This window comes from Salvia hispanica, chromosome 1 (assembly GCF_023119035.1).
Source record: "Salvia hispanica cultivar TCC Black 2014 chromosome 1, UniMelb_Shisp_WGS_1.0, whole genome shotgun sequence".
In the NCBI taxonomy this organism is placed as follows: Eukaryota; Viridiplantae; Streptophyta; class Magnoliopsida; order Lamiales; family Lamiaceae; genus Salvia; species Salvia hispanica.
In genome coordinates, this window is record NC_062965.1 from 14,096,888 (window position 1) to 14,167,790 (window position 70,903).

At 35.0% G+C, this 70,903-nt stretch overlaps 8 protein-coding genes across 13 annotated transcripts; 4 read left to right on the forward strand and 4 right to left on the reverse strand.

Moving 5' to 3' along the window:
- Positions 1-10,900: 10,900 nt before the first annotated feature.
- Positions 10,901-16,655, forward strand: LOC125200704 (probable phospholipid-transporting ATPase 8). Its single transcript, XM_048098442.1, has 11 exons — positions 10,901-11,853; positions 12,539-13,899; positions 13,970-14,080; positions 14,173-14,449; positions 14,557-14,645; positions 14,727-14,835; positions 14,910-15,119; positions 15,243-15,368; positions 15,456-15,554; positions 15,640-15,831; positions 15,893-16,655. Exons 1-11 carry the CDS (start codon positions 11,455-11,457, stop codon positions 16,448-16,450), a joined length of 3,531 nt encoding a protein of 1,176 aa, XP_047954399.1. The 5' UTR covers positions 10,901-11,454; the 3' UTR covers positions 16,451-16,655.
- A 4,392-nt stretch (positions 16,656-21,047) lies between these two features.
- LOC125187707 lies at positions 21,048-21,842 on the forward strand. Its single transcript, XM_048084339.1, has one exon. It carries the CDS (start codon positions 21,048-21,050, stop codon positions 21,840-21,842), a length of 795 nt encoding a protein of 264 aa, XP_047940296.1.
- Positions 21,843-30,499: 8,657 nt separating this feature from the next.
- LOC125200540 (carbonic anhydrase 2-like) lies at positions 30,500-33,986 on the forward strand. 2 transcript variants are annotated; one of them, XM_048098178.1, is made up of 10 exons: positions 30,500-30,737; positions 32,108-32,169; positions 32,274-32,423; positions 32,523-32,571; positions 32,655-32,771; positions 32,854-32,907; positions 32,985-33,070; positions 33,189-33,297; positions 33,408-33,566; positions 33,789-33,986. In XM_048098178.1, exons 1-10 carry the CDS (start codon positions 30,555-30,557, stop codon positions 33,828-33,830), a joined length of 1,011 nt encoding a protein of 336 aa, XP_047954135.1. In that variant the 5' UTR covers positions 30,500-30,554; the 3' UTR covers positions 33,831-33,986. The 2 variants fall into 2 exon arrangements, 1 of the variants encoding a protein (XP_047954135.1); XR_007172734.1 differs by having other exon boundaries at positions 30,501-30,737; positions 33,408-33,636.
- LOC125200539 lies at positions 33,630-38,496 on the reverse strand. Of its 2 annotated transcripts, XM_048098176.1 has the most exons (14): positions 38,388-38,496; positions 38,160-38,304; positions 37,658-37,725; positions 37,517-37,570; positions 37,341-37,424; positions 37,161-37,246; positions 36,994-37,077; positions 36,249-36,379; positions 35,494-35,535; positions 35,140-35,216; positions 34,934-35,024; positions 34,769-34,850; positions 34,360-34,432; positions 33,630-34,260 (listed from the first exon to the last, which is right to left on the reverse strand). In XM_048098176.1, the coding sequence occupies exons 1-14, from the start codon at positions 38,483-38,485 to the stop codon at positions 34,092-34,094; spliced, it is 1,284 nt and encodes a 427-aa protein (XP_047954133.1). In that variant the 5' UTR covers positions 38,486-38,496; the 3' UTR covers positions 33,630-34,091. The 2 variants fall into 2 exon arrangements, with proteins under 2 accessions (XP_047954133.1, XP_047954134.1); XM_048098177.1 differs by lacking the exon at positions 34,769-34,850 and having other exon boundaries at positions 34,086-34,260.
- A 1,626-nt stretch (positions 38,497-40,122) lies between these two features.
- On the reverse strand, positions 40,123-42,565 carry LOC125200538 (transcription termination factor MTERF4, chloroplastic). 4 transcript variants are annotated; one of them, XM_048098175.1, is made up of 3 exons: positions 42,394-42,565; positions 42,092-42,175; positions 40,123-41,877 (listed from the first exon to the last, which is right to left on the reverse strand). In XM_048098175.1, exon 3 carries the CDS (start codon positions 41,848-41,850, stop codon positions 40,303-40,305), a length of 1,548 nt encoding a protein of 515 aa, XP_047954132.1. In that variant the 5' UTR covers positions 41,851-41,877; positions 42,092-42,175; positions 42,394-42,565; the 3' UTR covers positions 40,123-40,302. The 4 variants fall into 4 exon arrangements, with proteins under 4 accessions (XP_047954132.1, XP_047954130.1, XP_047954131.1 ...); XM_048098173.1 differs by having other exon boundaries at positions 40,123-41,882; XM_048098174.1 differs by lacking the exon at positions 42,092-42,175.
- Positions 42,566-43,467: 902 nt separating this feature from the next.
- Positions 43,468-46,661, reverse strand: LOC125200537 (protein KINESIN LIGHT CHAIN-RELATED 2-like). Its single transcript, XM_048098171.1, has 3 exons — positions 46,417-46,661; positions 44,114-46,121; positions 43,468-43,968 (listed from the first exon to the last, which is right to left on the reverse strand). The coding sequence occupies exons 2-3, from the start codon at positions 46,048-46,050 to the stop codon at positions 43,755-43,757; spliced, it is 2,151 nt and encodes a 716-aa protein (XP_047954128.1). The 5' UTR covers positions 46,051-46,121; positions 46,417-46,661; the 3' UTR covers positions 43,468-43,754.
- A 10,944-nt stretch (positions 46,662-57,605) lies between these two features.
- Positions 57,606-59,558, forward strand: LOC125202757 (RNA exonuclease 4-like). Its single transcript, XM_048101206.1, has 7 exons — positions 57,606-57,624; positions 57,740-57,891; positions 57,981-58,111; positions 58,188-58,399; positions 58,644-58,850; positions 58,937-59,017; positions 59,090-59,558. Exons 1-7 carry the CDS (start codon positions 57,614-57,616, stop codon positions 59,325-59,327), a joined length of 1,032 nt encoding a protein of 343 aa, XP_047957163.1. The 5' UTR covers positions 57,606-57,613; the 3' UTR covers positions 59,328-59,558.
- A 197-nt stretch (positions 59,559-59,755) lies between these two features.
- LOC125202837 (protein farnesyltransferase subunit beta) lies at positions 59,756-65,076 on the reverse strand. Its single transcript, XM_048101311.1, has 14 exons — positions 64,923-65,076; positions 64,704-64,790; positions 64,300-64,405; positions 63,682-63,717; positions 63,436-63,518; positions 63,306-63,359; positions 62,985-63,036; positions 62,364-62,428; positions 61,657-61,713; positions 61,464-61,536; positions 60,977-61,063; positions 60,685-60,862; positions 60,395-60,519; positions 59,756-60,086 (listed from the first exon to the last, which is right to left on the reverse strand). The coding sequence occupies exons 1-14, from the start codon at positions 65,042-65,044 to the stop codon at positions 59,853-59,855; spliced, it is 1,359 nt and encodes a 452-aa protein (XP_047957268.1). The 5' UTR covers positions 65,045-65,076; the 3' UTR covers positions 59,756-59,852.
- Positions 65,077-70,903: the final 5,827 nt, after the last annotated feature.

Consider the following 70,903-nt stretch of genomic DNA (forward strand, 5'->3'; position numbering starts at 1 on the left):
TTTGAGTTTTTTTTAAGTATAAACTCAAAAATAACTATTCCATACTAGTAGTATATTTTATTCAAAAACTTAAACTAGGATGTGTTTTTTAAAGTACAATTGAAGCTATTTGTCTTCTTCGTGTTGAATTTCAGAATATCCTTGGAGATGATTTGATATGTTATAACTTATAACATCTTTATTTGCATCACTATCTCATTATCTTTCTCATCATTCTAATTTTCTTTTACTTGTTTGTCTATGTGCTAATTCAATTTAAATTTTATTTATTTTGTCAAAATTTAGGTGTTACTTGGGAATAAATTGACATCCAAATAAACTATAATCGGTGCTTTAGTTGTGCAAAATGGTCCCCGGTTTCAGAACCAATTTGAGGTCACATCGGGCTGCTGGTATGGTCCATCATTGATTAAAATATCGTAATAGTCAATTGTTGTCCCAATATTTAGGTTGTTTACTACAAAATGTCTTGGTGACTACTTTAGTGCCCAATTTTTATTTATAAAGGAATAAAATTTCTCGCAAAAAAAAAAATCAGCGATCATGATATCGATGGGGCATTTGGAGTTACACATCACTTGTCGATGTGGCAAAGGACATCTAATGTGTAATTGAAGCGTTAGCTTACTCGATTTTGTCTCATTGTTTGAGCATTTACTCGATTTTATTACGTTGTTTAAACTTTTTTCTCGATTTTATCATATAAATTGATAGAGTTTAAATTTGTGCATATAAATAAAAACTAGTGTTTCGACGTTACAATATGATATGTAGTAGTAGTATGTATTAAATTTTGTTTATATGTCAAGACGCGTGTGACAAGACTAGTAGGGATGTCAATGTAACTCGCAATTCGTGGGCCGATCTGAATAGCCCGCCAAATTTATAGAGTTAGGGCTGAAAATTTCCAGCTCGATTAGCCCGAACCCGATTAACTCACAACCCGTTAGGGCCAGACTCGAAAACCCAATGGGCTGGCCCGTAAACCCGATCAAATTTCTATCGTTCTATTTATTTGACTCCAATTCGACACCTCATTGGTTATTTTATAATATAGATTACTAAAAAAATAACTTTCAGATTTATATATTTAATATATAAATTATATATTAAATTTTTATTAACATAATAGATATATAAATTAGAAACTTCAAATTCACTAAAAAATATATTTATATTTCTAAAACATGCTTTAAAATTTCTTGATGTTTATGTTTTCTTTTGCATAAATCTCAAATATTAGTATTTGATCATGTTTATGTTTGAGTTTAAGCATATATCTCAAATTTATCATAATTAAATATTTTAAATTTTATAAATATAACTAATTTTCACCATTATTTATTAGGTTGATTGTATGTTAATTTTATCGGTAGCAACCCGATTAGTCCACAGGACTAGTTCGAAACCCGAGCTTTTAGGGTTAGGGTTGAACTTTTATTACCCGATTAAAATTCAATATAAATGGTTATACATGTAATATTCTTGGAAAGGTTACACATGTTTATTGATTGAGACAGAGTTAAAGTAATATTAAAATGGAAATGACGGGATGAAGTAGTGATGTTGATTAAATGATATGTTATATTTGCGGCTAGATGCCATTTTGGTAGAAATTTATTACTAAGTGAAACATTATGATTGAAAGATTAGTGGGAATAATGTGAACAAGATAATTGTATAATCTGCCAATTTTGCTATATAGTATCATATCTTTAGTAGTAAAGTGTAAGTGAGAAATATGCGAGATGTATGATAATATGAACATTGAAATTTGTTGGTTTGATTGTGGAAATGCATATGACTCGCACTTTTTTTTTAGGTTGTGAATTTGGAATTAATTTTTTAGTGTACTTAAATTAGTATTTTAAGTCTAATAAGAGAACATTTATTATGGGAACACTTCATTAACTTTAATATATTAATTAAATATCCTAATTCTTACTTAAAATAAATATTGTGTAAGTAGTTTGAGATGAACCGAAATAGAAAAATGTGAGTAACATGGGACCGATGGAGTATATGATTGTATGAAGTAGATATCCTTTTTGAGAATTAGGAGACTTGAGACGTGCTTCCATGGAATTGAGTTGCTTACATGTGTTGTGGAATGATAAAGAGTCTGACCAGGTAAATTATTGACATGAGTTGTGTCGTGAAGTTGATACAGTAAAGGTAGAACTATTGATAAAGTTTATTAGTTAAAGTTTTGTGGATATAGATTGTACTACATATGTCTAAAGGTTGCTAATGATATACTCTGTTAATGCACATGTAGATGTAAAAATAGCTTGTGAGAACGAACCTGTGGCGGGGTAAACAAGTTCAGGATAAAAGGTTATTTGACCAAATAGGGATGTAGTATAATGTTCTTTTCCCAGAGTGCGCGACACATAAAGTTTTAAAATAAACACCCTACTAAGTTATGGAGCTCACTTATATTTTCCTCTCCCTGCATGTTATATGTTGTTATTATCTTATTGAGTATGCGGCAACTATGTTTATGCAAGTGAGATTGTGTAGCGGCATGTCAAGATTTTCGTATTGTGAATAGTCATGTAAACTTTAGTTTATTTATTTATTCGTTGAATTAGTCTAGAGTACTTCAGACCATTTTAACTATGGCATCTTATGAGATTGACTCTCAGATTTTTTAAAAAAATAGTTCCAAAATTTTACCAAATTGAAAACGCTTTATGTCGTGACATCATATATAATAAATTATTAAGTATTCAGTTAAGAGCCATTACACCTAGTGTGTCGTGTGTGCATGAGTGTGTGCAATATAGTGTGTATAATGTGTGCATTGTGTAATGTGTGTGCCTTGTGTGCAGTATGTGTGCCTTGTGTGTGCAATGTGTGTGCAGTGTATATAGTCTGTGTGCTTTGTGTGTGCAGTGTATATAGTGTGTGTGATGTGTGTAGTATGTGTATAGTGTGTGCAATGTGCGATGTGTGTGTATAGTGTATGCAGTTTGTGTACAGTGTGTGTAGTGTATAATTGTTCATATTTCGTTTCATTTCTATATTAATTGTAGCTACCAATCATAGGAATGTGAAGATCGGATTTTAGACTGTGTGCACAGAAAAGAATAACAAGTTTCCTAGGTCCAAGCAAATCCACTAGATCACAGGGTCTAGGGGCTCACTGGTCGTTGGAAAATCTCGGTCGTCGGACACACAGAATACTTCTTCAAAAACCCTCAACCACTTATACTAAAATTTAGCACAGGGAAGTAGGGATCGATCCCACAGAGATGGATGCGTAATGAACATGCTCATGGATTTGGAAATTATTTTGGGGTTGGCTGCTGCCACGCATTTTTGGGATGAGGAAATTAAACTAAACTTGGAATTGAAATCTGCTATGCTAACAACTAGATCTAGGCAGAACAGAAATCATGCATGTAAATTGAAATCGAGACAATCACTAGATCTAAGAAACTATTCTAAATTACCTAGACCTGGGAAATAAACTGACGGTGGGGACCATGGCTGAAAAAGCAGAGTACGGACGAAAAGCTGGGAAAACAACTAACTAAAGTACTAACTAACAGCGACATCATCTTCTTCAAATCAAATTGCATCAAAACTCAGTAGAAACAGGTACGAAGCGTAATCGGAAAACAGAGCAGACTGGATTTTAGCAACTTAACGAAGAACAATTAGGAACTAAACATATCTACGGCTACTAGACGAAGTAAAACAGAAAGGAAATAGAAAACTCAAAATAAATCCATGCACCACTTAAATCCCCTGTTCAGATCCAACCTCGAATGCTAAATCCACTCCGGATCCAAGCATCCGACACAAACTCCGGCCAAAAACATTCCATAACTACAAAATCACCCAACAACCTCCGATCAACAACAACACCACAGATCTACAGCCAAATTTCCCAGATCAAGCACAAAATTGACCAAAACAGAGATTAACATGCAACTGCTGAAATAAAACTTCAACAAAATAGAATCAACGCAGATCAACACAAGATAACACCAATATAACAAAACAAACTGAATGCATAGATAATCTGTAACAACAACAACCAAATCGACTTCTAAAACGCGAAGTTCGAACGGGATAAAGTGCAAAAACAGAATGAAAGTAGATTGTTTCTTCGCCCTCACGCGGACGGTGTTACGACTGACTTTCTCGGAAGATGAGACCCTTCAAACCCTAGACTACCCCAGAACTCCCATTTCCCAAGTGTGTGTGTTATGTGTGAGCTAAGAGCGAAATTGTATATCTGGCGTGTGCTGCATGCTCCTTATTTATAGGCGTTGAAGTGGGGCCCAACGAGGTATAGATAGTCTTTGTTGCCCTCAGCTATTGACTCCCTTCTTCTAGCCTCCTTTTCCTTCAGTTCTGCTCACTTTCCTTCATTTCCTTCGCTAGTCCGTTTCCTCCAGCTCTTCCTGGATCTAGCGATTCCGTCACACACCTGGCTTAAAAACTGTGTTAGACCCAGTAAAATGTAGTGTTTTTCACCATATAACCGATGCATGAAATTAGCCTTATCAGAATGAAATCAATCATGAAATAATAATCTATTCCCTTTGTATTCCTTGCACTTACCAAGCACAAAGAATACCAAGCACAAGAATGGAATTGAAGAAACCCCTGAGAGTTACAAGGGAAGAGTTATTGTATTGGCTGCATCCCATATCTTCACAATTTTATCAAAGGAGGAAATTGCAAACATATGGGAATTTGGCTAAAATTGAACATGTGTAATGAGCTGAGTATGCCCTTGGACAACCTATCTGGTTGATTGCTTCAAGTTCCAAATTAAAATCTGTTACAATACAATAACTTCAACCATATACGAATTTGTACTCGTCAAAACAGAATTTCAGGATCGCTAAACTGCACAACCTTTTTCTCATGCCCAACAGTATCTAAGAATTTTCCGTGGGTTGAAAAATCGCAACATAATAGCTTATTATTGCTTGGGTGGAGACTTCTGATTGGCTCGATAGAAAAGTCTGCCAAAACAAAAAAAATTTAGTAAGAAGTTAAAAATAAAATTATGCGAATACTTTATTGCAGCTGTGCATTCATATGTTCACATATGAACAGATTTTCTTGTCATGTTCAATACTCTCACTACACATTGACCACTAATTTAAGTTTGACGGATTACTTATAATATTGCCAAAAAAGTTGGGTTCCATGATATAAATCCTTATAAACACATTGTCAGTCGTATAATGCAGCATACATTCAGGATACACATATACATGAATAGCCTGACCTGCAAGTTTTATGCTGATCTCGTGCAGTTTATTTAGGGTGCAAAACATAAGGGGGTCGAAGCTGATGGGTTTAATTCAAAATTATACTCTTCTATACCTTTGTGCCCATCATCCCGTCTAGTTGTCAATGCGCTGGAGCTGCCCACTGCATTTGCAATGCCGGTAGCTCGGTCGCTGCTGTTTGATGTCCCTCGATTCCCTCGGATCTGCCAATACCCGACTAGGAGGAAACACCCATCTCGGGTGTGTTTTATTTCTCTGCCCGTTTCATATTGCTCGGCTTTCGGTGCAGGTCGTATACCTGTAGCAAGTCCCCTCCGCTACCGTATGTCACCACCAATCCCTCCCATAGCTCCTTCATAGTTGGGTATTATTTCCAGACCTCGTTCATGAGTTTGGGTTCCATGTTGTTGATTATCCACTAGTTAACGCAATGATCCAACTCTTGCCATGTTGCGTGGCCTAGGTCGGTGGAGGTCTGAATCCTGTGCGATGTGGGAGGATAATACCTTCCCTCCAATCACTTGTTTGATGAGGTTCGCTGTTAAGAGTAACCTCTCAACGTGATTCCGGAGATGGTATTGTAGAAGTCCCGGGAGGCAAAATCCCGTCGACAACTAGGGTTTGCAAGAAAACGTAAAAAAATGAAGTAGGCGAAATCTCAGATGATTTTTTTATTGATTTAAGCGTCTTTTTATAATCTAAGGACCCGGAACAATAAATAAATTGCTTGTTGACGCAATCACTTATAAATTGCTCGACTCAAAAGTTCATAAATAATAATAATAAAAGCTAAACAATAATTAATAAAACAAAACAAAGAAACCAAAAATATTACTAAAATAATCTATTCTCCTTGACGCATTATTTGGAGACAAAGTCACCAAATCTCACCGGCGGCCTCGTCCTTCTTCTCGGCTTCCCTTGCTTGTTCGCCACTCTTGGCAAAGGTCTTCCACGTTCCACCGTTTCATAATTCACCTCCGTAGCTTGCTGCTTCTCTACCTCCTCTTCCTCCATAGTCGCTCGGTGTTGTTCTGTCTGGACTGGAGGAACAACCGTATCATTCGCCCTGAGAGGATAGTTATCTCCCGATAATTTGGTCGAGATAACAACCTCGCCTAGGTTGTCCGGGTTGGCTGTCGGTTTTGGAGGTGGAGTTGGGGAGTTCTGTATGCTCTGCAGGATGAATTCTGCAAAATCATCCGAGAAGTTCATAATTGAGCTATGGGTTTGCTTCTGTTCCTATGAATCTGACATTGTGGTGTTTGGTTTGATGCAAGTTTTCTACCTCTTGGTCGAAAAGTTTGAGATTGGTATGTTTGGATGATGATGATATAAAATTCCAAGTCCCTATTTAACCTGCTCTGGTATCATTTTGATTGATGATAGCCGAGAGAGGGAAGACACAATAATAGATATGATTGGGGAATTTTTCAGTGTTTATTACCCACTTTTGGAGGCAGCCTCGTTACGTAGAAGGTTATATCAATTTACTGTTTTCCCTAATTTTATGATTTGTTTACATTCCAACAGTTTTTTGCCGGAAATTTATGAAAATGGTTTGGGCTCAAAAAAACACGATCAGTCAAAGTTTTTGCCTTTTAATACTTCTTTCAAAGTTAATGAAAAATACCAGATTTCGCGTAAGTTAATGGTTGTAAGGACCAAAATTCCTTAAAACAATCAATTTTTTTTTTGTTTTTATACATTTGAACCGAACCAAACAAAAGATAAAAATTTGCCAAATTTTGAATTGAACCAATCCGAAAACAAAAACATAATGAATTGAATTTTAAATTTCGATTTGGTTCAGATTGAATATTCAGTTTTCGATTCTTTTGCTCAATCCTAGTGTGAAGTGTGTAGTGTGTGCAGCGTGTGTAGCCAGTGGTGGAGCTACGCTGGACCAGACCCCAACCATTTTAACTCTACCTATATATAATACTCCCTTCGTCCCACTTAAAATGAACGATTTCCCTTTCGGGATGTTCTATTCTAAATGACGCATTTAAAAAAATAGGAACATTCATCTTTCTACTTTTTTCTTCTCTTTTACTTTATTATCTCCAATTAACTCACAAAACAAAATTATATAAAATCTGGCGGCAGAAAAGAAATGCTCCACTTAGAGTAGGATGGAGAGAGTATATGCATACAATAATGTTCTAATGGATATCTAGCTCGGTTCGTTTTTTCCATCTGTTTGCCTTCTAAAGGATACCAAGTTCGAACCTCCTTGGGTGCAGAATTTGTAGCTTTTATATATATATCCCTTATATGTTATACTCCCTCCGTCCATAAAAAATAGACAAGGTTATGTATGGTATGGATTTCAAATATTTCTATTTTTCAAATACAAAGGTAGTAGTATATAGTAGTATCAGTCTATCATTGTTTTCTTTCATTTTCAAATTTCTCCCTTCATGCCTAGAAGGAATCAGGGTACCCCTGTTAATGTTAAGGTATTTCCACCAGAAGCAAAGGACAGTATCATGGGAGCCCAAATTGATTTTGATGGAAATTTATATTTGGAGGCAGCTAGGGCCCTGGAGCATATTGACCGAAAAGTACTACTTGGGTGTGGCTCGTGGCAAAAAATTGCATGTCGTCGACTATTTGATGGCTCTGTGTATTGCCCTCCCTCTGTATATCATGTTATCGAGAACGAGTTTCACCATTTCCTCAGAAGCCTTGGGCGTGATCCGCGTTATCATAGTTTTATACTATTTGACTCCCAATCATTTGCTCATCGTTATCATAATTTGCTGGGTGAATTTATGTTGGTTTTTTTATACTATAAAGATGGGGATCATCTAAGGAGCTCAAGTCACAAATACTATCATAACCAAATTACTACACATATTGATCTAACCTTATAAACATGAAGAATAACACAGTAAAGTTGGGAACAGAAAATAGAATATGCTACTAATTAATTACCAGTTTGTGTTCTTTAAAGTGAAGCATTATTGAAATTTGATACCATAGACGTGAGGAGAGACGGCACATGACCTTTGAAAAAAGGAATTCTATTTTGGGGTAAAAAGGTTTGCAAAAGCTATGATCAGATGGAGTTGGTCAAGAGAAACATCATCATCAAGTGAGGCACTGTTGCGTTCTATTTTTTTTCCCTCGAAGCATACTTCTTTCCAAGTTTCTTGCACCAATAATTAAACAAATCAGTTTCAGATATCAAACCATGTCTATATCTTAAATGAATCCATGGTCCTACATTCGAATTTCATATGAGAAAAAAATTGCGATTTCTGAGTCCATACAAAGTTCCAGTAAATTTGGACATGTTAACAACAAATTCATGATTTTTAGTTATATTTTCAATTATTTTATATTTTGATCAACCTACATATGTGTGTAATTTTCAAACTACAAGTATTCTACATTAATATGGGAGGAATAAATAATTTGTTGAAAAAATGATTGTGAGCGGTCATTGATAAATATAGCATACAGCATAAAATAAAGATGAAACGGAATATGCTCAATTTTTGTCTATTTGAAAATGTAGAAGAAAAAGTAGAAAGGAGCAAATTTATTCCTTGATTGTAATAATTTTCAATTGTTCTATTTTTTGTAGTGGGCCTATTGACATCAACGGGCTGGGTCCGATTTGCACGTGGTCTAACTTTATCAAAGTAGATGGCCCAATTTTCCCAATCCTTTTGCTTGTCACGAATTAACAAGTTTTTTTTTTTCTGATATTAGTACTTAAAAGTTATACTACGAATTAACACTTTAAAAGTCGAATTTGTTTTATAAAATTTAATGAGTTTGGTATGCCTTTGTTGTGGGATTCACTATTTAACAATTTTCATTACCACGTGAGATGCTTACTAAGTTTTCATGTTTAGATTACTAGAAATATTTTAATATCATAGTTTTTTAATATAGACTGAAAAAAATTGAATACAATCAACTTGAAATTAATGATTAAATTGAAGTTCCAAATATAATTTATGTAGAAGAATAATGTAATTTAAGTGATTAGATTCTAGATTTATTTCTTATACACTTTGATTCCATGAGATCGAACTATTGTTGAATGATTTATTTTAAGTTTATGTTATGTAATTTTGGAAAAACAAATTGCAATGTATTTTTGGACCATACATCTTTAAAAGTTAAAAATACATTGATGAATTTTTATTATTAGCTTTTAGCCCGAATTAATCATTGGTACAAAATTCACAGTATAATAAAATTTCAACTAGATTAGTCCACAACAGAAGTAAGACTAACCTGAAATTTGATAAACTGACCCGGGTGATGACCCTATAGTGAATTGTTAAATTACTAATTAATCTGGTAAATTTAGCTATTAGTCGGGTATACTAGATACCTGCCAATTAGCAACCACAGTACTCGATTTTAATAATAAAATACTACTATATATAGTCTCTCACCTTATCTTTCTTCTTTATTTCCTTTTCTACTTTATTTTTTTCACATAACTTATTTAAAACAATTTTTTTCAGATATATAAAAAAAATTCTACTACAAAAGGACGAATGGAGTGATTTTTATAGATAATGTGTATTAGATTTTTTAGAGACGATTACTTCCTTCATCCGCTAAATTCTAGTAACTTATTTTGCCATTTTCAGATGTACGGAGTATGTCATTTTAAGATATGTTTACCTTTTTTTTTCATTTATAGTAAATAAATTTCATATTTCACTATATTATTACTTCTTATATTCTGACTTCTAATACAACTATATACTTTCCCGTCACTTAATAATAGAAACTCTTTCGTTTTTTGTTTGTTTCCTAAAAATAGAAAGTTTTTTATTTTAAGAAAATTTTTTTCTCTAATGAGGTGGGACTCATTTTCTATTAACCCATTTTTTCTTTATCTCTCTATTACTTCACCAATTTAACATTAAAATCCATGCTATTTTTGAAATTTCTATTTTTAATAACAAAGAGAATAGTACAAAAGTGAGATGTAGAATTCACTAATTTATTTTATAAAATTACATACCAGTTAAAACGTGTCTCTATACTAATATGGAAGAAGTCATTTGCAATTTTTATTTTAAAAGAGACTAGTACTTAACCATTTATTGTGCTACATCACAAATTCAACATGGTTGCTTAACCAAATGCAATCAAATATTCATCATATTGCTCTGACCAATTTTTACATGATATTTCATTTATCTGAATTTCATTATCAATACATAATAATCTTATAAAAATAGTACTCCCTCCCTCCGTCCTAAAGTAAGATTCCTAATTTACCATTTTGGTCCATTTTATAATAAGAGGCATATTTTAATTTTATCATAAATGATGATAATTATGTTCTACATCCTGCTAATTTATTCTATTCATATTTTTATTATAAACCTGTGTGAAACTCATTTTCACTAACTTTTTTTTATTTTTTTTATTTCTTAAAATACGTATCATAATAAATAATAAAATAAGAGGAAGGTTAGATTACAATTTTTTTAATGCGATAAAAGAAACGGACCAATCTTTGTCGTGTCGGCGCCGCATGCATAACAGCATAAGCATTTAAGTCTCCAAATTTTTTTTAAAAATAAGTAAGAAGAAGTTAAGTAGTTAACTATAATCATAAATCAATACTAAAGCATAAACAGTTTAGTCATTCCTGCTGATGAACAATAACTAAACAGAACAACTTTTCCCACTGTTTTTCCACATTCATTCCCATCCCATTTCATGCGGATTTCTGCCGATTCAAATTCGTCAAACAAATTCGACTCACAGGAGCTCTCGAAGTAGCTAAATTTCCACCCTAACCTCCAAATTCCCACCCTTTCTCTCTCCCCCATCGCAATCGCATATTCTCAGAAGGAAAGAAGAAACTTCGCGAACTTGCTAGCGAAGTAAAGAATGAATTTTTATGCAGTAAAACTTGAGGTTTTAGGGTTCTCTCAGATTTTCTCGACGCCTCAATTTAGTTGTATGCTGATTTAATTCTCTTCCTTTTCTTCCCCATTTGGGTTTTTTTTTGTCTTCTTCTTCTTGTGATTATGTGTGATTCTTGAAATCCTTGCTCCAGCTCATTTTTGGATGGATTATCAGTGTTGTTACTACTTTCGTTGTTGGTTGATTTGAGGGGCCTATCTGAGTTGATTTGAGCATTTTTCTGAAGTGGGGTTATGAATTTGGATAAGGTTTGAGGCAGGGGGAAATATCAAATATGGCTAGTCCTAGTCCTAGGAGGAAAGGGATTCGGTTTAGTAGATTGTATTCATTTTCTTGTGTAAAATCAGCTTTTGGAGATGAACACAGTCAAATTGGGCTTAAGGGCTACTCAAGAGTGGTGTATTGTAACGATCCTGATAATCCGGAGCAGACTAAGCTTAGGTATCCGAGTAACTATGTTTCGACTACCAAGTACACCGCGTTGAATTTCATTCCAAAGTCGTTGTTTGAGCAGTTTAGGAGGGTTGCCAACATATATTTTCTTGTGGTGGCTTGTGTGTCCTATAGTCCTCTGGCTCCGTACTCTGCTTATAGCGTGCTTCTGCCGTTGCTCTTGGTGATCGGAGCCACCATTGTTAAGGAAGCCATTGAAGATTGGAGGCGTATGAAGCAGGTTTATACTCTTATTGCTTTTCTCCTTTAAGTTGCTTTTGGTTTGTTCTTTCCTAATGATATTGTTTTGTTTGTATCCTATTGTTCGCTTCTCGTTTTAGATGGAAGAGCTTCCTCGTATGTTAAACTTGTGTTGTTTTATGTGGAATGTGTGAGGTTGTGTAGTAGAAGATTTATGTGCAAATTGGGCAGTGTAGCCTCAATCGGGAAAGTAATTGGTAAAGTTGGAATGTTGGTTGAATTTCCTTTTTTGATGGTGATGTAAAATGTTATAAGTGTTTGGAGAAGGTTAGATTAGACCAGAGCTTGTGAAGAGAAAATCAGGCAAATGTTTTAAAAATCGTTTGAAGGGATAAAAATCTCGATGTTTCGCAGAAATACTCCATAGTTTGGACTACTTTTGCAATTGAGAAGCTTTGTTTTGATAGACCAGGCTATGACATTTAGAATCTTTTTTCACCAACCATAATGTGCTGAATTTTAGTGTCTCCATTAGCCATGTGAAAGCGACTCATTGAACTTGCAAAATTCGTACTTTATTTAAAAACATAAAAAAGTGATGCTATATAACATTGCATTTTGTGCATTTTATTGGAAATAGAGGTTATTTTTCTTCAACGGGTGTATTACTCTTGCTTACTTTGTCACTTTTGAGATATACCTTGAACCTAACAGACTATTTTCAGGATATAGAGGCCAATAATCGTAAAGTTAAAGTCTATGATAGAGATCACGGATTCCAAATTGCGAGGTGGAAAAGGTTAAGAGTTGGTGATCTCGTAAAAGTTCACAAGGATGAACAATTTCCTGCAGATTTGCTGCTTCTCTCTTCGACTTACGATGATGGGATTTGTTATGTCGAAACTACAAATTTAGACGGGGAGACTAATCTAAAGGTGAAGCACGCGTTGGATATTACATGCACCATGCACGAGGATGATTCCTTCGAGCACTTTAAAGCCGTTATCAAGTGTGAGGACCCGAATGAGGATCTTTATTCCTTTGTCGGAACACTTTTTTACAACGGTGAGCAGTATCCCGTCTCTCTGCAACAGCTTCTTCTAAGAGATTCTAAATTGCGAAACACTGAGTACGTGTATGGTGTGGTTGTTTTCACTGATCATGATACAAAAGTTATGAAGAATACTGTGGAGCCTCCTTCGAAAAGGAGTAAGATTGAGAGAAAGATGGATAAAATTGTGTATGTTCTTTTCAGTCTGTTAGTGTTCGTATCTCTCATTGGGTCGTTCTTCTTTGGAATCACGACGGAGAACGACATAGATGATGATGGGGAGATGACGAGGTGGTATCTTCGACCAGACCAGACGACCGTGTTTTTCGACCCAAATAGAGCGGCTGTGGCTGCGTTCCTACATTTCCTAACCGGGCTTATATTGTATGGGTATTTGATACCGATATCCCTATACGTATCTATCGAGATAGTCAAAGTTTTGCAAGTTATATTTATCAATCAGGATACGGATATGTATCATGAGGAAACGGATCGACCAGCTAGTGCAAAGACATCGAATTTGAACGAGGAGCTTGGTCTGGTGGATACCATATTCACCGACAAGACTGGTACACTGACCTGCAACTCCATGGAGTTCGTCAAATGCTCGATAGCTGGAGTCGCGTATGGCCGGGGTTTGACGGAAGTGGAGAGGGCCCTTGCAAAGAGAAGAGGGGGTGCACTTGACGACTCTGAAGTCACTTCATCTGCTAGCACGCAGAGTGACGACGGCATGGCACCTGGAAAATCGGTTAAAGGCTTTAACTTTCACGATGATCGGGTCATGAACGGTCAGTGGGTGAATGAGCCTCATGCTGATATGATCCAGAAGTTCTTTCGAGTTCTGGCACTGTGCCATACAGCCATCCCTGAGGTTGATGAGGATGCAAACGAAATTTTGTATGAAGCTGAGTCGCCAGATGAAGCTGCTTTCGTCATTGCTGCTAGGGAGCTTGGCTTCGAGATGTATGAAAGATCACAGTCACACATCTCTTTGCGTGAATTGGATCACGAGAGCCACCAAAAAATCGACAGGTACAATCTTTTCATATCTTCATGCTACATATCTCGTGTTATCCTTATTTTAGTGGTGTTACTTTTACAGGCCATACGAGCTTCTACACATATTGGAGTTTAGTAGTAGTCGGAGAAGGATGTCCGTGATTGTAAGAAATGTCGAAAACCAGTTGCTGCTTCTGTCCAAGGGTTCCGACAGGTGAATTTCTCTTATCCAGTAGAAGTGTCTTCTTGTTTTGACACGAACCTTGACTTTCTTTCCTTGCCTCTGCATTCCGTGCTTCTGTGCAGTGTAATGCTCGAAAGGCTTTCCAAAAAATCTCAAGATTTTGTAGATTCAACAATGGATCATGTAAAAAGATATGCTGAAGCAGGGTTACGAACTCTAGTACTTGCATACCATGAGCTTAGCAAAGAGGAGTTCAGTTCGTGGGAAAAAGAGTTTTTGGATGCCAAAGCAACCGTGGGTGCGGATAGAGATGCATTGATCGAGGCGGCTGCTGATAAGATTGAAAGGGACTTGATTCTACTTGGTGCTACAGCTGTCGAGGACAAACTGCAAATAGGGGTTGCTCTCCAACTTGCATTATCTTTTGTTTCTTGTTCACGATGACGTGAATCCTCTTCGTCTAGATGTGTCCGTTCTTGATCTTTTTATTCATATGCGCTCTCTAGGTTCCAGAGTGCATTGAAAAGCTTGAGAATGCAGGAATCAAGATTTGGGTTATAACAGGTGATAAGATGGAAACGGCCATAAACATCGGGTAAGATTAGTCGCCAATGTGGCCATAACAATAAAAAAGCAATGTGCTATTTTAACCTTAAACTTGCATACTTTTCTGTAGGTATGCTTGCAGCTTGCTGCGAGAAGACATGGAGCAAATTGTGATTACGTTAGACTATCCAGAAATAATCGAGCTAGAAAAGAAAGGTGACAAGGAGGCCGTTGCAAAGGTAACGGTCCTAAATATCCATCTCTGTTACTATTAAAATACGCCTTTTCTCTAAGTGGCTTGTCTTCACGTTAGGCTTCACGTGAGAGTGTAGCGAACCAAATCAGACAAGGAACATTGCTACTGAGTTCGTACGAAGGGCGCTCTATTTACCCCGCTTTGATAATTGATGGCAAGTCACTGTCATTTGTTCTGAGCCAGAATCTGGAGGGTTCATTTTTGCATCTTGCAGTTAGTTGTGCCTCTGTTATATGCTGTCGATCCACGCCTAAACAGAAAGCTCTGGTATGTCTTATCTCTTCGTTTCTCTCACACACGCACACACGCACACGTGAAGTTTTTCGTACTCTTGTGAATTAAGAATTTACTAGGATCGAATAATGCAATTTCACTGATGAAGATATTCAGGTTACAAGATTGGTCAAAAAGGGTACGGGCCGGACAACGCTGGCAATTGGCGATGGTGCAAATGATGTCGGTATGCTTCAAGAAGCTGATATTGGTGTTGGAATCAGTGGCGTGGAAGGAATGCAGGTAATCTCTGCTCCCGATTCCATAGCTCAATCTAGACTCGTTTAAGACGTAAGGCTCACCTGTTTCGAAACTTGACTTGTTTATCAGGCTGCGATGTCTAGTGACTTTGCCATAGCTCAGTTTCGATTTCTGGAACGCCTTTTGTTGGTTCATGGCCACTGGTGCTACAGACGAATCTCTATGATGGTATAGTTTCGTTTCTCCAATCCGTTCTCGTTCAAGACTTTTTACAACTCATTTTTGTTGACATGGTAGCGCGATAACAATGCAGGTGTGCTACTTCTTCTACAAGAACATTGCGTTCGGGTTCACTCTCTTCTGGTTCGAGGCGTACGCTTCCTTCTCTGGCCAACCGGCTTACAACGATTGGTACATGTCGTGCTACAACGTGTTCTTCACCTCCCTCCCTGTGATCGCTCTCGGTGTTTTCGATCAAGACGTCTCTCCACAGCTCTGTCTGAAGGTACCAACTGCTCGTTATTTCGTCATTGCATAATCGACATCTGATATTTTACGTGTCACAGAATCCCGAGTTATATAAAGAAGGAATACGAAACATCCTCTTCAGTTGGCCGCGGATTCTCGGTTGGATGCTCAACGGGATCATCTGCTCGGTCGTTGTCTTCTTCTTCACCACCAGCTCGGCCGCGCACCAAGCCTTCCGCGGGGACGGCCGCGTGGTCGACTATGAAGTGCTGGGGGTCTACATGTACTCGTGTGTCGTGTGCACCGTCAACTGCCAGATGGCGCTCTCGATCAACTACTTCACGTGGATGCAGCATTTCGTAATCTGGGGCAGCATCGCCTTCTGGTACGCGTTCCTGCTCATCTACGGCGCCTTCCCGCCTCTTTTTTCGACAACGGCCTACCAGGTCTTCGTGGAGGCTTGCGGGCCGAGCCCATTTTTCTGGCTCGGGACGATGCTCGTGGTCGTATTGTGTCTGCTGCCTTACCTCTTGTACAGGACGGTTCAGACAGAGTTCTTTCCTATGCCTCACGACATTATCCAAAAATGGCAAAGAGAAACCTCGGATGGTCGAAGTGGTAAAGTGAGGGAGAAAGATACATTGTTGTCTAAATAGGCAAAATGTGAGTAGTTTGTTGGGATTCAAAATGGTAAAGCCCAATTCAGAGTTGCTACTGTTTGTAAGTAGTAGTACAAGAGATTTGTTTGTATACAAGGTAGTATTTTTTTTTCCTAAAAAATATCAATAATGATTTTCCATTTACCTTGTAATAGCTTGAATCTTCGATTTTTGAGTGAAGGAGTAGCGTCGTACCAATTAATCTGTGCTTCATCGTATAGTTTTTGCATGAGAGTTTATTTTGAAGATCAAAAGTATTGATAGTTATGAAATAATATATTCCGATTAATAATTGTAGCCAAATTATGATGTATATCATCCTAATAGCAATAACTATTTTATTGTAAAAATAAAATTAAAATGTTAACCCTAAAAAATAAAAAGAGAGAGAGAGAGCTTGTGTGTATATGCAAAACTCACTAACGATGTAAAATGAGTAAATCGTATACATGCTTGAAAATTTAATGTGATGGCTATAAAGGTTAACATATAATTCGAATATGTTATTGTGGCCTAAAAATTCCATTTTACAAAATCGAACTAAACTTTATGAGATTTTAACATTGTACATAATTGCATAAGGACAAAACATGGATTCTTTGTTTATGGACTCATACTAGCATCCAACCATTTGAAAGTGTGGAGAACTTTTTTTAATAGTATTATCGAGAAAATTCGTATGCCCATTACCTCTACCTCATTAGGTAATGAAGAAATAAAAATATAGTACTACTACTACTTAATAACGTTATATTTGACTTTGCTTTTGAGTCACGATCATATATCTTAATTTCTTTAATATAAAATGGATCTTGGTGTATATTGCAGATTGCAGAATCATATAATTGACATAATGCGTATTAGTCAAGGAAATATAAGAATTACAATGCAAGCATATGATTTGAATTGATACTTGCCAGTTGAATTTCTAGATATCCTCTTTGAAATAAAGAGCATTGCATCAAATACTAGAAATTATTGGTTCCATTAAAAAAAATCTAATCATTGGCGACGTGGCACACAATTATACAAATATGTATATGAATAAAATGTTCGTTTTTAATATTTTCTGATTTAAACACTAAAAAATATTTAATCATTTTGCATGCCGATTGCCGGCTTTGAACATGGAATATGTCCCCTAATTATTTTAATTGTATGACATAATTAATATTTGTGCTCATCTGATTTGATATGCTTCTTTTTATTCATTTCTGGTAGAACTATATTATTCTTATGTAAATAAATTTTATATTGTATTAGTTCCCCTAGCTGCGGCCTTTTGTTTGCATATGCTGACAACTTCATTCATTATGAGCAAATACTTTGTTAATATAATTAAGAGTAGTACATTTTTCTTAGATATTTTACTCAAATATAAATATTATTCTCTCTTTTATATTTATTTTTTCTCCACTTTAACTATTTATTACTTCATTATTTTTTCAAAATGAGTTTTCAAACTGAAACGCCTCTACTACGTAGGAACGGAGGGAATACATTTTTCTTAGATATTTTACTAAAAATATATTTCTAAATATGTAAATATCATTATTTTTATTCTATGCCTCAACGTTCCATGCATGTACCAAATTCAAACTGCAGACATTCAGTGGTGTGGTTTTCAATAGAGACATCTCATTATTTGATGACATGAATCTCATCCCAAAAATAATTTCTATCATTAAATATGCATTGACAATAAAAACCTAAGCAATCGAAATAGGAAATCTCAAAACGCGCATATATAAATATTTTTGAACACGTAGTTGTGGAGAAGTTCTAGAAGTAACCAAGGAGGATAGGCTGGTTGATTGCTGCTGTTATAAACATGTTTAGTCACTACTTAATTTATTGAATTTAATATCCTTCTAGAAAGTGTGCTATTTTTCCAAACTTAATTAAATTCTACGTAAATCTTTGATTACGGCGTAAACTAAAGATTCCACTGGATTTTCTCTTGATTAACTTTTCTTGCAATTTGCCAAACTTTTTTCTTGAAGTCGGCTGGATTTGTAATAGTCAATTGGATTTTAATAGGTGACAAATGACTGTCACTTCGGATATTCAAGGATAAATTTACAAATTACAATGGTGTTAAAAACAATATTATTTAGAATTTCCATTCTAATTCATATACTTCTTCCGTCCAAAAAGAATACGTACTTTAGGTTCGGCACATGTTTAGTGCAAAATTAGAGAGAGGTAGAAAGAAAAGATAATTAAAGTGTTATTAGTGAAGAATGAGTGTCAACTCATTAAAAAAGAAAAAGAATTGCTAAAATTAAAAAGTGCATAATTGCATATTCTTGTAAGATAGACTAAAAAGAAAAGAATGCATATTCTTGTGGGACGGAATGAGTAGTATTTAGAAAGTGCAAGTTAAAGTAATATATCCATCCTTTACAACATTGTCTATTTTATTTTTGGTAATTATTTCACTAATGTTATTTATACTTTCTCTTATATCTTTTTTACATAAAAACTAAAAATAATTAACACATTTATCTGGCATTTATAATTAGATAGGAATATAATGTATATCTATTTTTGGTAATGTATAGATGTATACACTTATACTATTTTCAAAGGTTTAGTATCATAGTTAACCCATCAAAGTTCGCAGTTTTTTTTTCTTCAAAATATAAGGATATGTATCTCACAAATTTAGTCGGATAGCATTTTCACCTCATTTCTTATCTAACAAACAACAACGAAAAAACATCATCTGAGCTTATCTTGATACTATGCCCGCATTCATATCTTACATTTCAAATCTTCTTATATTCCATCGTCTTATCAAACGAGTATAATAACTGTAACCGCTTTCGACTTATAGAAATTCATTCGCATTTTGATGCACATTTAGTTTTTAAATTTAATTTCAATATTTTAAATTAATTATCATTTGTACTTTTAATTTTACAAAATTCTTAAGTGTTATCTTATCAAACTGGCCTTGAAAAGTTTATTATCCAAAGTGCCGTTAATATCTCTAATCACTTGGCCACGTGCACCGCCTTAGGTCGGCTTGACTCTACTTATAACGAGAAATAATAAATTTATAATTTAGGATTCTATCAAATATAAACACGTCGTTAGGAAAGAGAATAAAATCAAGGAAACTTCTCAAATCAGGTCTTCTATTTACACTTGACAAAAACTAACTATACTTATTAATAAAAATTAATAAGCATAGCTACTTAATAAAATGAGTACTAAGTAGTAAATAGCAACTCCGAAAATTTAATAAGAATATACAAATATAGTAACCGTGACCATAAACTCAACCATTTTTGCCGCTAGTTTTTAAGAGCATCAAACTATGTCGATTTCAGTTTCACTTTTTAAAAAATTCGGTATGGAAAGACGAACAATTGTACGTAGCTGTATTGAGTTACAAAATATAATACTTAGATATTAACCCTTATTTTTTTGATTGAACATATTAAATTCCTAGATAATAGGATGCAGCCTTTAGTTTATTGAAATTGAAAAAAATATTATAGGTTCCACTAACTCATTTCACTCACATTTTATTGTAAAATCAATTTATAAAAATGGATCCCACATTTTATAATCCCTCCATTCTAAGTTAGTTGAGTCGTATTTACTTTTTATTTGTTCCAAATTAGTTGAGTCATTTCCTTTTTCTATTAAAACTCTATTCTCTCTCTTACTTTACTCTCTCTTCATCTCTCTTACCTTATTCTCTTTCCACTTTAACCTTTTAACAAATCAATTTATTAAATCTTGTACTCAAAAAGAAATGCATCAATTACTTTGGAACAAAGGGAGTATTTCTTAAAACTCGTACGAAAGAAACTCCTAATAGCGGATAGAAGGAGTAATGAGCATACTCGCTCCGTTCAACTTAGGAGTCCCGGTTTACCACTTTTGGATGTCTCACTTTAGAAATCTTGGTTGGAATATTCCATAAATGGTAATAGGCCCCACATTCCACTATAACTTTTTTCCACTCAAATTTTATTATAAAAGTAATATATAAAAGTAGAACTCACGTTCCAATATCTTTTTTCACCAACTTTCCTTTGTACTCTCTCCGTTCCATAGTAATAGGGGCATTTTTCCATTTCCGTCCGTTCCATAGTAATAGAGTCATTAGTCATTTCTCTTTTTAGTAAAAAATCAACACATTTTTCCACACTTATTTTACTCTCTCTTACTTTTTTCTATCTTTATCTCTCTACCTTTTTCATTTTTCACTTTATTTTCTCTTTACTTAATTCACCTGACACAATTTTTCTTAATCTCCGTGCCGAAAAGTTTTGCCTCCATTACTATAGAACAAAGGGAGTATTTCTTAAAACTCGTACCGAACTCAAATAAAACGTAAAACCCGTGCTGAACTCAAATAAGACGGAGGGATTATTATTTTTTAATATAGGAAGTTTCCACTGGAAAGTCAGCTTTCTTATTGGTAAACTACAAACATGATTTATTAATTTGAGATTCCTTCTGCAACGCCCTACTCCGCCGCATATATAAACATCTGCATAACCAGACTCGTCTCCGCCACCACTCTCCCTCTCCCTCTCCCATTCTCTCTCAAACACACACAGTTATTTCTGCAATGGATAGGCTAAGAAGCATTAGAGAAGATGCTTATACGAGCCCTAGCTTTAACAGCTATTCAACTGACAGATTAGCCGAAATCGCCGTGCAAATCGCCGCCGAGAAGAGCGGAGACGACATCGAAGACGACGACGATTTCGAATTCTCTCTGGTGCGCGAGGATAAGGAGTTCTCCGCTGAGGATTTCGTCTACGACGGCCCGATCTATCCGGTCTTCAACCGCGATCTCCTTCTCCGCGACGGCGGCGGAGGCGAAGACGGAGACGATCAGTGCGAATCGAGTATTAAAGTTCCGCTGAGTCAGCTCCTCCTCGAAGATCGCCGCGGCGGAAACGAAAACAATCCTCCGTCGTGCTCGTCGTCGGAAGCCGACGAGGTGGAGAGCGTCCCCGCCGGCACGTACAGCGTCTGGCGCCCGAATCCGCCCGATCTGCCGTCGCCGATGCGGTGTAGGAAGAGCAGATCCACCGGATCCGCGTCGACGCGGTGGAAGTTTCGAGATCTGATGCGGCGGAGCAAGAGCGACGGCAAGGAGAGTCTGGTATTCCTGACGCCGAAGAACAGAGACGAGAAATTGCCAGCGGAAATTCCGAAGAAATTGAAAGGAAAATGCAGCAATAGCTCTGGATCCGGTGCCGGTGCGGCGGCGCGTTCGGCGCACGAAGCGCTGTATGTGAGGAACAGAGCGGTGAATGAAGTCGATAGGAAGAAATCGTATCTGCCTTACCGGCGAGATCTCGTGGGATTCTTCGTAAACGCCAACGCTCTGGCTAGAGGTTTTCCACACTTCTAGATATTTTTTAACCTTTTTTCATTCAAATTAATTAGCTCGATTATGATAATCGATCACACTTTCATTAGCTGTGATACATTTCTGCGACATGTTCCGGAGATTTTTTTTTTCTTCTCTAATGTTTATTTAATTGTAAATCAACTGTATACTGACTATAAAGATGGTGTTCGGTTTTCTAGATAAAATAATATCAAAATATAATTAAGAATTGGGTGGTGAGATTATTTTAATTATATGGAGTTAACTATGACTAATTATCCTATAATTATTTATATATAATTGAATTGGAAGATTAAATCTCGTGAATCAAAGACGCTACAAATTTAGTCTGGAGAACAATCTTGCAAACGCAAAGCACCTAAATTTCATAATATCTGCTTTAATCAGAATAGCCAAATGGCACCACAGCTCTATGTCAAAAATTTGTTGTTTGAAATGGAATACTATAAATCAAACTTTTAAAGCTGCTCAACTAAATTTTGAGACCATTTAAATTTATGTAGGTGGGGGAGGTGTTTATGACTGTGTTTAAATGCTGACAATCCATATTTAAACCTTAGCATTAATTTAGTTTAGCGCCATCACGAATTTGGTGAAATAGTGCCCACTAGGGGTGAGAATACGGATATCGGGTATTGGGTTTACTCGTATCCGACATAATACCTGTCGGGTATTGGGTATCCAATATCAACTTTTGTGGGATTGGGTATGGGATTGGATATTGAAATTTAAGATAATTTGGGTATTGGGTAACCCGAATGCATATTGGGAATTACCCGAATACCCATTTATTATTTTAAGTATTTTTATAAGTTAGGTTTAGTCAGTTCGGGCTTCAAGTGCCGGACTAATTTATTTACTAATTATAACTTTCTCTAAACTTATAGTATAAATAAGTCAATCTCTCTTACTCTAGGTCACTGCCTCTATATTTTAATTAAATGCATAACTTTTACTGTTTTACTTACATTACCAATCCTCATAAATATAATCGTGTACACTAAAATAAAAGTAACCCATTTTTTATACTTTTATACTACACAATAAATGAACAATAAAGATATTAGTCTATTTAAATATTTTCTATAGTAATATAAATATAATTATAATTTGAATTTTTTTATTAGTTATTAACACATGTAAAGAGTCGGGTATTTGGGTACCCGATTCGTCGGGTTTGGATACCCGGGGCGGGTAATTGATTATCCGAAAATATATTGGGTCGAATATCGGGTGGACATTTTAGATGATTTTCAGGTTTGGATACCCGGTTTTTCCGGATCGGATATCCACAAATACCCGTATTCCCACTCTTAGTGCTCACTAATGTAGAATAGTCGTGGTAATTACTCCCACCGTACCCGAATACTTGACACAGTTTGACCCAGCACGAGAATTAAGAAAGTGGTTGACTTTGTATTAAATGAAGGTGTGTAGTGGAGTTTGGGTCCTACACTATTTATAAATGTAAGGGATGGAGAATGAGAATGGTGAGTATAATGGCATAAATGTGTAAATTCAATGAACAAGGAGGGGCATATTTAGTGTCCATATTTAGTAAGTCAAATTGTGTCAAGTATTCGGGGACGGACCGAAATGGCAAATTGTGTCAAGTATTCGGGGACGGAGGGAGTAAATCATAAGACATAATTCTAAGTTTGGATGATTCAATTCATACTCTTCACAATTTGAAACACAGATTACAAATTTTCGACTTTTTTAGTTATCCTGCAATAATTTTTTTCCTGCAAAATCGAAACGTGATGTAGAAATATATTAATTTAACAGTTTTTATTTATTTTAAGCTAGGTATATCGTCTCTATCAGACATTAACATTTCAAGTTTTTTCATAATTATTTATACTGGACTGTTGATTAATGTTTTCAGTTATATACTCACGTAACGGAAATATTAAAGGAAAAGCGGGATGTTTTATTCACTCAAATTATTCTGACTTATAAACTAAAGAAGCCGCGAAATTGATAGTTGTGATTTTTTGGTGAAGAGCATCATTACAAAATTACTACACCTTCCATTTATAATAAAAGTATATTTCTTCATTTTATTTTCTTCATAAAAATTTAAACTATTATCATAAGATGTGGACAATGATACTTCACCGTGTTTGGTAAAAAATTAACGTTAGAGGTCACTTAATTTTAGTTCTTTTTTATTCAAGTTTTAGATCGGCGAAAGTATAAGTGTCACATTTTTTGGTACCTACGGATATCCGATCCGAAATTTTCGGGTACCAATCCCGAAATTCTCGAAATTTAATACCTGATACCCGACCCGAATTTGATTTCGGATACCCGACTCGGGTATCCAGTCCCGAAAATCGAGTATCCAGTCCCGATTGTGATTTTAATTTTTAATTTTTAATTTTTGATTTTTGATTTTTTTTAAAATTAACTACAATTTTTAGAGTTTATTTAATATACTATTTAGTTCGAATTTAATACAAAGTTGAAGTAGTAATTCAAGGGAAAATAACTTCAAACTTTTAGAAATACAAATTTTTTGTATTAGTTCGAATTTAAGAGAAAATTACTAAAGAATTTTAGAAATACAAATTCTTGTAATAGATGGAATTTTAGAAAAAATAACTCTAAACTTTAAGAAATACAAAATTCATAAGTTATAACATATTAACATTTTTCATCCATCCACAATAAGAAATTAAATTACATATTATCATCTTCATCCATCCACATTTAATTAAAAAATTAAATTACAATTTTCATATTTCATCCCTCCAAAATAAGAAATTAAATTAAGTAATTAAAATAAATTACATCTTTCATTCATCCACAATAAGAAATTAAATTACATATTAACATCTTTCATCCATCCACTTATAATTAAGAAATTAAATTATATTTAATTATAATAAAAAATAAAATTTATTAATTTTAAAAATAAATCGGATAATTCGGGTATACCCGATCGGGTATCGGGTAATCCGATATCCGATTATCCAAAATTCCCACTACCCGATTCGATCCGATACCCCAAAAATCGGGTTTCGGGTATAGATATTGGGCATCCAATACCCGATATCCATTTTGACAGGCCTACTGATGGACATCGATAAATATTTTTAATTTAACAATAAACATGAATGATACCGTAACCAATTCAATTATTGGACTGAAAAATTTGTCAAAATATATGAAGTTTTGTTAAATTTTGAAATTAATTAGGATCCGTTTGGTACATAAAATTATGACTTAATTGGACTTAAAAATCTACGGATTTAAATTTGAAAGAATTGATTAATTCAATTTCAAAACTTTTGTTCGGTGAAATGATTTAATTAATATGAAGTGTGTGTATGTGCAATGTGTGTGCAGTGCGTGTGTACATGTGCGCAGTGTGAATATATATGTGCAATGTGTGTGTGTGTGTGCAGTATGTGCAATGTGTGTGTGCAGTATGTAAAATGTGTGCACTGCGTGTGCAATATGTGTACGGTGCATGCACGTGTGTGCAATGTTTGTGTATGTGCAGTATGTGCAAAATGTGTGTATGCATGTGTTGTGCGTGTGCAATATGTGTGCAGTGCATGTACATTTGTGCAATGTTTGTGTATGTGCAGTATGTGCAAAGTGTGTGTATGCATGTGTTGTGCGTGTGCAATATGTGTGCAGTGCATCTATGTTTGTGCAATGTTTGTGTATGTGCAGTATGTGCGAAGTGTGTGTATTCATGTGTTGTGTGTGTGCAATATGTGTGCAGTGCATCTACGTTTGTGCAATGTTTGTGTATGTGCAGTATGTGCAAAGTGTGTGTATGCATGTGTTGTGCGTGTGCAATATGTGTGCTGTGCATGTACGTGTGTGCAATGTTTGTGTATGTGCAGTATGTGCAAAGTGTGTGTATGCATGTGTTGTGCGTGTGCAATATGTGTGCAGTGCATGTACGTGTGTGCAATGTTTGTGTATGTGCAGTATGTGCAAAGTGTGTGTATGCATGTGTTGTGTGTGTGCAATATGTGTGCAATGCGTGTGTGTATGTATGCGCGTTAGTGGCGGATTTAAGTGAGAACAAAGAAGTATGAGTGTAACCCCAAAACAAAACACTAGTATTGGTGCAGTGGTAAACATATCACCATGCCATCTGGTAGGCTGGGGTTTGAATCCCATGGACGACAGTTTCATTTCTTATCTTGTTCAATGTTTTGAATGCATTTTATTTTGTTTATCTTTTTGTTGTTGTACATTCAAAAACTTCCAATACAATTAATTTACTATTTAAGTTTCTCTTATAAATATTGTTTGATTTTCTTATCATGCATTTGTTTTATCTTTATTATTTCTGGATCCTTTGCCATAATTTACTTATTTTAATGCATTTTTAAATGTTTTACTCTTTCTAATGTATTTAATTTTTTTTTCTATTTTGAAAAACAACTAAATTTTTCTTAATTAGATAATTGAATTTATTTATTTCTTCATGAAAATAATATATGTTGCTAAAATTCAATTAAATCATTCATATAATACTATAAATATTCTCATTTTTTATATAATGAAGTTTATTATCGAAAAAAAGATATCAAATGATTAAAGCATCGGCCGAATTTTGAAACTCTAAATCGTTATAACTATTTATGGCACCCCCAGATCGGAAATTCTGGATCCACCACTGGTGCTAGTATTGTTCGCCAGATACCACAATCGATAAATTATACTTCATCCGTCCCATAAAAATATAGGCATATGATATGGCACGAGAATTAAGACTAAATTAGTAAAGTAAGAAAGATAAGAGGAAGGGTAGTTAAAGTAATGTTAGCGTATAGTGAGACCCACATTATTATTAGTGTTTAATTGACGGTATAAGTTGTAAATAACTTGATGTATAAAGATAATAAATTGGGATACCTTTTTATAAATAGAAATGCTCATATTTTTATGAGACATGCGGAAATGAAAAATGCACTTATTTTTATAGGACGAAGGGAGTGTAGCATTGGATTATGCAGTAATTAGACAATTATCTTGCCCACAAGTTTCTGCAGTGTTTCATCACAATCACAACAACCTTTTTATAGCCAATGAACGAATATATTTGACTCTATTTTTGATAATCAAGTCTAACTCTAGTTTTGATAAAACTATATTTTGGCTTTAAAACAGTAAATTTTTACAATATACTTCAAATATAATAACTAAACTCTTTTAAGAATTTATGATGTTTAACTCCAAAACATAACTCAATAGTAATTCTAAAAAATAGTCAAAAGACTCTCTCTTTATATAATCTGTATATATATATATAGAAATATTTTCCAATATAGAAAGGAGAAGAACTACATCTGGTGGGAGATTCCAATCATGATTTTTAGAGAGCATTTTAGTAGTCAAACAAGTACATATGTTGAGCTTTAGTGCATAATATCCAAGTGTATATCAAGCTTAGGATCTGAAATGGGTGCTTGAAAGTGGCTGGTAGTACTGAATATATATCAATAATGTGAAACCGGAAAAGAAGGTATGATGAATTCAAAAATCACACGTAAAGATTGCAAATTCTTGAAACAGAGTCACTCAAGCATCCTCTGTTTATTTAAACATTACATATATTTCTCAAACACTGAGCTTGTGATTTGAAGAATTAATCAGTTTACTACTATACTTGCTTGATGCTTGCTGTTATAGGTTTATAATTCTCCACCATATGATCGACTAGTAATTTTTGGTAATATAAAGCTCGAATCCCAGACTTTTGCAATTCTCTCTTTTCTGTTTACGAATGCGGCACTGCAAAACTGATACTCCAATATCTTTTCATATTCCCCATATCCTTATGATTTAGTTGGCATATCTTTTATGAATGAAATAACAAGTTTAATTTCGCCTATTTCCAAACGTAGTCATGTCCAATAACAAAGGTCAGCTGTACCAATCCCACGCACAGTGCAATCACCAAAATTCAAGTTGGTACCCGATGCCAACGTGCTGGGACGGAGTCCGTACCCGCTGGGAGTGCTATCGAGTGCAGGAAGAAGAATACAACGACCCCCACCACAGCCACCGCGCTCACCTACCTGTAACTCCGGATATCGCGTGCAACAAGGATACCAGGCATATGCAACTCATCATGACCAAAGATGCTAGATGCGCAGATTGAGTATTCATATGCGGAAGAGGAGCAGAAGACATAGTTCGTAAAGTTGCTGATTTAGATATAGGAGATTCATCAAGTGCAACTAGAGTTGGCCAACCAGATGAGGAAATCTATCAGCCGTGCAGCCCCAATATCGAGCGGAAGGAACATGATTTTTATGACTAGGAGATATGCAAAGGAGTTCATGAAGCGTTTGCTAGGAACAAGTTCTTATGTGTGATTTGCATTTACTTATCTTTTAAGATATGATTTATTTTACTTTCCTTTGCATCCCCACATATTATGTTCATATTAATCAATGAATGAAATAATGAGTTTTCGCCTATATATTTCCTTCCTTTTATTTTTCCGTTCGCAAACCCCAATGTCACGGTTGATCAACGGGACTTCCTTCGCTGCATTCCTTTCTTTTATTTTTCCTCTTGTGGTTTATGTCTCTCTACTAATAATCAATTTGCACAGTTTTGTATCTTTTAGATGTTGAGACTATTATGATCTGTTTCACGGATAATGTTATCATTTTTTACGAGTATTTTCGTTTTTTGGGGCAAACTTAAAGATATACTCTAACTCCTATATTTTCTTAGAAAAATTTTGACTAGGTCAACTTGCTCGAATTCTAAATAAACATTTTCGTGACATTTGGAATCAAAGATTGAAGTCCACATTCTAAACTTCTCGTTACCAAACGGACCAATGAAATCCAAATTAGGAATTCAAGTGTTTAATAAATTGTAATTGACCTTACTTATCTCCTAACTATTGCTAAGTATAAATTACTCCCTTCGTCCTACTTTTCCATTTCGGTCCGTCTCACATAATTTGTCCCATTTCACTTTTACCATTTTTTGGTAGTGGACCTCATATTCCACTAACTCATTCCTACTCACATTTTATTATAAAACTAATACCTTAAAAGTATGATCCACATTGTACTAACTTTTTCAACCCACTTTTCATTACAATTCTTAAAACCCGTGTCCGGTCAAAGTGACCCGAATTATCCGGGACGGAGGGAGTAATTATTAAATTACTAACCCTCACATAAATAATTACACTTTACAGGTAATAAATATGTTTAAATAATAGTAATAATATGGAGAGTACAATAAGAATGTGGAAAGGATGTTGTAAGAATGTTGACATATAGATTGAACCACTCCAAAACCTTGAAATACAAATTAAGCAACATATATGCTATTAAATCCCACCTTCAACTTCGCAGCATTAAACTCCTTTTTTTCTTCTTCTCCTTCTTCTTCATATATTTTCTCTTGTGACTTATATGAGATGAAATATTGTTATGCACACTGGTTTGTAGTTTATCCCCAAACCCCATTTGGTAATTATTCTAGTCATGAAGAATGTGTTCAAAATTTTATACACCGGGTAACTATTCTATCTCTTGATTCAATCTCGATTTCATTTCATTTATTTTATTTCATTGAAGATTTGAAGCAATAATGTTTTAAACTAGTGTTCTATTATAATGTAAGTACTTAATAGATTTACATAATTTGCGTTCATAAATGCTCCAGATGCGGCCTTATGTCGTCCAAATTTATAAATTCAAATACCACATATTCTACAAATTAAATTACATCTTATGAATCACATTATATAAATTCAACAATAAATATAAATATAAAATCTAGTGGAATCGAAACGAATAAGATTTCAAAAGATAAAGTGGAGATGTGGAGCAAGACTACAACCACGTTTTAGAGATAGGGTCTTATCCCTTCATCACCATTTCACCACATCATTCACTCACTCTTTCTTTGTATTTTTTTCTTCAACTTTCTTATAGTATAATTATTTTCCCACATTAATTTCCAAGATTTTCCACACTTTTGTAAAAAATAATAGCACCACATATCTCTTAATACGTGTCGCCTCAAGGTTGGTTTTGTAGAAAATATTGCACTAAGATATTATTTCCTTGTCAAATCATATACGAATTAATGATTATTTGCAAACTCCAAACTCCAAACCTCGTACATTAATATTTGAATATTATTTCCGAGATGTACGAAAATGCAATTTATTAATATGCATGTATTAATTATGTGACTGTATTATATCAATAGTGTAATTAATTAATATTGGGAAGAAGGGTTCTTATATTGTACGCCATGCATGATAAATTACTAGTAAATTACCACAAGCAAATAAATATTTTTATAATCGACAACATGTTAATATATTTAAGCAAAAATTGAAAAGACAGATATATATATTACAAATGGACATTATATTAGAATACCTCGCAAATTAGTAGTTCAAAAAAAAAAACAAAAAAACAAAAAATACCGTTAGTGTATCCAAAGCATTTAATTATTTTAAAATTTCTCCACTATTCTATCTCTCTTGATTTGTGAATGCAAGATGAAATTTGAGGTCAAAAATTGAAATGCAACATCCAATCCTAATCTCCGAGTAATAGAAGCTGTGGTTCACTCACATTTCCCTTTCATTATCCATTGAATTTACTATTTACATGCATGCATTCTCTCTTCAAAACACTTTCTCAATATATACACAAATTAAGGCGTTCAAATTTTGTCCCCCATTGAGCAATGTCGACCGTTAACGGCTGCCTCGCCTCTCAAATCTTCACCGCCGCCACCTCCGGCCGATCAAGAGTTTCCCTCCGCCCCGCGGCCACCGCTCGCCTCAACAACTCCGGCTCCACTCCTCCCAGCCTCATCCGCAATGAGCCCGTCTTCGCGGCTCCCGCTCCCATCATCCACCCACTCTTGGTACTCTTTTTTTAGAATGCTGCTTTTTTTCTTCTCACCAACTGAATTACGTTTTGATATTCAAGTCTTCTTTCACCAACTGAGTTACGCTTTGACATTTGAGTTCTTTTTCACATGTACATTTCAAATTTCACTAGTACTACTATACTTCACTTTTACATTAACATACAAATATTAATGATATATATGTGTGACACAAAAAGGCAATAATTGAGTTGAAATCTGGAAGTCCAAGATCAAGAATTAAGCCACATGACAAGTTAGGTGACGGGTGCACATGAATGTTACATTTAGATTTAGTACATGCACTAAATTTAATACATATATATAGTTGGTTATATGGACTGAAAAATTTGCTATATATAGTAAATATATAACAACCTTAGGACATGTATTGTCGCATTATAACTCAGCTGCATGAATTATTGAATTTCTCTACTTACCAAATTACACTAGATTTTTTTAATGTTAGTTTGAAAATCTTCTAGTAATAAGTTATCCTCACTTTTTTACATTGGCGAGAAAAAAAAAATCCAAAACCCGATTTGAACTAAATTAAAATTAAAATTTCTGTTTAGATTTTTTTAATTTTCGATTCAAATCAGATTGGATATTTTAAAATTTGAATTAATCAGAGATTTAAAATATACTTTGTATATAGTTATCTATATATAGAGAAATACACTATTCCTTACAATAATAAACCTAACAAATACTATAAAACATTTGTGTTGGACAATTCTAATGTTACTTGCTACTCCCTCGTCTCAGCCTAAGTGAAACGTTTTCCTTTTTGATACATCCCAATCTAAGTGAGACATTTCTTCTTTTAATTGGCAATAGTTAACTCACTACTCTTTCCTACTTTATCTTCTTATCTCTTTTACTTTTTCATCTCTCCTACTTTTTTATTTATTTTCTTTCTTACTTTATTCTCATTTTTACTTAATTCCATCTTTTTCTTTCTTACTTTAATTTCTCTCTTATTTTACTATTAATAATCTAATCAACTAAACACCACTAGCTAAATTTCTGTGTCAAAATAGAAACGTCACAATTAGGCCGGGACAGAGGGGAGTATTAGATTTTCGGATTTTGGTATTGGATTTTCAAAATGTCGAATTTTTTTGTATCGGGTTTTCATATTTTTATGCCATTTTGGATTTTTCAGATCAGATCGGATTTCATATATAGTTTTGAATTTTTTTATTTTTGGACAACCGGATCGGATTCATTTTTCATAAAATTTCACATTTTTGGACCGGATTGAATTAGGCAAAAATCTGAAATGCCACCCCTACTTTTCTTCTATAAAATTCTACTCACAATTTCATATATATAAGTGTTCTAATACGATTGAAAATTTGCAGAAAGAAGACATGGGAAAGGACTCCTACGAAGAAGCCATGGCTGCACTAGAGAAGCTTCTAGCGTTGGCTCTCTCTCTCTCTCTCTCACACACTCATTGATAGCTGCTGGTTTTAATTAGCAAAAATTGTATTTTAATCACCAAAATTGTGTCACGTGTACATGTAGTGAGAATGGAGTGATAGAACCGGTGGCAGCGGCCAAAGTCAATGAAATCACGGCGCAGCTTGCAACAGCAGACACTGGCGCTTCCATTTCATCGGAGAACGTTGAGAGGCTGAAAACTGGCTTCATCACCTTCAAAAGAGAGAAATACGAGTAAGCCAACGCATCCATCAACCTTTTTTTTTTTTTCTTAAAAACACTAGTAAAAAAATATTACTTATAACGTCATATTGATCCAAAAATTTAAATCAGGAAAAATCCAGCTCTTTATGGTGAACTCGCCAAAGGCCAGAGCCCTACGGTACATAAATTTTTTTTTTAAAATTTCCTTTGGTAAAATTTAATCTAGAAATTAATTTTTTTTGGACATGCATGTATGTGTAGTACATGGTTTTCGCATGTTCAGACTCACGTGTGTGCCCCTCGCACGTGCTGGACCTTCAGCCAGGCGAAGCTTTCGTCGTCCGCAACGTCGCTAACCTAGTGCCACCATTCGACAAGGTGGATTTTCTTTCTTTGAAAAGTAATTAGTATTGGACGTTCAATATATGGGTCATTTTATTATTAATTTTTTTTATTTCAGACAAAATACTCAGGAGTGGGAGCTGCTGTTGAGTATGCTGTTCTCCATCTGAAGGTGAAGTAATTAATAAATTTTTCTTAAAGAAAATATTGGTGAATTATCAGTGATTACATAGTAATTTGTTGTTGCAGGTGAAGGAGATTGTTGTGATTGGGCACAGTGCATGTGGAGGTATCAAGGGAGTCATGTCATTCCCATATGATGGCTCCTCATCCACGTAAGCACGCTTTCATATTTACTCGTGTCGTTTCAAAACTGCCTATTTACCAAGTCAAATAGTAGAAAGAGAAAGATAGAGAGATGATTTCATTTTCATGTGTTGGTTATGATTTCAGTGACTTCATTGAGGACTGGGTGAAGATTGCATTACCTGCCAAGAACAAGACGTTGGCCGAGTGCTCAAAAGACACGCCATTCGGCGAGCAATGCACCACTTGTGAAAAGGTATAACTTGCGGATCTGGCCTTAACCCGTCCACAAGTTTTATAATTGTAGTAAATTTTATTCGAGCTCATATGCACGGACACTGATTCTTGATCTTGAAACCGGAACAGGAAGCTGTGAACGTGTCGCTAGGAAACCTGCTGTCATACCCGTTTGTGAGGGAAGGGTTGGTGAAGAAGACGCTAGCGTTGAAGGGCGGATACTATGACTTTGTGAATGGGAGTTTCGAGCTGTGGGGGCTTGACTTCAGCCTATCGCCATCTCTCTCTGTATGAACTTGAGTCGCACTTCTTCCCTATTTCTCTCTCAGCAATCTTGCCTTTGTATTTTTATTTCTCAGTAAGTAAAAGAAAAAGCATAAAGAGGGAGGGAGACTCCTTTTTTGTTGTATGATAATGTTAATATAACTGTTTTTTTGTTTGTGAAATAAGAGTTGAGATTTGGGGTTATGTATTTATTGTGGGCATTTGTTTTGGTTCATTTTTGGATAGGTAAAAGATGTGGCCACAATTCTGCACTGGAAGCTCTATTAGGAAAATTGGGTATGAGGCAGCCCAATCTGCAGAGTGATGGGGTTTATCTGTATCTATCATCTGGGATTAATACAAATAAAATATTTTTTTTTGTAAAGAAAATGAGTGCTACAATACTTTCAGAAACCTAATTGATTGCTACAATATTTTGAGACAGATAATTCTATGATGGAGTATCAATTACAATAGGTGGTAAACATGTTAACTTGCCAAAATCTTAACTACATTTTGAACAATTCAAAGAGAGAGAGAGAGAGAGGCTCACAACATTTTGTTTAAGGGTCTCAATTCCTTGGGCACCCCACTGAAATTGCCAGAAGTAACATCTGATTCAAACAATGGTCTCTCTCCAATTATCCACTGAATGCCTTCAGCAAGATGCTCCTTGCTTGGCGTCAGCATCACATAATTGGGATCAGCCCTCTGATAACTGCGTGTCGAGTTGTGAAATGAAATTAAATGAGAACTAACTCAACATATGAGGTGCTAATAGAGAATGCAGAGAGGGAGTAACAGGGGATGAACTTACATTCCTTCCCGAATATTTTCGACTTGGATACCGAGACCATATGCTGTCTCCCTTTTTGCACGGTCTCTGATAGCTGTATGCAAATGTTTGTTATGGTCAAAGACATGGAGACTATTACATGTATTATGTAGATGTCACAGCATGCGATGATTCAAAGAGACTACAGATAAGGAAGAAGCATATCGGTATATGCTTATGGCCGTTTATAGGTATCATCACCTTCAGCTAACAGACTACAATCTTGATTTCACCTCAGTATGGGGCAGAAGGTGAAACGATGTCTAATACTAACATGTTTGTGTGTGCATGTAGTACAATCGCGATAGATAGGAGGGAATATTATAGAATCATTTCCAGAGCAGGAAATATCCAAAATTACAAATATCCATGAAGGAAATTAGAGCAGTACCTGAGATGCTTAATGTGAAAGAAGGTTTCCACCATGACTTAAAAGCCAAGGCTATTGAGGAGCTCAAAGGTCCCAACTTACCCTTAGAAAACCAAGTAATGGTTTCTTAAATGTAGTGTTATTTAACAAAACGAATACAACACAGCACACACATCTAAGTGTTACCTTTAATAAAAAGTTCTTATTAGCTTGCCACGATGCACCAATTTGGAAACTAGAATCGTGAATATTGTTTGCATGTTGGGCATCATCGACCCTTCAAAGAAAGTATTGGAAGAACTCTATTTACCCGCATGTTTCAGTATAACATGGAATATGAACGAGGCCTGAAGCCATGTTAAAATTGTACACAGCTAATAGGTGGAAAATACCTTGTCTGCAACTCAAAACCAAAGTCAATGTAGTTTGTGATTCCAACTACTTCTTCTGGCTCAAACGGATTTTTAACCTGCATGAAATCATTTTTTTATTACAAACCCCAATTCAAATGTTATGCATCAAGAAAATAGACTAACATAGATATTGCACAGCAAAGCCATCTCATAGTAGAGTCAAAATAATGATTGAAACCAGTAATGAAAACATGTGAGTACAAACACCCACACAGTAGACTATGAAGTGAATACAAACACACACAATGACACAATAGCTTATGAAGAGAGCAAGGATAGACTGTGTGTGTGTGTGTGTGTGTGAGAGAGAGAGAGAGAGAGAGAGAGAGAGACCCGTCTTTGGACTACCACATGCTGGTAGAAAGAAGCAATGAACTGCAAATCATAACAAAGACAAAGTTGTGAGTTGGAAGCAAATAAAGAATACAACAAGACATGACAAGGAATGACAAGGCATGGGAATGGGAGATTTCCTAATACAGGTGTCTAATATGGTCAAATTGTAGGTATTATTAACATGCACGAGCAGTAAATTTATACTGCGAAATCATGCATCATATTCATGATAATGCAAGTGCAAGATATTCCCCTGAGGATGTACAAGCAACAGTTTGAATATCTTCACGACCATTCGGTATCTTTGCCATGCTACAAGAAAAGATAAATGCCTACTAGTAAATGAGATGGTTGTAGGCAATTGAAAACTAATTTAGCATCAGCCTCACATCTGACTTCTCAAATTTGTTTACTAACAGAATTGACAACTTATGACTGAAAGTGATAAGCTGCCAATGTTATATGGTCATAGCAATTGATAAAGCCTTGTTAAAATTTACTCCTATTAATCAAGACATACTACCTAATATTAGTCAACGCTTCTGTTTTGAGCTCTCATCTAAGAAATTATATTGATGTGACATGTTAGAACCACATAAACCCTTCCTCAGTGAATTATTAATAGTAGTCAATCATTATCTAATGGCATCCCAATGTAAATGTTAAATAAATTGACTAGAAGAGAGAGTCTGATTGCCAAGGTAAAAATGACTGAACAATTAAGCAGGAACTCTAAAACTTCAAAAGCAAACCTGGGAGTTTTTAGCAAGTTCAAGTCCAAAGTTAAATGACGGGCTCAATGGGCTCTCTGATCCAAGTCCATAACCAATTGCACAGCTCCAATTTGCTAAGTTTTTGTATCTAGCTCCATCTTTGCTTTCAACTACAGCACATCAAGAAATATATAAGTAATAGAATCACCATTATAAATTTTTAGAGATAGCAATGTTTAACAGTTTAATTTCAGTAATATTCATTTCTTTTCAATTAAGATGGCTTGGAAAATATTTATTCATCCAAACTACACTTCACCACATATACAATATGAATGACGGCTATTGAATTCAAAATGGCATTCAAAACAGTGTAAATAGCCATCCCACTGTGTTTCCAAATATCCACAACGAGCATGATTAAGTATCCCGAAAGAAATATGTGCTCGTCTAAGGAACATGGCTAGACAATAATTCAAATCATCTTTAATATACCTTCAAAGAAGCAACTTATTTTCACAGGAAAGTTGACCTATTTCAACCATTCATTGCCAGTTTTCCAGCAATAAAGAGAACGTCTTCAGCTCTAAATAATAGATGTGTTATTATGTTATTAATAACTCAGAGGCATGAGGAATGTAAGGAAAATAATCTGTTGCATCAGAACAATATGAATTGAAACAAATGGCTGCAGTAGTTCATAAATTTAATAATTTGAAACTATTATTCTTGTGGAAGTTCTAGGAGAGAAAGGAAACAGGTATTAGTTCGACAAATAACATACATGTTGGTTCGTATTGCACTCCAGCAGTTAACCTTCCCATCTTGCTTACTAACCATGCATTTTTTGGGAGTTCATCAGCCGATGCTGCAGTAAGAAACAACTTAGTTCGGAGACTTCGTGTTGTTTGCATGTGTTATCAGCCATATATAATTTGTTAAGTACTTTACCAGTAAATGGGACAAATGTAGCTCCAACTGACAGATTAGAAGAGCCATATCTCAAACCCATGTAGCCATAATCTTCAGAAGATTTTCTGATTGCTCAATTACGTCACAAACATTATACAAATAGACAAGCATATTCCAACTTCTCAACATCACTCTTTTAATTGAAAATCCAAAAGTAACCTTTGTTTTGAAAGAATAGGGAAGATGCCAAATGCTCCAAACCCAGACTTGGGATAGTATGCACAGGATCTCATCAGTAGAGTTCTGCATATACAACAAATAGAGAATATAAAGATCGATTGTTTCCAATACAGAAGTAGATAAAAAAAAGGTTTCATGCAAGACTCGGTTCTTACGGTTCTGAGTTTGAAACGGAGAGATCGACAAATGTGTGAGGATCAAGAACATCACTAGAAAGAAACAATGGACCTTTTCAGTACATCATCAAGAAGGAACTGAAATTATGGTTAAATCGCGTGTCTAAGTAGATCCAAAACCTTTGCCAGCGAAACTGTGCGTTTCCTGCAAATTTCTCTTCTGGCTTGTGATTGAGTGGACCATCAACCTGAACATGCTAAGGAACACTAATGCATAACAACCTTTATTTCAAGTAGCTCAGTAACTGCAAAGTTATCCACTAAACTCCAAACCTAAAGTAACTGCTTGTTGCCATTTTTAGTCTTGCAAAATTTGATAAGCTACAAGAAAAGAAATCTAAGCAGCCACTACTATTAAAAAAAATCAATGTTCATTGATAAGGAAACAACTAACTATGCTAACATTTCACCAAATAACACTAAATATCAATGAGCTCGAATAAGGGTAGAACTAACACACATCTTGGTCGCATACCGGAATTATCATGGATCAAAATTTCACTACTTCCACTATTCCTATATTGATTCTCCCACTGAAATCTGTAAACTAGAATTAACAAAATAGCAAAGGAAAACTTAAATCGCGTAATCAGACACAATGCGAGCAATAAATCACGGATACAGTGGCAATCAAATCGACATGCGGATCATCGATCGGCTTGAGCATAATTCTCGTGCTGAAACGCCTCGCTTCTTCGAAATAGTCCTCGAATAGGCATTTCAGAGCCAGCTTTCCAAACAGCATGTTGTAGGACGAATCCAGCATTCTGCATTGCCATGGAATAACACTATTCAGACTCCATTATTATCACAGAGGGAAACACAACCATGAGCATGAAAAATCAGTGACCTCGTACGGGCGGCGAGAGGGGGGAAATCGAAGAGCGGCGGGACCAGCACCATCGGCGGTGGAGGCGGAGGCCGGGGGGACTTAAACGTGTTCCCCATCTCCGGCGAGCTGCAACTTTCTTCGGCGGAATTGAATTTGAGAGAGTTTGATTGTTGGAGGAGAGAGAAATGGAGGGAAATGGTACCGTGATAATCTCTACCGTCCGTAACTAACTCTGTCAACTCCAGGACACGTGGCAGCGGATTAAGAGCATTTCCGTTACTGGTGGACCCCATTCTTCTGTCTATTCTGTTCTGTGTGTACGGTTTGTGCAGTCACTGAAACGGGCCTTCATGGGCCGTTTAGTGCTGGACTGCTGGTTTCGAATATGAGTTTGGGCTGGACCTTCGAAATTTCATAGTATCATCCTATATTTGTAATTTGGGGGGTGTTGGACCAGATCCTATTCAACTTTTTTTTAAACAATGACTTCACTCATTAATATAGTTACTTTTTTGTATTCTGAAAATAATAATTAAACATATAATTATTTATTTTATTATTTATAATGGTAATGAGTTTTATTTAAGACAATAATCGCTTTATACCTTAGCTCAGAATCGCTAGTGTTATTTTTTTGTCTTTTTTTTAATGATAAAGAATAGTTTAATTGGTAATAAAACTGATTGAATGTGTGTCATTCGATCATTTTTTAAAAATAAAAAATAAAAACCAAGAATAGTCATCTAATTTTGGAGCCACAATATTTTATGAGAAATTATCAATTTCTTAATTCAAATAGTAAATTAGATTAAATTATTTTAGTACTCAAAAGAGTCAATGTGCTTTGTCATTTATAAAAATAATGCAATTGTAATTTTCTCAATCGAAGACTCGGAATGATTTCTAATCATACAAACAGTTTCTAAAGTGACGCTAATACTAGAGATGCGTATCATGTGTCTCTCTATAAGGTTGCATCAATTATATTGTTGTTTGTTGTTGGTTTTATTTTATCCTTTTTCTTACCATTTTATTCGGACTCAAACACAATGAATAAACTAAGGCAATATCCATTACCACTTTATTCCATTTGAACTTTATTTTTTGAAGATAAATTGTATATTAGCTAATTTATGAAACCCAACGAGATCCTATTTCAAAGATCCTTTTTAAATTTTGTTCCAATAGGTTTTCATCACTTTTATATTTGATTGAAATAACATCAACTGAACCATGATCTTGTTTCAAATGAATTATATGATGCGTCTAATTATCTTAAAATCAAGATATTTCTAGTAGTAGAATTAGTATGGAGTATGGACCATATTGTTAATAGTGTTGCCCAACCCCTAGTCAATCATCAAAATAAATAAAATATGACTTCTTTAATTTCAATAGAATTTTATTGACGCAATCAAATTAAAGGAAAAAAGTGGGAGATTCAAATACCAATTTTGTGGAAGAAATGCAAGAAAGAACAAAGCACACTTTTTTTCTTCTACCAAATTCCAATTCCCTACACAAGTAGTATAAAATTACAAAAGTAAGGTTTTTGTTGACCAAAATCTTATAAAATCAATGATTGTTTGTAGAGCTGATAAAAACTATCAACTGATAAAATGTTTCTCGTTTGAAATGTTATGTTCCAGCAACTTCAAAGTATTGTAGACATGATATATTCAATAATTCTTTTTATTTAAGTACACTTAAGTAAGTGAGATTAATCACAAACAAACACCCCAAAGTTGAGAAATTTCACCACAATTTGTAATTTCCCACATCTGTCTTCCATTACCATCAACACAAGTTTCTCCACTAATTCCACAACAGGTGAGACAGTAACAAGTCAATTCCTTCTAATTATACTATTGATTTAGCAGTTCTTGTTCCCTACAAAATCTCTCATCTAATACAAATACAAATCCAAACATACTCAAGCATACTCATCATCGATATCACTCTCAGAATCCGAGACTTGAGTCCTGGGCTTCATCAAGCTATCTAGGTGAAACGACGAATCATCCTCCATCTCTTCCATGTCAATAGAGTCGTAGTTCATCCGGTCTTCAAATTTGTCATCCGAACAGTTGAGGAGCCAAGCAAGAGAACACTTGATACCCTTTTGCGCAATCATCCTATGTCTTGGCTTAACAGTGGACTCTAGGCCATAAGTGAAGTAAGCCGGGAAAGCCACTAAATCATCCAACGGCCTACCCATTGCAGACTTGAAGAAATCGAAGCTTAGCTTCATGATGTCAATGTTTAAGGCCAACAGCTGTGGACACCCGACCACCATCTTCCTCACTTGTTCTACAGAGAATCCGCATTCCTTTAGGAAATCGACATGCCTCACAATTGCTTTGTCACTGAGAACTACACTTTGAGGCATCTTTTCCAATATCTTCCCAAATTCTTCGGGACTTGTTTCTACAACAGAGTTGAGAAAGTCACGTTTACTGAGAAGCTTCGATTCCAGGTCGAGGCCCATGATCTCAGGATATTGAGCAATCACATTTGCAAGTGACTTCTGTCTAACATTACACTCTAAAAGCAGTTTGATATTCGGTTTCACCCTCTCGTTAAGTCCAAAACCAAGGATATGAGGCAGCTTCTCAACCAACCTAGCAACAGCTAGGGAAGGTATTCCCAAGCTTCCCAAATACTCCACAAATGGTTTAATCACTCGACCAACTCGCATACCCAATATCTCCGGGTATCTAGTTAACACTCCTCCAATCTCACGCCTAGCTACTCCGATCCCAACCAAATAAGCAACAGAAGTACTCATGGTGCCCTCAAGCTTGAATCCCAAAACTTCCGGGTATCTCTCAAGAACTCGAGGAATATCATTAGGCTTAATATCCATGCCCTGAAGATAGTTGACAACTGGTTGAAGGTCAACCACAACACTAGCATGGAGGACTTGAGGGTACCTGCGCAAGAACTCGGTGAAAGTAGATTTCCTGACACCGAGTTTGCCAAGGAAATCCAGCACCGGAACCATATTCTTCTTCACGCTGCAGCCAAGAACAAGAGGGTAATTGTTGATATCTTCAACCGTAAGCCCTAGCTTGTGAAGGAAATCCACGCGCTCTCTCATGACCTCAACAGTGACAGGAAGCTCTAATCCATCAAGCTCATCAGGAACGACGCCAATACCTTTTAAGAAGTCATAAACACGGGCACGATTAGCAATCCTTTCGTTCTTCAGCTCTAATAAACTAGGGTGAGTGTAAAATGAAGAAGGATTCCTCTCGCTTTTATATTTATCTCCCCTCGACAAAGACACGTTTTTGGAGGTGGATGAACTGGTTCGGCCAGCAACAGAGGAATGAATACTCATCACCAGTCTACATCTCTTGATACAACTACTAGACAAGATAGATACTGATTTTGATCCATGGAAAGCGAAAGCAGGCAAGTCGCAATGCACAAGCAGAAGACTAGGTCTGGGGAGGCTAGCACATATCGCAATCTTCATTCCCTCTAACAAACTACACAATCAGCTCTGCACTATGAAGGAGCAAAACAAACAAATTCAGATACACAAATACTCCAGCTGCCTTTATTGTAGCAAGTTAGCTAGTTACAGAACGTTGAAGCCCACAAACTCAAAAAAAACGAAACTGGAAAGGAGCCTATGAAGCATCAATTGATGGAGAGTGTGAAAACAGAATTCCAAAAGGAAGCTAGGGAGAGTGATGGCACAATTAGAGAATTACCCTATTCAATCACCGCAATAATACTTTTTTCCCCCAAAAAAAAGAGGCTTTAGCAGAAAAAATTCAAGCTCACTCCCAGTAAACCTAGAAAACAAAATTCACATAGACCACCAGAAAGAAACGAATTATTCAAAATTCAAGAAACATAATTAATCAATAAACAGAATTCACACCGAGAATCCACATAAAAATCCGATCTTGATCACACACCCACAATCAAAAGAGAAAACCCACCACAGATCCAAATGAATAGAAAATCTTTGAAGCTACGAGAGCCGAAACATAAGGATAAAGAAAATCACCTAAACAATGATAAGAAATTAATCCTCTGGGCTTAGAGCTTTGGCAGTTAAAAACTCAGCAGTCTACACAAAACGGCTCCATTATCCACACACAATACAGTATACACGGCCTCGTTCCGTGGTTTGTCACAAGTGGAGGAGAGATATTGAAATTAGCGGCGCAGCTCAAAATAATTTTACTGTATGTAGTTTGTCGATTTTTCAATTTCATAGGCATGATTCTAGAAATTAATATTTAATTATTGATATTAACTAATGGGAACAAATTTTTTTTTTAATTCCTAGTAATTAATACATTATAAAATCGTACGAGATGAGGGGGTTGTCGATATATAGTAGACAAATGATATGCTGCCCACTTACCTGAGCACCATGTTCGCGCATATTTAGCGTTGTTCGTTTCGATTTATATATTTAGTTTGATTTTATATATTTAGCATGTTTGGTAGGGGTGATAACTCATCTAGGGTTGGAAATCCATGAACAAAATTCATATAAATCAAAGCTCAATTTGCTCGTTTTCTCTATAAATTTAAATAATAATAAATTTATAAATTAATAAATCAAGCTTTGATTATTATGAATTTTGTGAAATTAAAAAAACCAATAACATAATATATTAGAACTAAAATAAATCTATAAATTGAAACGAAACATATTTAAACATGCGTCAAATGAGACTAGTATTCACATGAGGAACTCAAGTATAAGGTGTACCATATCATTCCTAGTGTATAGTAATCTCACGATCAAATGAGGCTGTTGCACTGTAATTAAAATATTTACAAAATTGACAAATTTCACCATATTTTGTCATTTCCCACTTCTGTTCTTCCATTTCCATCAATGCCATCCATTCCACAATGCAACAAGCCTAATACTAATGATTAAGCAGTTCTTGTCCCTTAACAAATCCTCATCTAATACAAGTCCCATGTCACACTCACAAGATGAAATATCTAATCCAAATCCAATTTCTAGAAAAGAGAATTAAGCACATTTATATAAGATCTGATCCATCAAAGAATGCAGTTGAAGGTCTATTGTCATTATCAATAGTGGTTACACCAAATATAGGAAAATGAAATCCCATCTTTACTTCATCAAAACACAAAGTTACATAGAATGGTAAGGTACACAACACAATCGACAGCAACATCTCAAAAGCCCCTCTACATCTACTACGCTGATATCGACCTTTTCGTACCAAAAAAACGAGCAAAACTCTCATTCCACACGCCGATCCTGTAACCACAAGGCGTAACGAAACACACCAACTAAAACCTTTTTGTTATCAACATGTACATTAGACGAAAACGGAAACCATATAAACTATCGGCAAAAGAAGTAATCGCATTTTTTTAGGAAACATCGATAATACTGCCATGAACAGCGTCGTTCTGGACAAGCAAAGCCTCCAGTGATCTTCTCGTTTTTCTGGTCCTGGACTTTCCTGCTTCTTTCAATAGTACAGACAGCCTCGCCTTCTCATCCTCCACGTCGGGATTCGCTGTCCCGAGCCTCTCCTCCCTCAGCTCCACAATGTACTCCAAGATTTCAATTGCATCACTAGTTCTATAGTCACATTTCCAACAATAAATTCAAATATCAAATCTTAACTCATTATAACAAAATATGCCTCAAAATGAATGAGATATATATACATTATACTTTAGTGAAATATATAAATTATTTATTGAATAAATTTTCATTACTATACCTTCCCATTGCATCATAAGTTCCTGCAAGATTGTTGTAAACTCCGAGTGTATCAGCATGGAACGGCCCACATTCGGACTCGAGAATGTCCCGAGCTTCTTCCAACAGATCAGCAGCCTCGTTGATCGAGAAGAGCTGCACCGCAGCAAGCCCCATCTGATTGAGAGCAATACCAAAAATTGCAGACTTCTTCTCCCCTGTCAAGCGAAACTTCGTTGTAGCACTCTTCAAAGCATTGTACGACTCGACATAGTTTCCCAAGATGTAGTACAGCACTCCCATTTGAGCTTCGACTCCTGCAACGACGCTCTGCTGGCCAGGCGTGTTCCCATAAGCTCTTATGGCCCTCTGCAGCAGCTGGAGTGCCTGCTGAGGCTCGTCTAACGACTCATAGATCGCGGATATATCCACCAAACCACTCGCGATCTCCTCAGGTGGGCTGCCCCGGGCTGGCTTGGCGTAAATCTTGAGAGCACTCTCGCAGTAGGATTTGCAATCGCTGAATTTCCCAATCTTGTTGTACAAATCAGCCAAACGAACATAGACAGACGCTACGGATGGATGGCTGTCGCCTTTGATGCCCTTGAACGTGCTGAGAGCCTTCTGATACGCGCAGATGGCCTCATCGTAGCGAAGCAGAGACAGATACGCGTCGCCAATGCTGCAATCAATGGCTGAAACATCAGCATTCTGGCCATTGGCAGACATTGCCATGCTTGCAATCACATAATGCTCGAGTGCACCCTCGTAGTCGCCTTTGGTGTCGCAGATCAGGCCAAGAAGCCGCCTATCGGCCGCCTCCTCGGGTGAGGCTACCGATCCGTTCAACTTATGAATGTCCAGCGCAATATAGCAGAGTCTCTCCGCTTGCTCAAACTGCATTGCTTGCACATGTGCCTCGGCCAAATACCTACACATCTCCCCAAACCTCGGATCGTTCTCCCCCAACACCTGTCGTTGGATCTCCAAACCCGCGGTGTAGAGCAGAATCGAGTTCTCAATCTGCCCCAGCATCGCGTAAGTATCACCCAACTGCATACACCCTGCAAACTTGGCAAGAGCATGGTTCTGGCCTAAATCCATCGCAGGAATCTCGATCGACTTCTCAAGAAGGGGGATGGCCTCGTCGTGCCTCCCGAGCCTGCAGTGCAACGCGGACACAACGTGCAAACACATCACATAGTCAAGATCAGGCGCCTTCTCCCCACCCGAAGAGGCCTCAAACGACTTCATAGCCCTCATAGCCGAGTCAAGAGCCTTCTGAGGATTCACCCCCGTTGCTATCATGTCCCTCGCCTGCTTCAGCAGATACGGACCAAGAAACTTCGCCTCGCCACCATTCTCCTCTGCCTCACTCTGCACTCTCCCCCTCTCAATCTTTGCAGAAGAAGACGTCCCCCATTTCTTGACACCCTTCATGCTAGGCGGCTTCCCATTCGGGGGCCTCCCATTTTGTGTCTTGCTCCTCATCGTCGCCTTCTTGGAGGTCTCAGAGGGCAGCTCCACACACGAGTGGCGCCTAACCTGCGACTTTGAAGTAGGCGAATCACAGCTAAAACCGGCAGGATTGACCCTAAACTTCTCCCCAAAACTGTCATCCTTGACTACTACTTTCTTCATATGCTCGCCTCCAGCGAGGAAATTCAGCTCAGAGTCAAGGCGCGACTCCTCGCCATACGAGAGGTAGCTGCGTTTGGATTGAGAGTGATCCGAGCTCTGCATATCACACACATTGTTGTAGAGGTCCTCAATGGTGTTGCTCTCCACCACGCCATCCATGGCTAGGTCGAGAGAGTCGCTTTCGTGGCTCGTTGAGCTCGTGGGGGGGCTGTGAGTGCTCAACGGGCTACGAGGCGACCTCTCCATGAAACTCTCCTTGCGAGGAACATAATGCTGCTCCTCTTTCTCCTTGGAAAGCCTCCCCTTCAACTCAGGCATCCTCACTCAATTCAACAATCCACTCCAACTAGATTTTTTTTTTCTTTCCTCTTTTTCTTACTTTGTTTTTCCTATTGATTGAAATTCAAAAGTTGCAGTTAGTTTTGACCAAAATTCATTAGGAAATTACAGCACTTAATGATAACCCCAATTCATCAAATGCATTGAAAATGGAATGTAAATGTAAAAATTCAATCTTTAATGCATTATAGATCAGATAATTCCTTCTTTTTTTCTCTTTTGCACCACATAAATATGATCATCCAGAAATCTAGGAATTATATCCAAAAATGCATCAAAATTTTCAATAAAATCACAGCATAAAAAGGAAAACTAAATAAAAGAAAATTCATAAAATGATGATACCTTAATAATTAGTGTTGAGAGAAGAGAAATTGAACGGTTATCGGCAATGCGAGTGCATTTGTGTCTCTGCCCTTGATTGCTTGTTGTTCATGTATATATAGATTGATGGGCAGAGGAGATGAAGAGAAATGGAAATGGTGGTTGGTTTGAAGTTGAAGACCAAGGGAGGGGCAGAATTGGATAATCGAGAATCCAGATTATATAAAATATAACTGATGATTGAGATCAAATGATTTCAAATTATGACAAATGTAGGTAGATGATTCCAAGTTTTTTTTTTATAGTACATTTTAGTGTGTGTTTGTGTGTGAATATAAATGTATAGTTGGGAAGTAGAGAAGTTGAAGGGGACTAATCATCTTCCACCACCGCCACCTCCCACCGCCGTTGCCAACCGCCGCAATTCAGTTATTGTATTTTTCGATTTTTTGCTAGCATTACTATACGTATTTTATTTATATTATTGTGACTGCTCTTTTTCATTTGTTTATTTTCTCGACAAAAATTTGGAAACTAAGATGAATTTGTGACGAATTTCATAATGTAAACTGTAGTCTGTATAAATTGTCAAGTTTGAGAGTTTTGCAATTATCTCAAAATAACAATATTTTAATGATGAGCGGAAGAAGTATACATTTTTTTTTTCTTTGAGGTTATATTTACACTTTGGTACTCAATTACAATTTTATAATTGAATGACACTATTTTTGTAAGCCATGATTGAAAAAGCTAATTTTATCATTCACCTTAATTATGACATTAGTTTTGCAATTTGTCCTTTTTGTGTGGGAAAAAGGGGACCAACATGATCATGCAATCTTATTATTCTTGTTTATTATCAACTTGTTTGGTGTGACCATTTTGCAAATGATTTTATGTGACAATTAAATATAGACCATTTTGATGAGTGTAATATTATAGTAATTGAATTGAATTATATTGACGGCTAGATTTTAAAATATTACTATATTTTACCAGAAACTTTATAGGAGTATTTTCCTACTAACATATGTACCTACTTTATAAAAATGATCGGAACTATATTTTTATTATGAAAAAAGAGTGGAGTGTATCATGAAGGTGCAATTGAAAATGGTAAAATCATGAGACTTTTAGCGACCATTTTAAAACTATCATTGATGATGATGATGCATATATGCAATCTTGATTATTATTTTCTTTTGTGGTATGATAAAAAGACGCTTTTTGGAGTAGTTATAACTTATAAGTATATGTTTAATCATGATATTAAGTAAAAGTCTCTATCGCACAATTGTACTTTCTCATTCGTATTAAATACGAAACATTTTGCTTTTTTTTAATGAAATTTTGTTAAGTGTTATTTTGTGAGTTAATGAAGAAAAAATAAATTAAAAAAGAGAGACAAATAGGGATAATGGTATTTTCATTTTAAAAAATGTTTATTTTTAATAGAATAATCCTAAAATAAAAACGTTTTATTTTTAATGAGATATAGTAAATATATATTCTCTCTCTGTACCAGTACTCCACATAATTGCAACAACAAAAAGAATGTGAGTTTTTTTCTTTATGGAAGTACAGTACATATTTACTTACTTACGTATTCTTATTTTTGTATGCTGAACATCATTCATATAAGTCCACATGTTGAAAATGGTGCATAAAGAATTCTAGAATTGAAATGACTAATTGTTAATACATTGAAATTGATCATTGAAACCGACTAGATTACCTTTGCTTGAAAAACTCAAGAAAAGTACAAATTTATTTATACACTAAGCAATCCCATAAATAATTTTCAAGGTGTAATCAACTTTAAAAAATTTGCAGAGCAAGCAAGGTGTATTATTCTTTGTAAAGATATGATATGATGCTATGACCCCTAAGTTTAGGCTTAAGAATGCGATGTTATTTTCTAACTAATATTTTTAAATTTATTTGTACCATTCATACCCATGGATTCTATACATGATTACTATAAAAATAAATTTATATAGTACTAGTATATTTTTATTTTATCTTAATTACTAGTGGTAGTATATTTTTATTTTATTTTAGGCAAGTGCTGACGTGGCATTAGGAGTGCAATATTTGTTTCAGAAATGAGGTGGTATTGGTGTTTTTCCTCCAAGGCTTTTGGTCATTCAGTTGCGCCCGTAATTGTCATTGCCTTTATATCTGGTGTATTATATATTTTTTAATCATTCACTACATATCTCTTCTTAGATTCATATTTATTCTTTATATGTATTTTTGTCCACATTCCAATACTATACATTCCAGCCTTCACCTCTTTCGCAATTGAGAGAATTAACATTAGCAAAAGACGTTAGGGTATGTTTGGTACACGTAATTGGAATTGAATTAGAATAAAAACTAAAATTTTGCCGACTTGAATATGAAGGAATTAATTCCAAATTAACCTTTTGTTCAATAAAAATGATATACATGTGAAGTGTGTAGAGTGTGTGTAGTGGTGTGTGCAAAATGTATGTGCAATGTGTGTGTACAATATGTGCAATGTGTGTAGATGTGTGTGCAATGTGTACACAGTGTGCAGTGTATGCGTGTATGTGTGTACAGTGTGTGTAGATGTGTGCAGAGTGTGTGTATGTGTGTGCAATGTGTGCAACGCGTGTGTGTGTATATGTGTGTGCAATGTGTGCAACGTGTATGTGTGCATTGTGTGCAAAATGTGTGTGCAATGTGTGTAGATATGTGCAGAGTGTGTGTATGTGTGTGCAATGTGTGCAACGTGTGTGTGTGTGTGTGCATTGTGTGCAAAATGTGTGTAGATGTGTGCAGAGTGTGTGTATGTGTGTGCAATGTGTGTGTGTGCATTGTGTGCAAAATGTGTGTGCATAGTGTGTGCAATGTGTGTAGATGTGTGCAGAGTGTGTGTATGTGTGTGCAATGTGTGCAACGTGTGTGTGTGTGTGCACATTGTGTGCAAAATGTGTGTGCATAGTGTGTGCAATGTGTGTAGATGTGTGCAGAGTGTGTGTATGTGTGTGCAATGTGTGCAACGTGTGTGTGTGTGCGCACATTGTGTGCAAAATGTGTGTGCAATTTGTGCAAAGTGTGTGTGTGCGCATTGTGAATGTGTGCAAAATATGTGTGTATGAGTGTGCAACTTGTGTGTGTAAAATGTGTGTATATATGTGTGTATGTGTGCAGTGTATGTTGAGTGCATGCAATGTGTGTGTGTAGTGTATGAGTGCACCCAATTTTATAACTATTTAAAATTTCAATTATCAATTTTTGAATGAAATTCAAATTGTAGAAATAGGAGGAATTATAATTTAATTTTAAATCTAAATATTTTACAGTACCACGCATAATATTTAGAACTGAATGTTACAATTTCAATTACACAAGCATGCTCAATTCCATGATAACATATGGAATCTTAGAAAATTTTCGAAGCTTAACTTCATTCCAAATGAATATTAGCTCAAAATAAAACAAATATCGTTATAGTCAGTGGCGGAACCAGAAATTTTACACTGGAGGATCCAAATCACATAACACAAGAATAATTAAAAAATAAAAAATAAGGCAAGAAAATGTATATTATAACATCATGATTCAAACATATATCACTTAAAAAGAAGATTCTAAAACCAACTAAAATTCCAGGTGCACTAAGCAGATTATATGTTGGGATTCCATTAATCCCCATAAAACCATATAGGTTCGCCACTGATTATAGTTATAAAGAGTACATAAGAATTCCCTCCGTCCCGCTTTAGCAGTCTCATTGACTTTTCTATCTTCTTTTTGTAAAAATGATAAAAAGTAGTTAAAGTAGAAAAATGATAAATCTAGAGAGACAATAATGTAGATAAGACTCTTCTCTATATTATTCTCTCTCTTAATTTACCATTTCTCCTCTTTAACTATTTTTTATTATTTTTACAAAAAGATGACAGAAAAATCAATGGGACTGCTAAAGCGGGACGGAGGGAGTATAACTTAGGTTGCCAATAAACCCCTTACACGGACTTCCTAACTCATGAAAATGATACAGTAATAAATCACTATCAAAATAAAGCAATAGACATTCTTTAATTGATTTCTAAACTAAACTATACCTTAAGTGCCAGTCTCATCATCATTGTTAAACTATATTAAAGTAACGTACTAACTATCAATTTTCTTTATTAAAAAATAATGTTATAAATCGGAGAAAGACAAGCCCAGAAAGCAACAAAGTAGCAAGTTTTACAACAATTATTCAATTGAAATTAATCATTAATTGTTACCAACCTCTTAAGTTTAGTTTATATCATACCAACAGTATATTCCGAGGGTGCAACCTCTTGCTCGGTAGTTGGGTTCCATGGCTCATCAAGTAAATTACAAATTTATTAGACATACATTTGTGAAAAAAATCGATTTGAACAATTTATTTTCCCATGATTTACACTTCTTATGGAAACAATTTTTGTATATTAATATATTTTTAAAAATTACTCCGTACAATGATTCTTTTGATGATGTTGATAGATCATAAAATTTCAATGACCCAAATGGTTCTTTCGAGTAAAAGGGAAAAATACGAAATTAGAGGCATTACATAACAAAATATTCCTAACTCATATTGCATATATACATAATTAAAGCTTTAAATATCACATCTAATGGTCCCATAATCTAAATGTCCTCTAAATTTAAGCCAAGATTGGTGACCAAGTTTGGCCCGACTACCATGAATAGATATACTACCATTTATAAATGAAAGACATTCATTTCATGGAATGTGATCAAATGCAAACTTTAAATATTGTACAAATTTCAAACTATGATCTGAACCGTTAAAAAATATCAACAGATAATAAAATAATAGCAATAAAAAATGTCTCGTTGACATTGTGTTGAAATTGTGTTGACATCAAAATCTTGAAATTTTACACTGCGTTGAAATTGTGTTGACGTTGTGTTGATACTATGTTAAAAAGTTTGGAGTTTGTACAATATATGAGTTTGTATTTTAACACTAACCTTCATTTCATTATATTCAAATTTTCATTTATTTCAATAAATTAATTATAAAATAGGATATTAAATTCTCAACTTTTTGTCATTGTTAAATGGGGGGTTTATTTGGAGAATGCGAAATGCGTTAATCTTTTGTTGGGAAAATTAACATGTCACCAAATTAAATATATAAACGGAATTTTTATAAAAACAGCTAATATGATTAATGAAAGTAATCATATTTTGGGACAACTATCATCCTGAGGTCGCCTATTGATCATTAAAGTAAATCATGTTAAAACTAAACTAAAAGATTGTGACGTTCAAAATTCATCAAAATTTATAAATCAAATTATCAAACACAAAATTAAAACTACAATACATTATACATATGAGGGAAAAAAATCGTTTTATGAAGCTAATACTCAATCCACTACAAATAAAAAACTAAAATCATTCGCCTTTTAGTACTCTTCTAACATAAAGTCTACAGTCAATTAAAAAATACGAGACCATCATCTACACATTTAGGTTTTTTTTGTCATCTTCCTTTTTCAATTCGTTCTAATTATTTACTTTTATTCTTCACAACAATCTTCCAACTTAATTATTTATTCGTCATTATCAGATATAGTTCCTAATATATCAATCAGGTTGGTGTTGATCTCATAACAAATTAGTTAGTTGGCAATGCAAGAATCCAGCATTCATAATATTGTGTATAAAACAAAAGAAGTACTCCGATATCATATTAGGTTGTGAGTTGCAATTAGCCACTTTCTTGAGTTAAAATAAATATGATTACGGCTGCGGTTAGCGAATTTGGGACAAATTTGTTATAGTAATGGATAATTGGTGAACCTAATGGCATTTATCACTTGGGCTATGGTGTGAAATTGGGGCTCCAATATTAACCCTTTTTTTCAGCCTATATTCATTTATACACTACTGATTCTGTTAATATTATTCGTAACAATAATTATGTAGCACTATAACAAAGAATCACTCATGAAGCCATGGTATTGGCCTATTGGGAGTTGTATTGGCAGCACTCACTAAATTAGGAAAAATTTAGATTATAACATAATTACCATTTCTAGCGAATTAAATAACAATATGATGTCACGTGTAAAAATTGTCTCCGCGGGACCTTAAAATCCAATGCATAAATACATTAGGCTGACAAATCGTACGGATTGGATTATTATCAGATCAATGTGATAACAACCCAACCCAATAAGGTCTAACACAAATTTTCAATTTGAATACGAACATGACCTGCTATTTTAATACGAAAACAACTTTAATACAACACAAACTTATTAACAACATGGTATAATTTGGATTGACATGACACGTAAGATGGATAACAACATGAACTTGACATATATATCTGCAATTTACAAAAATATTATGCATAATGTATTGTAGTTATAATTTACTATTTGTATTTTAGCTAAAGAAATTCTCTAATTAGGTGAATCTCATTCTTCCTTAATAATATTTCATCCATTTATTTTTAAATTTTTTTCCTACTTTAATAATTGTGTAATAAAATATATATCATTCCATTATTTGTAGTACTATGAGACAGAGAAAATATATATTTATATTGCATAAATTTTAAAATATCGTCCTGAATTGTGATAGAGTGGTTCATATCTCTATCATTTTCAGTTGCGCATCTCCCCTTGTACAAAAAGGAAGTATACTTTTTATCTGAGGTTGAGTGTGTAATGAAATGGATATAAATGGAAGTAAATATAAATAAAATACTTCAGCTCAAAAAAGGAAAAATATTTAAAAAGAAGTGGATATAAAAGGAAGTAAATATAAATAAGATACTTCAGCTTAAAAAAGGGAAAATATTTAAAAAGAAGGGTGGTCAAAATTTGACCACAATAATTTCCTTATTACTATGTCACACTCACAATCCATGACCAATTATGATATTCTTGCGTTACTTTCTCATTTTCTATGTAAAGGAAAACTCCTTTCCAATTTCAATATTCTTCAAGAGTTGGATCCAACCCAACATATCACCTTTTTACTGAAATTATTCGAAAACACAAGTTCAAGTTTAAAGTCAGGTTGAATCCCAAGTTAAACAAAAATTGCATTTGTATAATTTCAACTAGTCACGTGAATGCTAGTTTTACCCTCTTCATTTCACAGTAATTGAGTCATTTCATTTTCTACATTCATTTTAGAAAAATGATGATAAATATTTAAAATAGAGAGTGAGTAATAACAGTATAATGTAGTGAGAAGTTTTCTCTATATTATTTTTTCTTTTAATATACTTTCTCTTTAATTTAACTATTTACTAAAAAAAATTAAAATTAAGTGTAGTCAATTACTATGGAATAGAAGGAGTAGCTTTTTAGTTTCATAGAGAATAAAAAAATTAAAAACAAAATATCCATCTAATTAATTAAAACATCCAATTCCAGCATATATTGAATATCCATAGAAAGTGAAACGATGGCCCAAAACATTCCATGAAAATGGTTTGATCAGGACCCTGCAATTTATGAATCACACGTGTGACTACAAATCTTTGACCGTGTAAGAATCGAATCTTATACTATACCCCTTTCTTTTAGAAAGTGGAGGAAAAAAGATGCGAACAAAAAGCCTACCATTTCTTGTTGGCATATTCACAATGAGATTAACAGAATTTCCTAACCTAAGCAAGACTATGTTTTCATGTGCCTACACGTGTTCACAAACACATGTGGATTTTGAGTTGTGTTAGTGATTAGAGAAATTGTGTGAACTATAAATGATAAAGTAAACAAGTAGGAGAAAAGGATTGATACAAATATTGAGTATAGACTATTTTTATGAACCGATAAAAAATAAAATATTATTATAATCTATTTATACGGGATGGAAGGAATAGTAATATACTCGTTCATCACATTTTGAAACTAATTTGTTATGGAATTTTACCACAAGGGAATTAAATGTGCTAATAGTAGTTTGCTAAATATACGATTTCACGTGCATGGATTCGCGACCACCGTTCTCCAATCCGCGGGCACAAATGCTTGCAAATTTAAAAATATATAAAGATTAATTTTAATAGTATTTAGTTTTTGGCCCAATGTGCTAGCTCGAAATTCGAATGTTTAGGATTAGAATTATAAATTTATAATTTGATAAAATTTTAACTTGATTAGCCCGCAATTCAAATAGGACTTACCCAGAACCTAATGTCTCAGCTAGTTGGCATCTCTGGATGAGTTTGTCACTTATTAGGTCACCCATGAGAGAATATTTATTATGTTATAATTACATTATTAACAATGCACTTGCCAAACATAGTAAGTTTTGTACTTAATTTGTTGATGGATATTATTTCATTTAACAACGTACAATACATTTTTTTCGATTGGGAAAAAAATGCTCAAAGCCAACATAAAGGTGCGAGCAAGACAAGTTCACACAAAGCCAAAACCAACAACAAACAACCAAAAAACACACAAGAGCTCGATGACCCGCAACAAAGCCAGAAGACAACTCCAACTTAAAATGAAAACCAATAAGCCAACCAAGTAAGACACCAAAACAAGAAAGTAAAACCAACTAGTATGGGGACCAACCACTTGTGGAGACTTGACTAAAGGATATTTGTCATTTGGCTCGGTGGCAATGAGAATCTTGAACACCTTCCTTTCACCCAATACCCAATGCGCCCTAGAAGTTTTCTCCTTTCCAGCTCCCAATTAGGGTGATACTTTTGGAATACTACCTTGTTGCGGATGTCCCAAATAGATCAAAGAATAATGTAAAACATAGAGACCCAAATTTTCTTGTCACGCTTTCAAAACGGGGTTCCAAGCCAACACAGAAAACAAGCTAACAGATCTTTGGGAAGACAGAAGGAGATATTTCATAAGTCACAGCAAAAGTACCAAAGGATGTTGGGTCTTGCAGCAGAAAAAGATGTGTTCAATAGATTCAATTTCTTCCTTGCAAGTGAACAGAAATCATCTTCGACTCCTTTGAGGCCCATTTTAAAGAGTCTTTCTTTGATATTGAGCCTTTCTTGAAGAACAAAACAAAAAAAGAAGTTAGAATATCATCAAATAACAAAATCATGCACGATAATTTTGTTGTGCATATTACCAAACAATATTGTAGTACTATATTATTGGTCTAGAATAGCGGACAAAATCCAATATTCCGATGATATTTTTTCGAATGGTATCTGAATATAATTTGGTCCTACTTAGGTCAAAAGTTAGATCCAAGTTGACAAACTCCTTATTATGAATATTTCCTGTATTTGCTGGTCACGCAATTTAAAAAGGAAAAATAAACAGCAAAATATGAAGTTTAAAACAAACATACAAATTGAAAATCAATCAATCAGTATATAGTATTCCACCTATTCACGAAATTAATAATAACTTACTACTCGTATTTAGTCATTTTGGAACATCCACAGTCTAAAAATTCATTTACATTTTTACTAACTAAGCCTCATACTCCACAAAATAATTGACTCACACACGTATCCATATTTCATTAACTTTTTCCATTCACACTATTTTACGAATTAAACAATTTCTTCAAATTTGCACCAAATCAAAACCCTCCTAACAAAGATCTTGCATTTAATTACCTTCTCAAATCTGTAGTACTTAATTTTAGTTCTTTTCCGTAAAGTCAACATATTGCCTGAATACATGTTAGGGAAAGCATATATGCCCTTAAAATGATACCCATCGGTCGACCATTTAAATAGTCATTTTGCCATTTTGGGTGGTTCACTATTTATAAAAAATAAAACCATTTACTTTATTACATTTTTAGTATGCAGACCCCACTTTCAACTAACTTTTTACACGCACAATCTATTAGTTAAAACTAATACAGAGTACTAAAAATGGGTTCAACACGCCATACACTTTCTCTTTTTACTCTTCTTCACAAAGTCAAACAATATTTTAAACTCATGTCAAGTCAAAAGGGCTCTTTAAAGAGGAAGTATCAAGCACTACAAAAAAAATGTCGTTCACTCGTCGGTACAGCCCAAAAACACTCATCGTTAATCTTTATTACCGACGGATTTGCATTTGTTGAAATATTTTACCGAGCCGAGTGCGGTAGTCAGTAGGCAAATTGTCCGTCAGAATTATTATTGTTGTCGTACATCATACTTACCGACATAATATTACTCGTCGGTAATCCTATTATTTTCTAACAATTCTTTCGGTTGATATAATTTGAAACAAATTTTGGTTGTTTTATTTGTTGTTTATAGACAACTTGTTTTCAACGAACAAACAACGTAATAAAATAACACACCAACAAACCGAAAATGACTATAGATAAACAAACAAAGTATTTATTCATATAAATTCAAATTTAATTATTTACCAGCAGTAATTTCATAGATCATCATAAGAAGTAATCCATGTAACCGTCGTGGAACATACTCCTTTCAAAACAGACAATTATGGATCTCTATGTTTTACTTTATCATCACATAATCCATTCGGAATATTTGATATAAGATTAGTTTTCAAGCTTTCATTAATACTAACTGCGAGTTCGAGTTCGAGTTCGAGTTCGAATAGAGATGACTATTTGAAAGTATGGAGCCCGGACTTCCTATTCTCCCCAGTGCAAGTAATGGAAAAATTTTGGGAAGACAAAGAACCCGAACAAAGGTCAATATGTTTAATAATGTAGGAATGAGTCTTTAGAATACAGGTGGATTTTTGAGATTCTAAATTGGGAGGTCGAAAAGAAACGACTTTTATGGCGTCTTGGCACTTTTATGGGAGCAGACTCAGATTTTGTTATATGGGTGAGTGAGATAGTTGGAATCTTTTCTTTTGCACTAGCTGAGATCTTTTCTTTTGGTTTTGTCTTGCTCGTTGTTTCACTCGTCTGGCATTATGGCTCGAACCTCAGCTTTGCCCCTGTTTATCTTAAAACAACTGCCTGCTGCTTCAGTTCAACTTGACAAGTTCCATGCGCAAAGAGAGATGCCTGCATAAAATATTCTTGAAGCTAAAATATGTGGGCCCACAAAGCATTTGGATTGCCACGAATGTTTATTTCTAAAATTGCAGCTGAATTATGCAGAAAATCATGATGTGACCAATCAAGGTGACGAATCTTTCAAAAAAATAAATTAAAATAAAATAAATCGGCCATCAAATATAAATAGCTGTGCATGATCTTCACCAAGTGCAAGCAACCCCAAACCTCTTTCATGGACAACAGGTACAATGCTTATATTAGTATAGGCTTGTGGTTTCATGCATGGTTTGAAATTTAAATATATTTATATATATTAGTATGTATGGTGTAATATAATCTCAATTTGAATTATTGTCAGGAACAAATGTGCAGCCTGCTACAGGCAGTTCAACAAGATGGAGCATCTTGTTGAACACATGAGGATTTCATTCCACTCGAATCACGAACCGATATGCGCAATCTGCCACAAGCATTGCCGCTCCTTCGAATCTCTCCGAGAGCATCTCATAGGTATGTTTCAAACTAACTATACTATAGTGTTTTAATTAATTCATTCATTCATTCATTTCCAAGTTATAAAATGGAATTTTATGGAGCAGGACCTCTGCCTAAAGCGGAATGCGAGAGGATATTCAAGGACCGGGGATGCGATGTTTGTCTTAATATTTTCAGCAGCCGGCATGCTCTTCATCACCACAGAGACAAATGTCACTTCTCCCGCGGAAGCAATGTAACTATTAACTTTAGTCTGTTAATTTAGTTAGTATTATTCTTACATCCTCTAAATTTTCGTGTTCGAATATTAGGGTATCCTGTACAGAATGGCAAACTTGGGAATTCAAGACGAGTTGAGGATGGACAACGCCAGAGGCAAAGTGGTGTCCATGGCTTGCAAAATGGTGGGAGGAGGGAGCGATGGCTCCTTGGACCTTTGCGCCCGTGTCTGCCTTATTGATGAACATCAAAACCTTATATTTCACACCTATGTCAAGCCTAACCTTCCTGTCACTAATTACAGGTACAAAACGGTTCTCAGATACATTAATATCAGTTGGCATCACAAAACATATCAGTTCATGTTCTCAGATACATTAATATCAGTTGGCATCACAAAACATATCAGTTCATGTGAACTGATATGTTTTGTGATGCCAACTGATATTTATGTACTTGCAAACTTATGTAGCTATGTGTTGTGACTTTAAGAAAATTTCTGAAATGAGCCAACTCCTATACTCATATATAATAAATATGGTTTGTAGGTACGAGACGACAGGCATAAGGCCAGAGTATTTGAGGGATGCGACCCCAGTGAGGCAAGTTGGGAGGAAGATTCAGGACTACTTATGCAATGGGGAGCCAATATGGCAAATAAGGTCTAGAAGTGGAAAAGCTCGGATTCTTGTAGGCCATGGCCTTGAGCACGATTTGAAATGCTTGGAGGTTGAATATCCTGAATTGCTCATCAGGCAAGCCTAATCAAAACATTATTTCAATTAGAGAGATCTCAAGTAGTAGTTAATATGTGACATTGTGTTTTTGGCACCATATATAGGGATACTGCAAGATATCCGCCATTGATGAAGACGAGCAAGTTGAGCAACTCGTTGAAGTATTTGGCAAGAGCATATCTTGGGTAAGTGGATTTGATATATGACCATATATGGTGTTTACTCATATAGTTGAAGTTGTATTATTGAATGTGCAGATATGAGATTCAGAATGGGGTGCAAGATCCGTACGAGGACTGTGTTGCGACGATGAGGCTGTACAAAAGAATGAGATCACAAGATCATAGGGTGGAGAGTTATCCATTGGCTTCTGATCAACAGAACCGGAATAACTTTGCATCGTGGAGGCAAACCGAGCTAGAGAGAATGACCCCGGAAAGGATGTTGGAGATGTCTAGATCAGATTACTATTGTTGGTGCTTGGACTCCAAATGAAGTCCACATTCATTTGGTGCACAGCAAGAAATGTTCAACCATGTGCTATGATCTCTATTTATTTCCCTTTTTATGTAGTGGATTTATGTGTAGTATCAGAAGAAGCAAAAATGCCATTGCTATGAGCACTTAGATTGTTTCTATTTCAGTGATAAAAAAAATTTCCTGGAAATTTGAGAGTTTGTAGTGTTTTGAGGCATATATTTTGTTATAATGTGGTTGGTTTGAGCATTTTTTTATCTTCTATTGCCTTCTAATATGTCGTTCATTTATACATACATGGTTACAAACTATGTTTGTATATGACTCATGATATTATTTGTAAATATAAATTTAAACACAATAAATCATAATTGAACCAAACATAAAATTAACTTAAGGAATTGATTTTGGGGCACGATGGTGACAACAAAAGGTAAACAAGAGAATTCCAAATGTCAATTACTCAAGGGTGAGCCTCATTATAACTTAAAAGTGATTGTTACATAATACTTTTCATGATACAACTAAAAAAACTAGAAATTCCTAGGCTCTCGCGAAGAAGTTGTACGCTTCATAATATTTATCTAAAACTATGTTATGCAGAGGATGAACAGGTTCTACCAGATTGGAATAAGGCCCCATTACATCTCTAGACAGAGGTGGAGAATCTGAATCTCTTTTGTTGCAGTGTTGGCAGACGGAGAGTCCGCTGAGAACGTAGCACGTATGATAGTGATCTCTCCGCTTCCCCGGCTTGTCTCTGAAACCTGCCTCCTCCTGCACAACACATATTCATCATATTAAAAGACCCATTTCAGAGTAGTTTGTTTCTTGTTTCTTCTACCGGGTGCCATACATGAGGTCGTAAATATGATCAGAAATGGAGCCTCTCGTTGAAGTGTAGGGACGTAAAAATTAATACTGGTATAGGTTAAACATGAGGCCTTAAACTGGGAATGTGTTGCTTTCCCGTATGATGGTTGGTATTCAGCTAGGCCTATATTTTATTAACAGATTGTTTTCATATTTCAAGGCGTGTTGCTAACAAGGCAACTATCTCTACATAGTACAGGATCGAAGAATACCTGCGTGCAGAGAAGAATGTATTGCTGCAACGCCATGCTATTGAAAAGAGGTTTCATGCCTGTGGGCCTTTTGATAAAATCATAACCATTATTCAACCCCATTGCAGCAGAAGCACTGTGGCTTTCTGTATCAATAAGAATGAAGAGTGTCACAGACGAAAAGAGTAGGGGTTTAGCCAGTTAAAATCTCGATATATATATACAGAGAAAGAAATCCCTGCTGGACTACGAAAACAAGTCATATATGGAAATGAAACACAGAATTAGTCAGCATCCAAGCCTCTGAGTACCTCCTTTTGTGGGTTCAGAGATGTCTGCTGGCGAAGAAGACCCCTCTGATACTTCTCCATCATTGTCCGAAGACTCATTGCCACTTTCTGTACTGCAGTCGAGCTCAAAGGTATCTGGAAGGCCCAGTTGTTTATTTACCGTTACATGTAGTCTTTGAATTATTGCAGCCACAGCTCCCTGCTTAGATTACAATCAGTTACTGTATAATGTATACACCATTGCTTGCATATAGTTTATAATATAATGTTTAAATTTATTTGCATGGTTTAATTACTCTGAATCTTAGCTTACCTGCCAAAAAGAGTAGCATCCATCAACCAACTTATTTGTTCTGCCTTGAAACCCACCTTCTATTCCTTGCCTGAACACCACCCAGTTCTGAAATATGATTGGTAAAAATTCTTACTTGCACTTATAGCTAATAATTAGCCAAAAATAGTAAAGAAAACTCCAACGAGTTCTCAGGATCCAAGTCAAAGCTTCGCCTGTATTCACTCTTTTTTTTACTGTCTATTCTGTTATTTCCGTTCCTTTTCAAGGCTAATTTACTTAGTTACTTAGTACATTCCCTGTAAATGTTTAGCTCAAAATTCTTTTTATTTTCAAATATTTATATTTTATTTTTATATCTCGGGAAGGGGAGGGGGAGAAAACAAGAAGATGATGCAGATCAGACTTTCACACTGAAGATGATGCATTTAGATTATTTTAGTAAGTGTACAAATTCAGGAAAAACCAGGGTTTCTATGTCCATCCTAAATGAGATAAAGAAACTCACAAGCAATCCAGGCAAGTTCAAACGATCAGCCTCGTTGATCAATACCATTGCAGCCAAACCACAAAATGTATACCTGAAGGAGCATGATCAGAGCGAGAGAGCTTCCTTTATTAACAAGCATCCAAAAACAGAGCTTGCATATATAAACCTAGAATTGGATGAGTATGAATCAATTTTTGAGAAAGGAACTTACCCACCATGAGCTTCTGAGAAAGGTTCACCAGCTATACCACCTTCATAAGTCTGGCAACTATAAAAGGTAGCAACGTGCATATCTTCAGTAAATCTTCACATAAACAAATATTTGATGCAGTGTGTATTGTGTATGTGTGTGTTTGTGTTTGTGTTCGTGTTTGTGGGTGATATCAATGGAAAGATCCATCATGATATATTACAGATCTTGTCTCCATCAGTATCTTTTATTTAATTATCAGAATTTGCTTTGATTTTTGTTTTCCATTTGCTTTCCGAGATTAGTTTGAGTAGTCAGTATTTGATATGATTTTGATTTGTTTACTTGCTTATCTTTAAGCTGATTTCTTTCCTAGTCGCGAGATTTGTAGGAGTCCTATAAATAGCTTATCTTTGAAAGAGCTAGATACCTCAGAAAATGAAGTGTTTAGGACGGTATCAACTGTAGGCCTCTTTTGAGGATTATTAGGTCTCTTTGGGGGATTGTTCTTTGAGTTTTAATTCAAGTTTTCGTATTTTGTTTTCCTATGTTCTCATTATTTTTGTGTTGAACTGCCTTTACTCCATAACTGTGTATGTGAGTATTGTGAGTGTGCAGTGTGCAATCTTACATTCCAGAAAATATATAAACCAATGAACACATAACAACACTGCATGATGCATAAGGTGGCGGAACATATATTAAGTATACAAACAAGTAAAACGAACCTTACGATGTAGTCTCCTACATTTTGTATTAGCCTATCATCCAAAATGTTAAGAACACTGGCCACCTAAATAAAACAAGAAACAGAATATGAGAAAATGACTAAAACGGGTCAGAATTAAGCAATCAAGCCTTGGTGAAAAATGCTTAATGATATTCAACAATGTTATGCAACAGCAACAACAAATGGAATCCCAACTAGCCAATCAGCTAGGCATAGTTTGACTTGGATTTAAACCCCACAAGGTCAGACTAAATGAACTAAAGGACCCAATAAATATGCGAACCAGCTAAGCAACAAAGACAGAGATACCGTCAAAACTATGCTGGAAATGTTTTCTATTGAACTGTAAAGTAAAGACCTACTATTATATTACCACTAGATTATTAGTTCCTATCTCTGCTATATTGGTTACTTATACAGAACAAAATGTAAAATGCAAAGTTATATTTGCATCTCAGTCCGTGGAAAGTGAAAGGGTCACCACTAGTGAGGCCATCTAACAGCAAGAGTCAAATCACTAAGGACATAAAGGGCATCTCATAGCATTCTTAAAAAATTGTTCGAGTGATTGAGCATTTCATCGGTATTTATCAAGAGTATTTTCAAGTTTTCAACTTACAGATATTGCAGTGTAGCAAGCACGGACATCTACTTCTCCACCATCATGCATCCTGAGAGGAATTACTTTTAGACATACACAGAGACACAACACATAATGCTACGAAACGAATGAACTTTTGTACTCATAAACAGAGACATGACACATGATGTAGTGGCCAAGTAGGATACCCATGCATCTGACACTGGTCAGCAAATGTAACATACTGAAGCTCTATTGTAATGCTTGGATATGGAACTACAGTACTTAATATATAAATACACTCCTCTCCATTCAAAGAAACTACCATCAACAAGCACTCAGGGGAACACTGTGCAGTACCTGAAGCCACCACTTGCAACTTTCATTCGCAACAGAAAATCATACAGCTTTTCTCTGCAAATATAAAATGATTGTAATGTAAAAACAATAGACATAGTATACAACTAAGAGTCCAAAAAAAGGTTGGCACCTATTTATTGATGATAGAGAATTCTGACCCCCCACGGTAATAAGTGCATTAACTGCAGCATAAGTTGTTGCAAGATGAGGCATCTGACAGTAGTAGGAAAAAATCAATTAGTAACATGACAAGAATGGCAATAAGTTTAATTATAATCCTATCCTTAACCTGAGCTGCAAGTCTACCTGATTTTGGAAGATACTAGCCTATATTAATTCTTAAAATGGAAAAAACTCAAAACATAAGATATCCTACCTGACCTGGTCCACCACCATATCCACCATCTTGGTCCTGTATAAGACATTAGCCAAATCTGAATCAGAAAAGTTGGACAGGAGATCTAGAAAAATACTAATGGCAAAATTGATCACAGATGTTAAGGTTTACAACATGGAACAACCAGCTCCTATCTCTAAACACACAATTGAATACCTAGAGTAAAAAAATCACAATATTTTAAACATGCAGTGAAAGAATTGAGGAAATTCTGAGCTACTAGAATAGACTGGGGGAAAACATAACAGGGTCAAGAAAAAAGCCTACAAACTAAAAGCCCAAGCCACACATGGCATGCAAATTGTGATTCTTATCTCTGTCTGCAGTTCAAACTTTAATTGATAGGGAGCTTTTAGATTCTGGCAAGAGAAAAGTCATATTTTTATCTTCAAACTCTTTCAAATATAATCAAAATGCCCAACTTTCTGTCTCATTAGTTCAATAGCATTATCCTATTACATATTATGTCCGAAATAAGAGGGTTTCCAGAAGTAGAAAGTGAGTAAGTTGCTACTCCGAGCAATACAAGAAAAAGTTGCTACTCCGAGCAATATCGCTACGATCCTGAAAACAGTACTGAATCAAATCAAATCTAACCTGGCATCTGCTGAGAAAATCAATAAAGCCATTTTCCAATTTGTCGTCAACACAATCCCCCAACAAAGCAATGGATTGTATGATCCAATAGCAGAGCCAGGGTCGGCTAAATATCAAAAAATCAAAACATTAGCATACTATTCTTCAGAAAATAACAAATTCTTCAGAAATCAAAATCATAACTTTAGCGCGATTAACTTCATAGCAAAACTGATCAAATAGCATAACTATCTGTACAATCTACAATAAAACAATCATAATCACAATTTGTTGCCACAGGAGCTGCAGTTTTATATTTAAATCAAGCACTAATAACGTACACAAATGTAACACTAGAAACAATTAAAAAGGCAGGCATACAAAATTCGAAAATAACTGTACTGAAAGATGAAGAAAGAGCGTACTTAGCATCCAAAACACAAAAGTTACGGCCGAGCTGCTTCAGACTTTCAGTAAGATACTCAATGTGATTCTCGCGCAGAACCTCGAAACTACAAATCACGCGTCAACATACACACGAAATCAGATTGAATTTAAGTAAGGAACATCAGGTATTGATTTCAATCAATAATTTGAATTTAGGATACAGAAACCCTAGCTGTGAGGAATTGTGGGGAACTCACTTGATAGATTGAGCCTGGGGAGGAAGGTGATAGACAATATCGTAAAGTCGGAAACATTGACTCTGTACCATCCATTGATCTTCCTGTGATGTAGTTCCCTTCATCAAATTCTCCCTCGCCATCACAGTTGTGGCGGCGGTGCTCTGTTGCGGTGTTGATGCTGCAGTTTGATTTTGGCCGTTTTAAATAAATTATTTTAAAGGGAAATTGGTCTCTAAAATCATGAACTTTACCTAAAATTTGGTATTTCCCATAAACTTTGAAATTGGTATATAATATAACGAACTTTGCATTTTGTTTGGTATTTTCCAAACTCACTCAAATAAGATATTTTCATCAAAATTTTATTTAACGTAGGCAACCGTGATATGTTTTATAATATTTTGAACCACTTTTTAAGTTCATAACATGTAGGATAAAAAGTTACGTTGAAAATCACGTTGATTTAATTGTGTGAAGTATGATGAAAAAGCCTCGTAAGTTAGTCAAATATAGTAATAGACATGCCGTGGGAAATACCAAACAAAATGCAAAGTTCGTGATATTATATACCAATTTCAAAGTTCATGGGAAATACCAAATTTTAGACAAAGTTCATGATTTTAGAGACCAATTTTCCTATTTTAAATTATAAATAAGTCTAAATTGGAGAATATTTTATGCAATTTAATCAATTTTTAGTAAATTTTATAACTTTAAAAGGTAAGTAATAAATCATATGGGTCGCTCAATTGTTTTAGATTAAAGTAATATAAATTGAAGAAGGGAAATTATTCAATTTAGTTAAAATTTTTAGTAAATTCACAATTTTAATAAATACTTTCCATGTACTACTGTACTTGTTCCTGGTATATTTATGATCATTTAAAATTTTTAATTAAAGTATTCAAAAATTTTAAGATTATTTAACACTTGCAATAATAACAAATTAACAGAATTCGGATTTTAAAGAGAGAAGTTTATCAATATTTAGGCTGAAGTATGGTAGAATAGTGCAAAATGCAAGTAGTTTAATTTATATGTTTGAATATAAAATGTTATGGAAATATACAAATAAAATTTATAAAATCAGTAAAGTGTATCATGAGTGTTTTCTTTCATAAAAACTTTCTTTGTATGCGAATATATGGTTGCAAACTAAATCTTTAAATATTCATGACTTTAATTCCTTAGACAACAATATAACTAAAAATAGTTATTTTAAAATTACTAGTTCAATACAAGCTAGAGATTGACCTTAAGTTCTTGCGTTGTATACAAGCTATAACTAGAATGATAGTCTTAGATGTAATGTAATGAGTTGTTTTTTTGTTGTGGTTTAGTACCTATGCCTCTTGCATGACCCAAATGACAATCTTGCTTCTTGATTTATGTACTTTGCTTCTTATGATAAGGGGATGGGGATCCTCTGTTGTGCACAAATACACAGCAGTAGTCTTGGATGTAATGTAATGAGTTGCTTTTTTTTGTTGTGGTTTAGTACCTCTGCCTCTTGCATGACCCAAATGACAATCTTGCTTTTTAATTTTTGTACTTTGCTTCTTATGATAAGGGGATGGGGATCCTCTGTTGTGCATAAATGCACAGCAGCCCTATTTGTGCCCTGCTGTGCATTTGTGCACAACAGATGATCTTCTCCCATGATAAAGTTAGTAGCATTGTCTTGTTAGTCGTTAATTGATCACAATACTTAAATTTCTCATTTTTTACTTTTCCTAAAAATTCTCACTATTCCAATATCACTACTACAAATAGGTATCACTACTATAAAATGCAAGTAGTTTAATTTATATGTTTGAATATAAAATGTTATGAAAATATACACATAAAATTTATAAAATCAGTAAACTATATCATGAGTGTTTTCTTTCGTAAATACTTTCTTTGTCCGCGAATATATGGTTGCAAACTAAATCTTTAAATATTCATGACTTTAATTCCTTAGACAACAATATAACTAAAAATAGTTATTTTAAAATTACTAGTTCAATGCAAGCTAGAGATTGACCTTGAGTTCTTGCATTGTATACAAGCTATAACTAGAACGATAGTATTGGATGTAATGTAATGAGTTGCTTTTTAGTTGTGGTTTAGTACCTCTGCCTCTTGCATGATCCAAATGACAATCTTGCTTCTTGATTTTTGTACTTTGCTTCTTATGATAAGGGGATGGGGATCCTCTGTTGTGCACAAATGCACAGTGGTAGTCTTGGATGTAATGTAATGAGTTGCTTTTTTGTTGTAGTTTAGTACCTCTGCCTCTTGCATACCGAAATGACAATCTTACTTCTTGATTTTTGTACTTTGCTTCTTATGATAAGGGGATGGGGATCCTCTGCTATGCACAAATGCACAGCAGCCCTGTTGTGCCCTACTGTGCATTTGTGCACAACAGATGATCTTCTCCCATAATAAAGTTAGTAGCAATGTCTTGTTAGTCGCTAATTGATCACAATACTCAAATTTCTCATTTTTTCCTTACCTAAAAATTCTCACTATTCCACTATCACTACTACAAATAGGTGTCTCTCTCGGTGGAGAGATATTGCAAAGGTACGACAAATTTGGTTGTTCCTTATTCGACCATACTATAGATTACAACAACCATGAATGCTTCTCATCCGACTCTGTCACCGCATACTTTAAAAATCACTTGTTCATCATCGCGCTATGACATAAGCGTGTAAATGGTCTCAGCATGACACATGCAATGTTTGGTATGACAAATCTAGTCTTAAAGACCAAACTAGAGACCAAATTATGGCCCTTAGATCTAGTTTTTAATGGATGAGATGAGATGATGTAGTGAAAATTTTTGCCTTTATTAGGTAGCCAAATTACTTCAACCAATGGTATTTTTGTCAAATTACATTTATATTTATTACTCCATCCAATAGATTTATTACTCCATTGCAATAGTTAATTACTTCATTCCACTTTGAATTTGAATTTGTTTAACCTTTTTACAAAATTTAAAGCGAATAGAATGTGTGAAGTGTTTTCAAAATGAAGTATAGAATGTGTGAAGTGTTTTCAAAATGAAGTATTTATTCTTTATTATGATGTATATCAATGTTTATGAAGTTATAACATCATTTAATAAGGTAATGAACTAAGTAATAACCCATTGAAGTTCAATAAAGTAAAATCTTATTGTGATAAACGATATACTTGTTGAATGATGTAAATGCACATATGAATTAAGTAGTGATCACTCTCCTCATATGCTCGAGAATCCCTTAAAGTAATAACCTAGTCGGATGAGTGGGGCTAGTTTGGCGGCGAAAGTATTTATGAGCGTGGTTGGCCATCTGAGTTGGGGTTTTGGGGACTACGTAGTACCTGGAGATGTTCCTCCAGTCGCCCTTCCCGTACTTGTTCAGCCCCATCAGAAACAGCCTGATATGAATCAATAACATTTGATCTCATGCTTTCAATTTCTGAGCTAAACAAAAAATTAAATTAAAAGCAAAATTTATTGATGTTCTTCTTCAGTCCATGGGATGCTTCTGCGGCATGGCTAGCCAGATTAGCCTCTGATGTCGTCAAGGTTTTCCATCTCGTCGAGCATGGCTGGGGCGTCGTGAAGGGGGTAGTCCAGGAAGGGGAAGTGGCCAGATTCGATGAGCTCGAGGTCTTGCACCAGTGCCTCGGAGTGGAGCTTGACGTCGTCAAGGGATCGCCATGGGACCTTCGCAGCGAGGCTCTCGAAGAAGTTCAGAGAGGAGTGGTCCACCTCGGCCAAGGCGTTTTCGAAGTGGTATACGTGTATAGAGAGAGAAGTGGGTTGGGTTTGGGAAGATAGGAGATGCATATAAAGTAACCGCATAATATTTGATCTTCCAAAATTATCCTTTTGTTAATAAAAAAAATCAGATAATTTGTAATTATTAAAAACCATTAGATATGATTAATGGATGGATGAGATTAGATCTCTAATTCGGTCTTTAAAATTGGTTCGACATTGATCATAAATCTGTCAACAGAATTATAATGGCGTGGACACAAACAATGTGTACCAAGATTTTGTGCAACTACAGCATCGTGCATACATGTTTGGTATTCATGATGTTACTATAATTATAACATAGATTATGGAATAGTTTTATGACCAATTTTGTGTAGGTCGAGACTGTAATACACATGTTTACATTCATGGCGTTACAATAATTATAGCATACATGATACTCTTATGACCGATTTGCTACATTCCCAATTTACCATAAATTCAATATGAAATAATTGGATTGCGAAAGCAATCTGAGTAGAAATTGAGACGATTGTGATTGGTTTCTTAAGCTAAGCATTGCATTCAAATTAGTAGTTGTCAGTTTTGCCACGACTTAGCTTTTATCACTTTGTCATCAATAAGATTATCCTTTAATTTACATAATAAACAGACAGAGACATAAATGATGACAAATTGCAATGTCTTTTAGTTGGTTTTATATATAGCAAGTGAAATAGCAATAAATCATTTTAAATTATTCTAGAGATAGTGTACATTAAAACACACACACATTTGAATCATTAATATTTTGGTAGATTGTAATAATGTACAGATAATTATGAGTAGATAATTTTTTTTAGATATAGACATAATAATGTGCAGATTATCGCTCTTGTCGCTTGGCCCATTGCTCATCGTGAATTCATCAATGGCAGCCATAGCTTTGTTGGATAAATTCTTAATTTTTTATTTTATTATTTTATGATGTACATCTAAGATGGCTTTTGACTAATTTCGACTGAACAAAGAGGTTGTGCGATTGAATTTGATTTCTAAAACAGAAACTCCCGAGTTAACCCAAGTAAATTTATGCTCCAACCATATAATATGATCGATTATATTTTTGAATTAATTTATAATTATACTCATATTCATCCGTTGTACTCCCTCCGTCCTACATAATTTGTCTCATTTTTCAATTTCGGTCCGTCCCACATAATTTGTCTCATTTCACTTTTACTATTTTTGGTAGGGGACCTTATATTCCACTAACGCATTCCTACTCACATTTTATTATAAAACTAATATATAAAAGTAGGACTCACATTCCACTAACTTTTTCAACTCACTTTTCATTATATTTCTTAAAACTCGTGTCCGATCAAAGTGGGACAAATTATGTGGAACGGAGTATTTATTTTTGGATCATCATATTATAGTTGAATAATTTATCTTTTTAACAAAATTCAACACATACAATCTCTCTCAACTTTATTTTATTTTACTTTCTCAAATTTTAATCTATTGTTCTTAATCTATTTTATTCTTCTCAAATTTAATTAATTAAATATTTTTTAATCTTTGCGTTCAAAAGACACTACGGATGATAACTACTTTTCCATCTAATTAAGCCTGATTAGTATTCCCTTTTGGAGTTTCCACCTAAATTGTTTCGTTTCTTTTTAGGGCATTCGCAATGGTGCGAACGATGCTGCAGCACCCGAACGATGGATTAATCATTGTCCGCGCCCGATACATCGTCCGCGGATGATACGCGGAGGATACCCCATCGCCGTCGCATCGTCCGCCACTATGGACGACGCGGACGATCCGACGCGCTTCCGTTTTTTTTTTTAATTTTATTAAATTTTCAAAACCTATTTATACCTCTCATTTTCACTTCATTTTTCACTCTCTTTACTCTCAAATTCACACTACATTTTCTACATTTCAAGCAAAATGGATTCTGGAGATTAGATAAATTTAGAATTTCCCTTTAATTGTGTTGTTTTTATTTGTTTATTTTTATTTACATTTGCAAACATAAAAATATAAATACAAAATAGAAGTAAAATTTTTATGGCGTCGCTTAGGGCGGGCTATAGTCCGCCCCACTGTAGGTGGAAGGGGCGGAGGATAAAATGCTGATGTGGCGGTGTATAAGGCGGGGCTTAGGGCGCTGCATAAGACGCCCCATTGTGGATGCCCTTTAGCAAATATAATAACAATTTTATCCTATTGTACTTTATCT

Excerpts from the sequence above, each read along its gene's own strand:
- LOC125200537 (XM_048098171.1), bottom strand. The coding sequence starts at position 46,050 with ATGCCTGAGTTGAAGGGGAGGCTTTCCAAGGAGAAAGAGGAGCAGCAT. Across the intron at positions 43,969-44,113 it reads ACTTATGATGCAATGGGAAG|AACTAGTGATGCAATTGAAA; the intron begins GTATAGTAATGA and ends ATGTGACTATAG.
- LOC125200704 (XM_048098442.1), top strand. The coding sequence starts at position 11,455 with ATGGCTAGTCCTAGTCCTAGGAGGAAAGGGATTCGGTTTAGTAGATTG. Across the intron at positions 14,646-14,726 it reads GAAACGGCCATAAACATCGG|GTATGCTTGCAGCTTGCTGC; the intron begins GTAAGATTAGTC and ends ACTTTTCTGTAG. Across the intron at positions 14,836-14,909 it reads ACAAGGAGGCCGTTGCAAAG|GCTTCACGTGAGAGTGTAGC; the intron begins GTAACGGTCCTA and ends TCTTCACGTTAG.
- LOC125202757 (XM_048101206.1), top strand. Across the intron at positions 57,892-57,980 it reads TCTCCGAGAGCATCTCATAG|GACCTCTGCCTAAAGCGGAA; the intron begins GTATGTTTCAAA and ends TTTATGGAGCAG. Across the intron at positions 58,851-58,936 it reads TATCCTGAATTGCTCATCAG|GGATACTGCAAGATATCCGC; the intron begins GCAAGCCTAATC and ends CACCATATATAG.
- LOC125200538 (XM_048098174.1), bottom strand. The coding sequence starts at position 41,850 with ATGAAGATTGCGATATGTGCTAGCCTCCCCAGACCTAGTCTTCTGCTT.
- LOC125202837 (XM_048101311.1), bottom strand. The coding sequence starts at position 65,044 with ATGGCGAGGGAGAATTTGATGAAGGGAACTACATCACAGGAAGATCAA. Across the intron at positions 63,519-63,681 it reads ATGGTGGTGGACCAGGTCAG|ATGCCTCATCTTGCAACAAC; the intron begins GTAGGATATCTT and ends TACTACTGTCAG. Across the intron at positions 61,064-61,463 it reads TGAACTTGCCTGGATTGCTT|AACTGGGTGGTGTTCAGGCA; the intron begins GTGAGTTTCTTT and ends ATCATATTTCAG.
- LOC125200539 (XM_048098176.1), bottom strand. The coding sequence starts at position 38,485 with ATGGGGAACACGTTTAAGTCCCCCCGGCCTCCGCCTCCACCGCCGATG. Across the intron at positions 35,536-36,248 it reads AACTTGCTAAAAACTCCCAG|TTCATTGCTTCTTTCTACCA; the intron begins GTTTGCTTTTGA and ends TATGATTTGCAG. Across the intron at positions 34,433-34,768 it reads TTTCACATTAAGCATCTCAG|CTATCAGAGACCGTGCAAAA; the intron begins GTACTGCTCTAA and ends ATTTGCATACAG.
- LOC125200540 (XM_048098178.1), top strand. The coding sequence starts at position 30,555 with ATGTCGACCGTTAACGGCTGCCTCGCCTCTCAAATCTTCACCGCCGCC. Across the intron at positions 32,424-32,522 it reads TTCAAAAGAGAGAAATACGA|GAAAAATCCAGCTCTTTATG; the intron begins GTAAGCCAACGC and ends AATTTAAATCAG. Across the intron at positions 33,298-33,407 it reads AATGCACCACTTGTGAAAAG|GAAGCTGTGAACGTGTCGCT; the intron begins GTATAACTTGCG and ends AAACCGGAACAG.
- LOC125187707 (XM_048084339.1), top strand. The coding sequence starts at position 21,048 with ATGGATAGGCTAAGAAGCATTAGAGAAGATGCTTATACGAGCCCTAGC.